Raw genomic sequence first — 72,089 nt, 5'->3', positions numbered from 1 at the left:
TTAAAAAAAAATAGACAAACTTAAAAAAAAAAAAACAAAAACAAAAACAGGGGAACCTGTATTTCTAGGATATAGAAAAAGAAGCAAACGTAGGTATGGGCCATTGGACTACAATGAGATCATATAAAAGTGAAGGCCTGCCACTTACTAAGTAATTGAGACCAGTCCATTACCCTTAGCCTATGTATGTGCAGGTTATCCATATGGATATAGTACAGTAGATTTCTGAAAGCACAACATTGGTTACAGTCATCATGTCCTCGAAACAAATATCATTCCATTAAAACAATATAAATTAGGTATCAATTATCGTGCATGGTAGAAGCCACACAGCATAACAATTGTGAATTTGATGATGGATTTTTTCTAATTTTTTTTTGGTAACAACTTATATTTTGTCTTGGAAAGTAGTCCAATACAAGGGCTGACAAAAAATGTTTGGACACTTTTATAAGTCTGTAATTATATAAACAACTTTTTTCAAGGTTAGACGTGTTCACATAAGCTGATTTTTTTGTGAGAAAGATCTCTATTGTGGGGAGATCATCTTCACCAAAAATCAGCCTCTAACTCATTTCTCTTTTTCCTGGTGGTGGAGTTTTTTTAGAGTTCTTTTAACTGGAGTACAGGTAACGACCCCCATATATATCCAACTAATTTTCGCTCTTGCAGAGTGCAGACCATCATTACAAATTTATTTTGTGTTTCATTCTAGACAAAACAGGTCTCTTGGAACATGATTTAGTTCCTTAGATAAGTCACTTCTGGATCTAGACAAGTGGACTGTGTGTTTGAGTAGATTTCCCCCCCAATTTTTGATGGTTAGCACTTGCCAATTCTTTTCTTCACCTCCTCCACCACTATGTACAGATGTATTGTGTGTAAATTAGACGATTGTTGTACTCCTATTGTTTCCAACTACAGATGTGGTGGGATTTGGAACCAAACTGTGGAGGCTATTACCATATGCGACAATATGGGTGTTGTGGAAGACGCGGAATAACCACATCTTTAGAAACAAGTCCCTCTCTGCTCAAAACAGTGTTAGAAGTGAAAGGGTTGCTTTGGTACTGGATGTCCACTGGTTTTCAAAGGGACAACTATCGGTTTAGAGACCTTACATTAGATTGGCCAAATGAAATTAATGGCGTGTGATATGTGCTGGTAGGTTTATTGAGTAAGGAGTTGTAGTTTCTTTTCCTTGTTTCATGTTCAACTGAGGATCTCACTCACCAGTTGTACTTTTTGTGCTTTGCACACCCTCTGAATAAAGATTACTTATAAAAAAAAAAGAAAAGAAGAAAACTACTCTAGTTCTCCATACTTTTAGGAAAACTGACATTTTTCTAAATTGCAAAAGCCAAAATATAATGAGATAGCTAAGTACTTTATTCTTAAACTTCAAGAAGAAAATCTCAGGAAATACATATTACCTGTGAAAAATGACTCATGCGCACTTAATTTTCTGTATCCATTGAGCAAGGACAATAAACCGGGGCATAATATCACACTGACTGACTGACTTTAGTGTATGACCACTCTAACATCTTGTAAGTGATATTTCATCACAAATATCCATCCAAGTATCATCATACGAAACAAGACCCTTTCCCATCATCACCCGTATCAACTGGACGACTGGCCCTGGCTTTAAAGACGAAGAAAGAGATGTAACTAGTTCTGCAGATACTGCTTTCAGGATGGAAGGTGAATTATCTCCAACCCACTGTATGTGTTCAAGAGCCATCCCTGTGTCCCCAGAATCCGATAAACCCTTTAAGAGAACTACATGACACTCATGATCAATAATATCAGGAGGGAGACCACGAATCAACCTTGAAGCTGCAAGAGAGTTACCTGCATGTACCAAGAGCTTAGTGGACTAGTAAAAATCAAAACTTTCCATAAACACCTATAGTTATAAGGCTGCAACTGTGAAATATGCAAAATTTACTCCAAATGCTTACTGATTTAGATGCTACAGCGTATTAATAACGATTTACCTTCCTTGCACAAAGAATGGACTAACGCTGTCAAAATCAATTGGGCAAGAGTTATATCTTGTTCAACTGACATTTTGAAGATCTCACAAGCAGCTCCAACCTTTGCTTCTTGACAAAGGCCTTTGATGAGGGATGTATATGTTACAATATCAGGGGCTAATCCATTCTCTAACATGTGGTTGAATAAACAGCGAGCCTCTTCCACTTCCCCCATTTTGGATAATTTCCGAATAAGAATATTGTAGGTCTTTAAATTCCCACAACACCCATTTGCAAACATCTCATCCCACAACCTTTTTGCAGGGGGCAGGAGATCTTCTCTACAACAAGCTTCCATTACAGAATTATATGAGAATACATCAGGACCAAATCCTTTCTTCTTCATTTCTTGAATACCTGCATAAGCTTCTTTCACTCGTCCTGCGGTGCACAAGAAGGAAATCATCATATTGTACCTCTCCATGTTCGAAAAGTAATCCTTAGAAGATAGAATGTGATAAACTTCCACCAATTCCTCGGTCTTTCCTTTTTTACACAGATTTCTACTCAAGTTGTTCAAAGTTATAAGGGAAGGAAACCCCTCCTTCTCCATCATGAACTTAAAAAATAAAATTGCTGAAGGAGGATCTATAGCTGAAACTGAACCTATCAAAACATTAAGTACATCGTCCTCAATCGCGAAGTTTCCTTCAATAATCACTTGGCCCAATTCTTTCGCTTCCTGTATCCGTTTCTCGGAAATCAAATTTAATAAGAACTCTCTATAATCATTGGCCCTCGGCGCCACCCCAAACTTTCTCTTCCTCTTCAAGACTTTCTCAGTTTCTACAAATTCACCTTCTGCTCGAAAAGCTTCGGCTACAATCCTGTACGCCATAAAATCAGGCTTGCAATCTCTACTTCTAAGCTCATCGAGCACTCTTGAAGCCTCATGTACTCTACCCACTTTGCAAAGTCCATCAATAATCAAAACCGCAATAACCGATCCATTAATCATTGAAACACATCGTTTAACCCCTTCCACCAATCTCAACAACTCATCTAATTCACAAACTCTACAAAACTTCCCAATAAAAACACCAAACCCAACAGTACTAAAACAAATACCCCTAACAAACATTTCATCAAACATTGTCTTCGCAAAATCAACATATCCATCCGAAGCAAGTGCAGCTAAAAGCGAATTACATACCTCATGTCCAATCTCATCACCAAATGAACCAATATCATTAAAAATCACAAACGCATTACGAGCTTTCTTGCCCACGATCTGCGAAGCAATAACAGCGCGATAAATCGAAGGATGGAGAAGCACATTATGGGTTTTAATATCTTTAATGAGTTTCTCAACTTCGTTAAACTGGCGGGAAATGGAGAGAGATTTGAGTATAGATTGGTAAGTGAGTGAACAGTGTGAGAAATTTGGTTGTTGAGACGCCCAGTTAAAGAAACCAAGTGCAAGAGAATGGTGGTGTAGAAGAAAAGGGTCGATTACTTGGGCAACAAGCAATGGGTTTAGTGAACTTCGACAATCGAGTTGGTGGAGTTTTTGTTCTAGTGATGGGTTCCATGACCGAATCGGATTTGAATTATTTGATGCTGTGATTAGTGCTCTACTTATTTTTTTTGCTACTTCTTTTGGATTTTGAGCTCTCATCTCATTTGTTAGAATTCACAAATACCGTTTCACATATATACGCAATTTTGAAATATTTCAAAGCTTACTTAAACACTAGTAGTATACTGCAACAAAGAACTACCTGAAAAACAAAAAATAGCACAGAGTAAATACATCTGAGTATGAATGAATTTCTAAATAAACAATACTCATTTCTTCTTCTAGCTTAAAACTTTATTTGGTTGAACAATGAGTACATACAACCTTAAGGTCAATACTCATTTCTTTTCCTAGCTTAACTACAAAAATAAAATATTGAGTCTTCTCTTTACATTCATCTTTACCAAGAAATCAGCACATACAACATGAAGATGCGTGGCTACGATTGGGTCGTGTGGACTGACATCAATATTCTCACATTACCTAGGAAGAAGTAGTCACTAAGTACATACAGAAATACACACTTATAGGTCTCAACTGTGATATATTCATATACACCACTTTCTAATGTCTATGACAGATTTGTTCACCAGAAAGTATTGCAAGACATAAAAAGCTGCCAATAAGAAGTCAAAGTTAAATGGTAGCAACTAGCACAACATGTACGCTAAGTTGGCATTCACAAACACACTATGGGCAGCATAATTAAGTCTAAGGATCTGATCACTCGGGAAAAAAAATTAGTTTAATGGAGTTGAAGAAACAGCACAATACACCTTTTTTTTTAAAAAAAAACAAAAAACATGATACAACTTTAAAGGGCTGCAATGCATATATATCCTATTTATGTTATTGGAAACAATTTTGTACTAGCTAGGTTTCCAGCATAATTTTGTTATCGCAAAGAAGAAAACTTGGTAAGTTTTACAGCAAGGGGAGGATCTAGGGGAAGAAGAGCGGGGGGGATGGGCTGCAGCCCACCCCAACTGTTCTCAAAAAAAAAAGTAGCAAGGAAAATTGGGAAGGTCCACTACTGCACTACATAGGCTGCTTTTCTTACCACATGCTATGTTTCTACTTACTGATACTGATATGGGCTATTTTTCTTCTCATAGTCTCATATAGGCTACTTTTCTGTTCTCTCCCTTAGATTTCCAGACTCTATCTTGTATTAAGTGTGATCAAATGAGTAAAAAATCTTATGGTAGCTTTAGGCGCAGCAATCGTCGGCACCAGGAGGCACACACACAGTCTACAACGCAGCAAGACAAGGACATGCTCCAACAGAATCCAAGCAGAATTAAGTTTACTATTCCATAGATCAATTTGGAAGTACCGAAAAAATTGCAAGGTTGAAAAGTAGATAGTTGGTTTAAGAGTCTAACATGCAAGTCCAAGTTCAACAATATAAACAAATTACATTTTCTCTAACAATATAATGAATTTGTATCAGACTCGTATTATTCGAAGACTGACGACAATGTGCTAATGCCCAATTTGGACTGTCTAAATTTAATATCCGACTACACACTAAGAACAAGTGAAGACTGATCAAGTAGGTCAACTCACCGAGACCAATACAAACACTTACAGCCTTGATTTGTCACAATAAGGTTGGCCATTTCTTAGGTAATTGGATAATTTCTTTCTAAGCACCAAAAGGACAGGTAGACGTCGTGAGTTGGAAAGCAATAAATATTAAAGAAAAAAGGTGGCCTCTATGGATTATTAAATTGACAGTTCAGGTGAAAGAATGGTTCCCACAATGTGATTAGAAAGGATAAAAACAATTCAAAATCGGACAACTGATGATTGCGAATTATTATCATTCTATGAAGACGATACATTTCCTGCTAAATGGGGAAAGATAAAGGGCCACCATAGCCAGGACCATTTAAAAGCAAGCTATAACTGAATAGCAGTGACTTTAGTCCCAAAAGAGCTATGCATTTTTCATAGTATAGTTTCTATTCATGTGGCACTAAATATGGTCCCAACTCCCAACTCGGCTGCAAAAGTATCACAGTCAACCTTTTTTTGCTAAGGGTAATTGTATTAAAAAGAAAATTTTCGAAATACAAAGAATAGATATGATTGATAGTCAATCACTATCTCAAAGCTCAGCTTACAAATCTATAGTACATGGTATTCATATCTTCAATTCTATGCATGAATGCAGGCCTGCCATCCCACCACTTCTTCTCTCCCTTTGCCAAGTGTGCTGCTTCTTTGGAACAAATGTCCGCACCAAAGTTAACCTCATGCCAAGTGTTAGTCACAATGATCCATTCCGCGAGCCCTTTTACTTTGTCCCAAACTGCTCGAATCTGCCAATGTACCTGATCATTTTGAAAAGATTTCACAGCCGCAATAGAGTCGGATTCCACCCATATATGTTTACATCCCAGTTCCACTGCTTTTGAAATGCCCTCCACTATCGTAAAACTCTCCGCTATAAAGTTAGTGGCAATGCCCAGACCTCCAATATATGCACCAATAACCTTGCCGGTATTGTCTCGAAGAAGCATGCCCCAACCTGAAATTCCCAGATTACCTCGTGAACAGCCATCAGCGTTCACTTTAATCATGGTACTGGGAGGTGCTACCCAATAGCATTCAAGTATGCGTGGAGCCCTCCTTAGCTTTGCCGGTAACTTCAAGGCCTTCAGAACTTCCAAGTCTCTGGTGGAATTGTTCATGTGTTTCTTCGATCGGTCATATGCTCTTTTGACCGCTCCTCGAACTTGAAACATGATAGAGCTTATGTTCGACTTCTTGCTGCCATATAAGACCCCATTTCTATTTCTCCAAACAGCAACCAAACAAGTGATTGCGGTACGCCTCCCATAGATCCCGTGTCGCGAGAGGGCTTTCATTTTGACACTTTATTAACATATCCTCCCTATTTGCAATCTTCGTGTGGTGCTGCATGTTCTTTGCTATGAGCTCCCAGCACCTTTGTGCAAACATACATTCAAATAGAAGATGGTCTTGCGTTTCCTCAGCCTCTGTACAGATGCAGCAGCGAGACGCCAACTGAAAACTCCTCGCCCTTAGTTTCTCGTCTGTATGCATGGCCCCATGAAGTATTTTCCATCCTATCCCATGCGTCCTTGGCAACACCTCAGCTAACCAGAGAAACTTGGTCCACAGCGGCCCATTGACCCTCTCTCTTATTGCTTTATGTGCCAAGCTTACCGAGAACAAGCCATTGGTGGATTGGCGCCATACTCTTTTGTCTTCTCTGTGCTAATCCGGGAGCTGCAGCTGACTTAAATCCACCCCAAGGCTGTTAAGAATTTGTTTCAGGGAGTCTAGGAACTTCCATTGATTCCCCTGAATGCAAGCACTGAGTGGTGCTTTGAGTTTCTGCAGAAGCCTTTTGTCCTGGATATGGTTTCCGATGATCACCTCCCCTATCCAGTTATCCCTTGATAAACACTAAAATTTGAATAGTCTTACCTACGAAATGAACGATGAACTCAAAACGTAAGTAAAACTAAAACTAATCTTAGTATTACTATTTGTTTATCAAAGTTTCCTACTCTCAAGTCTATCGAAATAGAGTGGAGTAACGAATTCGTTCCACTCCTAGTGCTCTAGCATGTAATTGTTTTCTAATCTAATTAGTCGGGTCTTAAGTCAATGAGAGCTTTCTGAAGGTGATATACTTCACGATACTTACTTGAATTTGATTACTTGAATTTAACTACTTAATGCTATGGAAATATGATTGTGCTTGAATCTAGATAAAGGATTAGAGGGGAATTGAATCCACCTCGAATCCAACTTAATAGCCTAACATAGATTCTTGTATCTCGATTCTTACATTCTTACGGCAAGAAATTCGAGTTCTAATCCCTAGTGTTCATGGCATTTCTACCGAGTACTAACTAGCATGTGAGGTCGTCCACCCATTCTCATGGCGAATCACGACCTTCTAGATTGGAATAGATTCTACAATGTTTCTACACTATACCACTAAGTTTTCATCAAGGCTTCATCAACCCCTCTAATGGAGGTTTTAGCCTTGAGTCATCAAACCATCATTTCCCATTTCATTATAACTACCCATCATATTAAAATTCTAACTTAACTAAATTAACTAACAATGGTTTAATCTATTTAAACTACGGAATGATAATCAACAAGAATTAAAATCAGATCTATAAATTGAAATAATACAATTCGAAATTGCGAAAACAACTATTTTATTTATTTAATCAATCAAGAACAATGAGTCAAAGACTTAATCTAAAACAATAATTTAAAATGGAATTAAAGCTTAATTTAATTAATGAAAACAGATCTAGAATTATCTATATTATTTTAGGTTTAACTAGCTACCATTAACAAAGAGCTAAACTTTTGTTTTTATACTTTCAGATCCAAAAATCGTGCATGGGCTTGGAGCCATGTTTTGGGCCAGAGAATCAGGCCCAAAACCCAATTCTTTCAGTCCAAAAAGGCCTCTTCAGCTGCAGTTGGCTTCCACAGACTTTTCATTCACTTCTGCTCCTCTGATTGGGTCAAGGCTTAGACCATTGGAAAGCTCTTTCCGAGCCGGTCGTTTTGACATAAGGTAGGCCCAATTCCGAGGTCCGAGTCCAAAGATACGACTTTTGAAAGTTCTGGCGACTTGTGTCTTTGTTTCACCCGTGTCGACTTTTTCAGCTTTTGACCGGGCTTTAGGAAGGCTTTATCTTCTTGAATTTTGGCCTTTAATCACGGAACTCCTTAGTAACCGACCTTTTTCCTTTTATCTCACTAAAGTGGCACATTTCTCGCACATAATGGACTTTGAAGCCCGAAATGCATAAAACACGTGTCGGTGTTAACTCTTAATTATTACTCACATAATTTGTCCAAAAGTATGATGTTAAAGGGTTAAAACTACAGTTTTGGGCTCTTATCAAACCACCCCCAAACAGCATTTTGTTTGTCCTCAAGCAAAGATGAGAAATTAGAATAAGTGACCAAAAATGGAGTTCTATCTACTCTCGTTTCGCTGAGTGTGATTGCATTGACCATATCTGAACAAGGCCTTAAACCACTAGGAATTCCCTAGTGGACGAGTTATAGCCTCGTGAGAGTTTTCTAGTGAAGGTACTCACAAACTTCAACTATACTACAACGACTAAGAAATAAAACTATTATTTTCCTCATTCATGTCCCAACTATCTATACATCTCACTAGCAATTAAATAAAAATAACCAAGTCAAAAACCTAAACTAATATATGCATAATAATCAATCATCTATGATACAAATATATATACTATGAGTAATACTATGAAATGCCTAGCAGGTTCGTTTTTGAAAACTCGGAATAGCGTCCTTAAGTAGGTCCTCACATAAATGTCAAGACAAAAACCACTCTGATTTTTCCACTCAAGTTTCGCTGCTCCAGTTTGCAGTGGGCACACTTTACCTTACAATCTCAATGACAACAAGGAAGCCGGGGTCGATCAAACACATCTGCCACTTACTATCACACTAACCTATTCCTAATTGAGCTAGAGGTCTTTATTAGGTGTTGCGGGGATTAGGAGATGGTTTAAGAAGGAAGGAAATGGATATTCAAAAAGACAAGTCTGAGATAATAGAGTCTTCATATTATGTAACTTAGAGAAAACTTTGTTATTTTCTTTTGCTTCTATACTTTGTTTCCATCCTTAGCCATATTTTTCTTTTTCTTTGGCTTTTGACTCCCTTTTATTGGAGTTTTTATTTATTTCTATATTATTTTTTTTTCTTTTCCTTGGATGGAAACTTATTTTCTTTTTCTGAAGCAACTAACTAATTTTTGTTTACACAGGTTTTTCTTTTCTTCTTTCTTCACTCATTCTATTCTCAAACTTATTCTAAATTGGGTAGGTTGATTTATTTTTTTTTTTTTGTTTTTGTTTTTGTAACAAGGTAAAGGAATTGTGGTTTATGGAAGGCTAAAGAAAGGCTCATAGGGGCGACTAGCGGAAAATAATTCATAGGTTTGAATTTCTGGCTATATCGATCCAAAAAGGGCCTAAATTCTCGCTTAGGATATGGCATAGTGATCAAGCAAGTGGACGTGTGATATCTCTATCCGGATTTTATTTCTCCCTTGTGTCATTTCTCAAATGTTTCTCTCATATAAGGCTTTAGGCTATATTCTCACAGGATTTGTAGAATAAGTACTCTAGCCTAGATTTCAGAAACTTACTGCTAACAATCATAGATGCTCATGTAATATATTTATAGATAGACGCAAAGATTATTACCTATATATTAACCTAAGTTTCTAACAATTATTCTGATGCAAAAGCTACGTGAGACTTCTAGATTGTTAAGAACATGGAGAAAGAAAACAATAACAATATTCCTAAGTGTATAGCATAACTTATTTATTTATATTTTTGATTTTTTTTTTTAAAATTTTAACTAGAAAACAAATGCATATTATACATATTTATATCCTAACAGATGCCTCAATTACACGTGTTTCTATGCCCCCCCCCCAAACAAGAATCATGCTTTGTCCTCAAAGTATTGTAAATAAAGAGGGTAAGAAAAAATACCATTGAAACGTGTGAAATTCAGGAACATCTGCAAAACAAAGTTAGAACGTACTACTATAGGAAATAAACTGACGCAACTCTATACGAGTTCCACCCATTATGGGGTTAACAAAAATGAAATTGCTTGGGACATAAGCAGACACCAAAAAAAAAACTAAAACTTACCTTATCTCTCTCTTAAGCATCCTCCTCCTCATTAAAGATATGAGGTTCCTTCGCATCCTGCCAGTCCATTATAACTTGCCAAGCTTGCCGCCATTTATCATCTACTAATGCTAACCTTGTTAAGTGTTATTATGTCCGATGGGATGTAATGCGACCAAAATGAGGCTGCACCATCCTAGCCAAGTCATTATTCGCGAATGAGCGAACCACCCTATGGTGGGTCTCATGACTTCAACCCTTTTCCAATCGTGAATTGTGCACGAATCTGAATAAACAACTACGCATGATGATCGCGCTTTACCAACACAGGCATAAGAAGATACTTACGCCTCATGGTTTGGGCTCTCTTAAGACTAGTGACCAAAACTTCGGGGGAATGTCATAGTGGCGGCGTCCCCCGGCTAAAGCGAGGAAAATGTCACCAGCATCTTGTTTTGCGTAGTGAACCGCCATTCCCCAAAATATTCATCGGGATAAATAACATGGTGGTGCCTACGTTTAAGGAAAGGCTACCAAGGGCAATACTATATATCGCCCCTGGTCCATTACTCGAAATACCCTCCCCATAATAATCATGGAAATATGTATAATCATAAAGATATGCATTATCGGTCATATATGCCCATGTGTGAAACGAGGATCGGTATTGGTATTCCTAAAACTAAAGGCGACCAAATTTTTATTGAATTCATGTGTCGTGTCATCGACTCTGACGGAGAATTCTTGATCTCCATCCCCGACAATAGAATTTAACGTGGTCATAGAAATAAGCGGTAAGTTGTGGTGAATATGACTCATCATCACTTACCGATGGAATGGCGCCATCCTAACTGTAGGATCCTATGCCGCGAACCGGTGTCCATAGGTCTCCGGTGCCCAACACATCTTCGAAGACTGTTCGGGTATGACTATAGGAGATGTCATCACAATAACTCTTTGAACAGTTCCACAAAATCCGGAATGACCGTCTGAAAATTGGAAATTTCCGCGTTCACGAAAAACCAGGTAGCCGTATCTAGGTGTAGGCCCGGTCGCGCTCTTGTGTAAATGCGATTATGATGTTATGGCACGAATTGTTATGGGCGGTCGTCGCTTCTGGGTCCAATGGCGGGTAGTCGCGCGACAAACAAAATTTTTCAAAAAAAAAAGAGCGCGCCGGCCTCGACAAAGCCTTGCAGCGCTAGCCGTTCGTAACCGAAACCGGAGTTTAGATGAAAAAGAAAGTAAAACTTGGAGTGGATGGTGCGGGATGATGGTGGAATGTATTGTGGTTTGTTAGTGTAGAAAGAAGGGAGTTTAAATAGGTTATGAGCTTCCAAAACGAATCGGGAAGTTCCCTATTTGTTTGAAGGCAATTTCCGGAAATAGGAAAATTCCCAAAACCGAAAACGGAAACAAGCCATTTTCATGATTTCCTAAAAATCCTGGTATCTTTCATACTAGATTTAGAATAGTAACTTCTAAACTCTCCTAGATTTCATGCTACCACCACACAAGTCATAGGTATGCCGACATCGGCCAAATTATCAACCTTTCCTCCAAGACAACGTACATATATATGATCATATAACGACTTATGCTCGGTCTAAATATTTCCACCCCCAAACAAGTCGGGAAGGTGGGATAAATGATAAAACAAGCAGTACTCGAAAATAACCAATTATATTAAAAATAAAATAAAATATAAATCCAAACAACATTAAATAAACACATTACTATTTAAATTTAACTACTGAATTAAAATCCTTTTAATAAAACAAAATTATGAAATAACAAATAACTCCAACCGGTGAACACCTAGTTTTGTGATGATGATGGACCCGAGATGGAGATTGGCTTGAACCCTCTGTCCTTTGGCGACGACGCTCATGCCTGCCGGACTCGGCTGAAACAGAGTCCTCCACGGGTGGCATGCGTCGTAGCATCTTTATTCGGAACAAGCGTTGGGCTTCCATCTCAGTACCAAGTACTGCATACTGGGTTTGTTGTTCTTGGTGGACAGTCTCTATGTTATACAAGATATCGTCCAGAACCCCTCCGAGCATTTCAAATCTCCTCTGAAGGTTCCCTTGCTTCTTTTGAACTACTATCCGCCTATTTCGGATATCTCCACAAATACCATAAACGCACATGAAGGCGGTTTGCAACACTTGCATCGCGCTCTACATTAGAATTACACTTCTCTAATGCATCTTCATCCATCCATGTCATATCTTCCCTTTCATCCTCCGACTCATCCATTTTTCTTCGGACAACGACCAAGTCTCTTGGATGCAATCCGTATAGATACTTGCATTAGAATGCAGTTTGATCTTAATAGGAGCAGATCTTGCGACAGACTAAAGGAGAGCATGATCTTAGTGATCAATACGGGAAGAGGCGCTAAACTCTTCCCCACCTCGAATCACATTAAACATTAAATCAAGGATGCAGAAATTATACTTCTTTGTTTGCAAAATCCGAGAACGTCGCGCATATTGCGGGCCGATATCAACTGTTTTGTCTTTCCCGGGGCGTTCCTACCAATCCACCGAAGCTACTGACCGGTTGATTGGTTCTCGTGGTGATGGGGCGTAATGGGATGTCGGATTGTATTCACCCTCCACGATAGTATCCTTCATCAAAGCGGGAACTCCAAATATCTTTGGGGTTCCCGAATTGTCGTTACTAGGTTGCTTTCAAAGCGTAATTCCTAACATTCAACTAACAACCGGTCGCTAAGTTACTTCTCTCCACATTCCTCCTAACTTTATGAAAATCCTATCCCTTCCAATTCTCGCTTTTTTAAAATTGTTCTACCAAATCATAGTGATAGAACTCCTCAGTTGAGTACCACAAATCCGTTCCAATGTCTCTTGAACATCTCCGGCGTCCGTAAAATGGCCAAACCGCTTGAAGCAAACGCGTGTTCGACAAAATTCTACATCGTAGCGCCATTGAAATTTCTTAGACTACTAATGGTTTGTAGACTGTGGGGGAGGCGAGTTTTGAAGAAAACTACTAAAAACGGCGTTGGTGGCGGTGGTGGTGGTGGTGGAAACTATAATTGGTGGGTGTTTTTCGAAGTTGGGTTGGTGGTGATGATTGTTTAGAGAAGATTTAAGGTGGATTTGATTTCCTTGTTGTAGGTGTAGTTAGGTTTTCTTCCCTCTCTCTATATTTATTTATTTTTTTTTTTTATTTTGGTTTCCAAACTTGTAACCGGCGGTTTGGGATTGAAGTGGAAACACTGTGCGTGTGGGTTGGGAAGGAAGGAGACGCTAACGTCGTCGCGGTTTGGGCCCAAGCCCATTTTGAATTGCGAAATTTTCCGATTTTTCGCGCAATTTCAAACTCAATTTGCCGCTTCGTTAGTGGCCCGATTTTGGCGAATGAGTTATGGAAATGATCAGTAGAGAATTTCCAATCCAATGATCCATAAAACACTCAATTCCAACCATGGGTGACGTATAAGAGGGTGGAAGAACGCCTCGAAGTGCGTGTGTGACGTAAGTTATGCGAACGAAGGAAAACTAAGTTTAGATTATGTCAACCCAATTGAACTAATGGGCCTAAACAAAACCAATGGAAAGTTCGAGCAATCGATGGAAAGATCGACTGCTTGCCCCCCCAAACAAATTTTTAAACACAAAATTTGTTTACAACGTGGGTCGTTTAAAGTCAGATTCCCAAGACTTGTTGGATTGCTATTTCTATGATTTTAAGAATTTTAATTTTAATTTTATTTGTTTATTATAAGAAACACGAAAAACAATAAATACATAATTCACTTCATAGAGGAACATGACTCAAAAACCGAGAAAACATGCAAAAGTGGAAAACGTGAATTATGTGAACTGTGGACTTAGGATCCGGTACTTACAGCCACACACTCCATAGGGAGGGCCGGTTACTTGAATGGTGCACTTATCAGTATATGGAAATGAAAGTAAGTACACCAAATGTCAAGGGTCAGTCCTCATAGAGACAGGGTCTTGTAAAAGGACTTCCTCTACATCGAGGGGACAGAAGTTCATGAAAATGTTTTAACCGTTGACCATTAACTTGAAACGTCTCATTGTCATTTGGATTTACCAAGGTAATTGCCCCGTAAGGGGTGACTTCAGTAACTAGAAAAGGGCCAGACCAACGGGTTTTTAGTTTGCCTGGGAAAACATGTAGACGGGAGTTGTAAAGCAAAACCTTTTGACCGACCACAAACTCTTTTCGCGCAAGATATGCTTATCATGAACCGCTTCATGTTAGCTTTATAATCCTTCTTGAGATCGATCGAATCGCTACGGATTTCTTCAAGCTCATTCAATTGCAACTTGCGTTTGACACCTGCCTCATCAATATTGAAGTTAAGGCTTTTTATAACCCACAGAGCACGGTGCTCTAATTCAACGGGCAAATGACATGGTTTCCCAAATACAAGTCTAAAGGGAGACATACCTATAAGAGTTTTGAAAGCAGTTCTATACGCCCATAAGGCATCCGATAGACGCTTTGACCAGTCTTTCCTATCAGGGTTTATAGTTGTTTCTAAAATCTTTTTGATTTCCCTATTAGAAACTTCTACTTGTCCGCTAGTTTGTGGATGATAAGGAGTTGCTACTTTGTGTGTAACTCCATACTTTTTCACTAGGGATGCAACAACTCTGTTGTAAAAATGTGTTCCACCATCACTAATGATGGCTTTAGGAATGCCAAACCGACAGAAAATATATTCTTTAATAAAAAATACAACGGTCTTATGGTCATTGCTACGACGAAGCTAGGGCCTCTATCCATTTAGACCGTAGTCCACGGCAACTAGAATATAAATGAAACCGTGGGAAACCGAGAAAGGACCCATGAAATCAATGCCCCAAACGTCGAAAATTTCTACGATCAAGATTGGATTTAATGGCATCATATTACGTTTAAGTGATTAAGCCCAAGTTGTTGGCAAATCGAATACCGCCTTGCAATGCACTTGGGCATCCTTAAAAGGGTAAGCCAATAAAATCCACATTGAAGAACTTTAGCGGCTGTTTTCATCCCACTAAAATGGCCACCACACTCTTTGTCATGGCGAGCGATAGAACTTCATTGTATTCCCACCGGGGGGAATACAACGACGAATAATCGATCCGCACAATACTTAAAAAGGTAGGGCTCATCCCAAGTATAACTTAACTCGGCAAAAAACTTCTTACGTTCATTTCTTGACCAATTATAAGGCATAACATCAGCCGCTAGATAATTTACAATGTCGATACCATGGTGCTTTGAAAAATGGCATCTGATGCTCATCATCGGAAAAGAGTCCAAAGATGGACTCGAGAATCGATCGATCGTCGTTTGTGAGTCTAGATAAGTGGTCGGCAACTTCGTTTTCGACCCTCTTTTTGTCCTTTATTTCTAATGTGAACTCTTTGCAAGAGAAGGATCCATCGGATTAATCTCTTGCTTAGCATCCTTTTTGCAAGAAGGTACTTAAGAATTCGTGGTAAAGGTGTAAAAACTAAAGTTTTAGAACCAACCAAATAAGGACAAAACTTATCTAAAGCATAAATGACAGCTAAGAATTCTTTTTACGTAGTTGAATAATTTCGTTGAGCATCGTTTAATGTTTTACTAGCATAATAAATGACAGTGGACTTATTATCTAGTTTTTGTCCCAAGATCGCACCAACCGCATAGTCACTAGCATCACACATGAGTTCGAAAGGTTTAGACCAATCGGGAGGCTGTATAATTGGTGCAGAGGTTAGGCGCGCTTTTAAAGTTTCAAAAGCCTGCTTACGGTTAAAATTAAAATCAAAGATTGCATCTTTCAAAAGCAGATTAGTTAAAGGCCTAGCTATTTTTCGAGAAGTCTTTAATAAATCGCCTATAAAAAACCGCATGGCCTAAAAGGCTCTAATATCACCGGACGGTCCGCGTGGTTTAGGGTAAAGTCGCTATCTTATCTAGTTTGGCCTTATCTATTTCGATGCCATCACTACATACAATGTGACCTAGTACTATGCCCTTTTTCACCATGAAATGACACTTTTCCCGGTTTAAAAGCGAGGCTCTTTTCTTCACACCTTGTCAAAACCTTAGGCGGGTTAGACAAAACAATGCGTGAAGGAGTCTCCATAGATAGAAAAATCATCCATGAAAACTTCCATAAAACGCTCTACCATGTCACTAAATATATGAAGCATACACCCATTTGGAAGGTTCGGGGAGCATTACAAAGGCCAAAAGGCATTCGTTTATAGGCATACGTTCCAAAGGACATGTGAAGGTAGTCTTTTCTTGGTCATCAATATCAATAATAATCTGAAAATAGCCCGAGTAGCCATCCGAAAAACAATAAAAAGCATGACCAGCTAGGCGTTCGAAAGCATTTGATCTATAAAGGGTAAAGGAAAGTGATTTTTCGTGTCATAGCATTTAAACGTCGTAATCAATACAGATCCTCCATTTCATAGGACCTTGTGTGACAACATAGTCACCTTTTCTCGCTATTTAAACCATGGTAACTCCCCGATTTCTTAGGAACTACATGAATGGGGCTTACCCATTCGCTATCAGAGATGGGGTATATGATCCCGCCATCGAGTAATCGTAAGACTTCTTCCCTAACCACCTCTTTCATGGCAGGGTTCAAGCGACGCTGAGGTTCGCGAGAAGTCTTCGCGTTATCCTCCAAATGGATACGATGAGTGCAAACATTAGGGGTCAATTCCCTTAATGTCAGCTAGGGACCAACCAATCGCAGACCGATGTTCCCTAATCACCCGGATTAAATGTGTCTCTTCATCCATAGATAACAGAGAAGATATAATTACCGGATGACTACCATCCGGATCGAGTTGAATATATTTTAACTTTGGGGGAAGGGGTTTAAGCACTGGGGTGGAAGGAAAATCAATAGATGTTTCGTCGGGGTCCTCATTTTACATAATGAATACTTGCTTAGGTAGCAAGTCTTCATACTCAATATGTGGAGCAACCGAAGTGTCTACAATTGGTATGGACTCAAGGATGGTGTTGACTTCCTCTAAGTAGGAGTCATTTACAAAATCTAACTTTCCAAAAGAAAGGAATTTGTACATATTGTTTTCGTGAAACGTGTTGTTAAAATAATCTTGAGCTAAGCTCTCGATCATGCTAACCTCCCCATCTATAGATCGAATCACGTAACCTGTTTCATCATTTTAAAACATTTACCTCAACCGTGAGATGGCCAAAAGATAAGGACATCTTACCATCGCGACAATTAATAAGTGTGTTGGCGGTTGCTGAAAAGGGCCCCTAAGATGATCGGTATCTGAGTCATTAGCGACTTTCAGTATCGAGGATAACAAAATCCAGCGGGATAGTAGAAATCCTGAACCTTAACAAGCACGTTTTCCACTACACCCTTAGGATACTTAATAGACCTGTCCGCTAATTGCAACGTTATTTTGTAGGTTGCATTTCCTGTAGACCTATTTGTTTATACAAGTAATACGGGAGTAAGTTAACACTCGCCCCCAGGTCTAATAAAGCGGTCGTCGTGTGGGAATCTCCTAAGGTGCATTTTACAGTAGGACGACCAGGGTCCTTGTACTTTACAATTCCATTATTTTCGATAAAGTCGGAATTGTTCGGTTAAAAAGTCTTTAGGTATGTTGGTCTTACGCCTAGTAGTGCACAACTCTTTAAGAAACTTAAGCGTGATTAGGTAGCTTTTAATAGCTTCGAGAAAAGGAAGGTTTATCGTTAGATTTTTGAAAACGTTCCTAATATCCTCGAAGTTGGTATCCCCGGTTAGCATGGCTAATTTTTGAGAGAATGGTGGTTTAAACTCTATATTTAGCGTATGGCTCGACTTGATGTGTAACCTTGGCTTTCTTTCTTAGGTTGTGGTTTAACCGGGTACCTCTACGGTGGTAGGTTCTTCAGTTTCTATTTCATTATCTAGTTCGATATCCGGTGTAGGGGAGGGCCGATGGGGGGTAACTATATGCATAGTTACTTTGTTATCAACCACTTTTCGAGGCGGAGAGTGGTGATGGCATTTAGGTCACCTACTATTGTCGTTTCCGTACTAGTATTACCGTTTACCTCAAAGGTTTGTGTTTGTTGTTTTAGGGTTTGGTATCGCTTTGTCACGAAAACACCTTTTGGTTGGGCTTTCTCTTGGGCTAACTGTTGTATGCCCGATTTATGGATTGTAATATCTGTTGGTTTGATTGAGTCATTGATTGGAAAAGTTGTTGGGTAACCTCAGATAAAGGGGTCGATCACGGTCCGGTTGTGTAGGTGTAGTAGTCACGGTGGTGCGACCGAACTATCTCACGTTGATTATTTATGGGTAGGTTTTGATAGTTACTATTGTTAACCTAACGATACCTCTATTGGTATTATAATTATTATAATTATTCTGACCTTGTGCTACACTTTGTCGTGGTTTAGCTTGGTTGTTATAATTATTATAATTTCCACGACCTTGTCCCCGTCCTTGCCTAGGTGGAGCTTGATTATAGTTGTTTGTTTGCCTAACATTTTGGTTATTAAACCCTGTAGAGTTGTAACTTGTTGATTGTTTAAGCCAACTAAAGTTGGGATGTTGTCTCCATGGGGCATTAGGAATAGGATAGTTATTAATGGAGCAAACACTATCTTGCTCTAATTGTTGTTGTTGTCATAGGCGAGAGGACAATAGGAGTCGAGGTGCTCGGGACTCAAACGAAATTACATGGGTTGGAGTTGACATTCATGACGGGGAATAGGCTTTTGTTGAATAGAAATAGCCTCTACTTTTTTTAGTTAGAGATTCGATAAATTTTTAAGTTAAGGTCGGGTTTCATCTCAAACATACCAAATGCCTTAACCTGTTGAAGAAGAACTAGCGAGGGGGATATCATCACTCCAATTGTTATTATTGCGTTTAGTTTGTTCTTCTAAAATTTATAAGCCTCGAGGAGCTCCTTTACTTAGGAAACTACCCCCATTCATTATGTCAAGGACTTCTTTATGGTGATGTTGAAGTCCTTTGAAAAAGGCAATTAACTAACGTGTCTTTTGCTAGGTTATGGTGTGGACACTCTATTAGCGGATCGGTGAAAGCGATTCCAAGCCTCGAAAAATGATTCATGAGGGTTTCTCATTTTAAGAAATGAATCTTGGAAAGCATTTGGTCCGTTTTAGGGGTGGGTAAAATGTTCCATAAATAGGCAACAAGTTTAGCCCATGAGTCCACGAGTTAAAGCTTAGGCGCTTAACCAAGACGCTTTGCCTTATCGGCTAAGGTGAAGGGAAATACCCCCGGTTTAATTTGTTCCGCACCAACCGTAGGATGATGGAATGTTGTAAGGACTTGTTCAATCCGACATGTGTTGGTAAGGTTTTTCATGGCCTAAACCATGGAAAACGGTAACAAATTAAATATGTTTGGGGGATTGAAATCCCCCCCGGGTTTGCTAGAATGATGCAAGATTTAGGGCTATCGCTCAAAGCTTTGTAGAAGTCGGAGAGAGGAGTCTCTCTTTCTTCACCCATTATGTCGTATGGTTGGTGGAATAGTAGTTAGAGGTGTTATGATTGGTATACTCGATATGTTTGTTTGTTGACGGTTAATTACGTTCGGTGTTTTCTCCCACCGGACCTTAATCTCATGCAAGTCTAAGTCTAAATACTGAAAACAACCCAAACAATCTTGATATATATTAGTATGAACCTCTAACGGAGATCACGAGGTATAGAAGAAAGGAATACCTGAAAGCGTCCTTGCTTAAACTTATGAATAGCGTCTTGTTTACTGGCGTGTTCGATGTAAATAACAAGTTAGAACACTGAAAAACTTAAAAATCGGGTTCAAACAAACCTCGTAGAAATCCGCAAAATTTTGCTTAGAGGGTCATCGCTCCTAGTCCAAGACGCGGAGCTGGTCGTGGTTTTAAGAGCGCGGTCGCTCGAAGTCCAGTAAGTGAGGGCGGGTCGCGCTCAGGAAGAGGGCGGGTCGCGCTCAAAGTCCAGACTATAGGCGGTAGCGGCTCCTTATATAGCGCGATCCTTTCGTGTAATTTTTCCCAGAATTTTTTTTCAACGCTGAAATGAATAACCACAGTATGAATCAAACAAGGGTGGGTGGGTTTAATGGGACTTAAAAATGACTAATTCTACTATGAAAATAATGCTAAAGTGCAACTAAGATGGCAACGACGCCATTTGATAAACGCTAAAATTTGAATAGTCCTACGAAATGAACAATGAACTCAAAACGTAAGTAAAACTAAAACTAATCTTGGTATTACTATTTGTTTATCAAAGTTTCCTACTCTCAAGTCTATCGAAATAGAGTGGAGTAACGAATTCGTTCCACTCCTAGTGCTCTAGCATGTAATTGTTTTCTAATCTAATTAGTCGGTCTTAAGTTAATGAGAGCTTTACGAAGGTGATATACTACGATACTTACTGAATTTGATTACTTGAATTTAACTACGAATGCTATGGAAATATGATTGTGCTTGAATCTAGATAAAGGATTAGAGGGGAATTGAATCCACCTCGAATCCAACTTAATAGCCTAACATAGATTCTTGTATCTCGATTCTTACGTTCTTACTGCAAAGAAATTCGAGTTCTAATCCCTAGTGTTCGTGGCATTTCTACCGAAAGTACTAACTAGCATGTGAGGTCGTCCACCCATTCTCATGGCGAATCAATCTAACCTTCTAGATTGGAATAGATTCTACAATGTTTCTACACTATACCACTAAGTTTTCATCAAGGCTTCATCAACCCCTCTAATGGAGGTTTTAGCCTTGAGTCATCAAACCATCATTTCCCATTTCATTATAACTACCCATCATATTAAAATTCTAACTTAACTAAATTAACTAACAATGATTTAACTATTTAAACTACGGAATGATAATCAACAAGAATTAAAATCAGATCTATAAATTGAAATAACACAATTCGAAATTGCGAAAACAACTATTTTATTTATCTAATCAATCAAGAACAATGATTCAAAGACTTAATCTAAAACAAGAATTTAAAATGGAACTAAAGCTTAATTTAATTAATGAAAACAGATCTAGAATTATCTATATTATTTTAGGTCTAACTAGCTACCATTAACAAAGAGCTAAACTTTTGTTTTTATACTTTCAGATCCAAAAATCGTGCATGGGCTTGGAGCCATGTTTTGGGCCGAGAATCGCCCAAAACCCAATTCTTTTCAAATCAAAAGGCCTCTTCAGCTGTAGTTGGCTTCCACAGACTTTTCATCCACTTCTGCTCCTCTGATTGGGTCAAGGCTTAAACCATTGGAAAGCTCTTTTCGAGTCAGTCGTTTTGACATAAGGTAGGCCCAATTCCGAGGTCTGAGTCCAAAGATACGGCTTTCGGAAGTTCTCACGACTTGTGTCTTTGTTTACCCGTGTCGACTTTTTAGCTTTTGACCGGGCTTTAGGAAGGTTTTATCTTCTTGAATCTTGGCCTTTAATCACGGAACTCCTTAGTAACCGACCTTTTCTCCTTTATCTCATTAAAGTGGCACATTTCTGCACATAATGGACTTTGAAGCCTGAAATGCATAAAAACACGAAATCAGTGTTAACTCTTAATTATTACTCACATAATTGGTCCAAAAGTATGACTGTTAAAGGGTTAGAACTACAGTTTTGGGCTCTTATCATCCCTCCATAAACTTATGTTCTCTTCTTTCCAAATGATCCACCCTTGATGCGTATCCATCTCTCTGAGAATCCATTGTAGACCGGTCCACACTGTAGATTTCTTATGGGTCGACCAACCCCCCGATTTGTTCCTGTATTTTCCATTCATGAACTCTGACCAATCCGAAGTGTCGTTTAATAAACTCCAAGCAAGTTTCATGAGCATCGATAGGTTTATATCTCTGAGCTTACGGAGGCCCAGTCCACCCTCTTCCTCTGGCCGACAAACCTTTTGCCATTTTACTGTGATGAATTTCCTCTCCGATGGGCTGCCACTCCAAATGAAATTTCTGATAATACCCTCGCATTCTTTAATCATCGACACTGGCCATTTGTAAATAGCCATGTTATGTACCGGTATGTTATTGAGAACCTGCTTAGCCAGAACCACTCGACCCTTGAAGGATAGCATCTTTCCCACCCAACTGGCTGCCCTTTTCCTGATCTTGTCAACCATAGGCGCTAACGTTGCTCTTGTAACCCTGCCCACAGTTAAGGGAACACCCAAATATCTTTCAGGTAGGAAACCCTCTTTTATGCCCATGATATCCTCAATATCCTGCTTCCTTCTATGTGCCATTGGACTCAAGAAAATCTTGCATTTAGCTTTGCTTATTAGCTGCCCCAAAGCCAACTGATAGGAGTCTAGAAGCTCCATGAGATTAATGAGCTGCCTCCTTCTTGCATTACAAAAGATAAATATATCATCAGCGAACATAAGATGTGTAGGGCTGGAGTAATTACTTTGTATCACCATTCTCTGAATTTTCCTGTTCACGCAAAGCCATTCCAGCCCCTTACTCAGACAATCCTCAACGAAGGCAAAAAGTATCGGCGAAAGTGGGTCTCTTTGCCTGAGCCCTCTCTCCACTGTGAAACAACCAATCAGACCTCCATTCAAAAGAATCAAAATGGTATTATTCATTACAGCCCCCTGAATCCACCCTATCAGTTTCTCATCAAACCCCATTCTCTGCATAACTGCCCAAAGAAATTTCCAATCTAGAGTATCAAAGGCCTGCGAAATATCCAGCTTGATGCCTATATTTCCACCTTGTCTCCTGACATGCAGCTCATTGACAAGCTCAGAAGCCAACCCCACAGCTTGAGAAGAGTTCCGATTAGCAATGAACCCATATTGTTCTTTTGTGACGATCCTCTGAGCGAGAGTATTTAGCCTTGAAGCCAAGATTTTTGTAATGACCTTGAACCCGAAGTTTGCCAAACATATCGGTCTGAATCTATCCAGCTTATTCGCGTCCTTTTCTTTTGGGATCATTACCAAGAAGTTTGCATTAGAGCTTCGCGGAATGCGACTTCTGATGAAAAAATATTATATCGCCTTGGCCATGTCCAACCCCCAAGAAAGTCTGAAAGAAGTGACCTGTGAAACCATCCGGCCCAGGAGAGCTATCTGGGTTCAAATAAAAAACTGCCTTCTTTATTTCCCCTAGAGAGGGCAACCGAGTCAAGCTCACATTATCCTCGTCTGTCACAGACCTTGGCAACAACTTGATAAGCTCGTCATCCATCGGCAGCTCGACTCTTTTCAGTTTCTTAGAAAACTGTCGCACCATGAAATCCCCAATCTCCTTTTGATCAGAGAGAATCACCCCCTCTGTGTTTCTAAGTTCGGAAATGTAAGATTTATTTCTGTTCATATCAGCTAGGGCGTGGAAGAACTTAGTACTTTTATTCAGATCATTGTCCCATTTTACCTTGGATTTCTGCCTCCAAAAGGATTCTTCTTGCTCTAGCAAGCCCTCGACTTTGTTTTCCTGGTTAATCAGATCAGTGGCCAGAGCATCAGTGAAATTCCTCTCCAACTCTTTTTGCATAGTCTCTAGAACCTCAGATTCCTCTCTAACTTTTGTGCCTAAGTTCCCAAAGATATTTCGATTCCAGCACTTCAAAGCACCTTTCAGACGCTTAAGCTTTTGGGTGAGCATGAAAACTGAGTGTCCTTCTATGGGCTCTGACCAACTCTGAAGCACCAGATCCTTTAAGCTTGGGTCAGTAGTCCACATCTTGAAGAATTTGAAGGGTACATTCCTGGGCCTTGGGATTATGATTGTCCAGCCAACAAGGGGTGAGTGATCAGAGCACAACTTACTCAGCGCCCTGTACCTCCAACCTGGGTGCAAAAGATTCCATTCAGTGTTTACAAAAGCTCTGTCCAACTTCCCCACAACCTTGTCCACTCCCATCTGTTTATTCCACCAAGTGAATTCGAACCCAAAGTGAGGAGCCTCCATCAGCTAATTTGAATTTACCATATCTCTGAAGACCGTCATTGCTACAGACCGGGGAGTTCTTCCACCTTTCTTTTCTGTTGGACTAACATAAGCATTGAAGTTGCCTATCATAAGCCATGCTCTAGACGAATAGTTTAGACTACTCAACTCCGCCCATAAATGTCTTCGTCTCACATACACTGAACTTGCATGAATGATAGTAATCAACCCATTCTGGGACTCTACCGTGATGTGTTGGCTCAATTGATTGTGTAAAGTTGGGGCCAGCACATCATGCCTCCAAAGCAGCCAGAGATTAGGCACCCTGTTGTGATTAGAATTGTGAATAATTTGGGTGCAAAGCCCCACCGAACGAAGAAAAGATGTAGAGAACCTAGACGGGTCCATCTTAGGCTCAGCTATACCAATGATATCTGGCTCCCATCTTTTCACAAGCTTTGCCAGCCTAGACTTCGTTTTATTATTCGAGATACCTCGAACATTCCAAAATATGCACCTCATTAAGAAAAGAGATGTGATTATTATCGAATGAGGCAAGCCTCAATTCTTATTTACTGATTTCCCCCCAGGCTGAAGCCTTGTCTTGGGTGGAGAAACCTTTTGCAACTTCCATTGCGGCATATAGCCTCTTTTGTTTGCTATGTTATCCCCTTTATCAGGTGGTAGATTTTCCTCTGCCATGTCCACCCATCTATTCGATGTGGAACCCCAATCTTTATGCAACTTAGAGATCTCCGCGTGCTGCGTACCCCCAGAACATGGAGGAGTACTCCTCTCTTCATTGTTTCTCTCGATTGCATCCTGTTGCAGGCTAGTATTGTTGTAGTTCTCCTGGTCCCCATGAGCAGTACCCTGATGGACCACCATATGGAGAACCATATCTGCCTCCACATTTACAATATCTCGTTCCTGCTCTGCCGATGCTGATGGAATGATAAGGTTATCACTCATATCATGTAACACCATAGCCAAAGAATCCGAGGAGACCTCCTTATCCACATCCACAATATCATTTGCCACTTGCGGCTCTGTAGCGTCAAAGAAAACCTCTTTGACAGCCCTTTCCACCTCTTCACTAATTGTGTTCAAGACCTCGAAACTGTTATTTACCACCGGTCCATTAGCCGTTCCTGAGGTACTACCTTGCTTGACTTTCCAGACCTCCGAACTAGTTTCCCCGTGTTCCCGCCTGTGTCTGTGTCCCCTTTTCCTCTTGGGAAGAGAGACGCCTGTGGGAGGAGGGGAGGGTCGAGTCTGTGACCACAGTCTTCCTGCCTGCACTCATGGCCCTCTTAAGCTTCTTACATTCCGTTACAAGGTGCCCGACAATTTTACAGTGATTGCACATCTTAGGCAACTTGCCCACTTCCACTGTTTGCCAAAAGTTATAGTGAGGCGTTTTTACATATATTTGATCCGGTAACGACTTCGACAGATCGACGTCCACCAGAATGCTTGCGTAATACCCATACCCTCTACGCAATGTTTTCTCGTCTATTTGCATTAGGTAACCAACTCCTCGTGCAATAGAAAGCAGCGTTCCGGCACCCAGAATTCTTGTCCAAGTCCCGGCATACGAATCCAAACCAAAGCATGTGATTGTCTCTGCAATTCTGGATTGAAATTGGGACTCCATTGACTTAGACAGAGAGGGACCTCGTCAAAATTCCAGGCCCCCTGAGCCTATACTCTATTCATGTCATCTGCATTTAAGAAGCGAAGGAAGAGGAAGCCTTTCCCAATTGGCGTGATAAGCCACTCCCCAGATGGATTCCATTTTTCCTTTTCCAGTCTTCTGACCTTCTCAAGCGGCATCTTCACCAAGTCAATACGACCAATGAGGCAGTGTCTGCAGTACTCCAATCCTTTTTCATAGGCGGAGGGTGTGATGGTGATGGAGGGGTAGTCACCCATCTGTTCTGGAGGTGAGAGATCATTCATCACCACCTGTGGCAGAGGGTTTTTCTTTGTAGCTTCTGCATAGCTCCTGACTGGTACCGTGCTCTTAGCAGCACTCATGTTGCCCACCACCCCCAAGGAAGTTGGGTTCTCCATCTCATATAGGTTCATCCTTGACAACCTTTTCCGGAACACTCACTGTAATGCAATGAGGGATTTTACCCTAAAAAAGATATCATGAGAATAACCAGCCACAAGACCCAACCTTTTTAGAACTTTCACTGTTCACAGTGAAGGATTTCACCCAAAAAGGCAGGAAGAGAAGAGAATTTCTGAACTCACACTTGAAGAAAGCGGTCACGGGATTTTACCCGAAATAAGGAAGCAAGCTTGAGTTTAGAGAAAGGAAGAGAGATTAAACTAGATTGTTTACTCAGTTGAGAATGAAGAGGATGAGTTCTTTACCTTTTTCGAAAAAAACTGGAGGGAAACTGAAGATAAGAAAACTCACCTACTTAAGTTTACTATTTACGGGAAGCTTTGGTGCACTGGATCAAGGAAATAGAAAACTCTTAAGTGACCCCTAATCGCCCACTTAAGGTCTCCATTGTTTTGATTGTATCGTACCCCCAAACTCTTCTATCACAGTCAACCAGTGTTCTAAAAAACGCTAGGCGGTAGTCGGGCGGTGGGAGAGCGCCTAGGCTTTTTAGCCAGTGCCTAGACGGGCTAGGCGCTAGGCGGTTTTTTTTTTCTAATATATATAGTAATACACACATATACTACAAGAAATGAAGAAAATCATTTGCCATAACTCAAAAATAAACACAAACAAATATACTTATTATAAAAATGCGTAATAGTTAAGGAATATTGACTTCATATAAAAACATACTCTCTGTTATAGTGACATATAATTTACATTAGATTTAAGTCTTTTAAACTCATTTAAATCTTAAGCCTATACGGGCCTTTACTTTTCGACATTTAATCATTCAAAAAAAAAAAAAAAAAAAAACCTTGACTGGACCCCCTAGCCCGCCTAATCGGTCCGCCTAGACTTGCCTAGTCGGTCCACTGATTTTTGAAACGACTAGGGCCTAGGCGAGTCGGTTGGGCACCGCCTAGCGCCTAGAGACCGCCTAGACCGATTTTTAGAACAGTGCAGTCAACTAAGCTTTGCTCTTTAAATGAGAAGCAAATGCATCACATATTTATCGGTATGAAAAGCGAACATTATTAACAACGACAGCAAAAACACAGTTATGTTATGCTATTGTTCCATGTCATAGACTCATAGCTTCATGCATGTGGCATATATGTCCCCAAAGTTTGATGTGTATCATCAAGTATTCAAGTGGCAATAGAGTAATTAAGAATCACGCCGGTGAGTGTGTATAACTAAGGGTGTGTTTGTTATGATGGAAACACTATGGAAAGGAAAGGAAAATAAGAGTGGTCCACACTTTTCCATAGTTTTTAAGGCGTTTGTTTACCCATGGAAAGGAAATGGACTTTTCCATATGGAAACAAATGGAAAAGGTTTTGTGTCCTTAGTTAACCCCTGAAAATTTTGTGGAAAGGAAAGGAAAGGAAATAGATAGATAGGGATTTACTACTAATACACCCCATCCAACAATACAATTATTCATTTCCATAGCTTTTGCAAACAAACATGATTATTTATTTCCCCAGTTTTTACTTTCCTTTCCCCAGTTTTTACTTTTCTTTTCCCAGTTTATCAAACACATACCATTTAAAATTATTTCCTTTCCATTCCATTCCATAGTGGACCACCAATTTTATTTCCTTTCCTTTCCATGAGTTAAAATTTAACAAACACATCCTAAGTGTTTGGACATAACAGTTTTAACTGAAATAACATAAAAAGTGCTACCATCGAATAACGAAACAGAAACAGAAACAGTCGTAAGTACGTACGTACTTTGCATACCATCAGCCTCTCTCTCTCTCTTTCAAAGAAATGGAGTGAAGACGGAAAAGAGACTGAAAAAGCTATGATGAAAAATCGTGGGCCTTTTACTTGTGTCGAAAAAAATGATTTTTCGAATTTCGCGCGAAATATGGTGGAGATGGGAAGGTTCAAGTGTTTAACACTTTAACCCATGGTTCATTTCTCGCAAGGTTTTTTTTCCTGTCTCGGTATGTGTGTTGGAATCAATTGATCAAGTGGGTGGGATTTAAGATGAGTCCTGTTTCCTACGACCTACGGACCCCAACTTGTATTTGGGCATACTCCAGAAAAACCAACAACTACTTCAAGTCGACTCCTCTCTCTCTATTCTCCTTAAAAATTTAAAACATCCTTCCAAATCATGCAATCACCTCCAACACCAATTTACAAAATAAACCATTTCTCATACTAAACCTCAAATCCATTATTCTTAACTTGAAAAACCAATTGGTGAAAGTTGCGTAATAAAAAAGATTGAGTTGATTGAAAAAGAATTGGATTTGCCGAAAAACTTTAAAAAATGTTTGATTCCGAAGTACTGACCCATTTTTTTCTTGCTTTTCTATATTGCAAGGTTGTGGCATGACCGTGTTTACGATTTTGAACGGAATCTCATAATTCCGCTGGATATTTAGGATTTTTTAAAAAAAAACAAAACGGAATCGAAATGTCAATATAGGGTTGAAAACAATGAAAAGTATTAGCTTTGAAATCTGGGCGGAATAATCGGAATTCTCGGTGGATTTTGGGCGGAATTCCTTTTTTTTCAACAATTCAGAATTCCGAGAAATTTGAAATCTCAAACTATGGGCATGACCCAATAGTGGATGTTGGTGATGTCAAATGGATTTTTTTTACTGACCAAATGATCTGGTTTATTTGGCCACTTTATATTCTCCTATACCACTTGGTGGTGTTGAATGGACCAAACTAAGGGTGTTGATGGTACCCGTTTAACCGGAATCATAGAAAAAATCATGGTTCCTATTCTTATTTTTAGAAACGGTTTAAAAATCCGTACAAAAAAAATTGGACCATATAGAATCGAAACCGAATGGTTTTTTAAACAAAAAAAACCAGACCAGAACCGAAATGATCGTACTTTTAATATAAAAAATATTGAAAGAAAAAATATAAAAACTCAAAATGTTCATTTATATATTATTAAATTTTATTTATTAGTATAATATGTAGTTTTCATAATATTTAATGTTATAAATAATATAAAAATATAGTTTACAACTTTTTTTTATTTTTTTTCACTACATAAATATAGTTTACAACATGAAATATATGGTTTTATTTAACTTATTATTGAATGACATCATTACTTATATCAATATTTAAAAAGCGACTTGTTCGTGCGGTATTTTTGTATTTTTAGTACACTTTTTTTAATAAGACCAATAAAAAATGTGTGTAAATAATGAATCTCTTAATAACCGAAATGAAGAAACGAATCAGGAATACCCGCTAAGAACCGATGGTTATAGGTATGGTTCTACATTTTTAAGAACCGTGAAGAACCGGAACTAGAACCGAAACCGTAAAATTAAATGGTTCTATTGGTTCTTACAACACTAAGAACCGGACCATTGACACCCCTAGACCAAATTACTTGGTTGTGTCGCTCTAGTGTCTTACGAACGACTTATGGTGTCGTCCCAAACTCTTGAACGACTTGATGGTGTCATTCGAGTTTCTTACGAACGACTAGGTGGAGTCGCCCAAAAAAGTGGGTCTGCCTAACACAAAACATGGTTGTGGCATACTTGTAATATATATAAGTACATATTTATTTTAAGTTAAGTACGTAAGTAAAATTTCACCTAGAAAATGAATTCAAACCTGATTTTTAGTAGATATCATCTACTCACCATAAAGACCATCTCCACAAAATTTTAGCTCATTTGGAAACCTCTAATCTAGATAAAAATTGTTGTTATCTTTAGAAAGAAATTTAACACTCCAGAAATTAGTGTTTTTGCAATCATCTTTTGCCTAGGTTAGATATTTCTAAATAAGTTGAAATTTTGTGGAGATGATGTTTATGGTGAGTAGATGATATCCACAAAAAATCAGGTTTGAATTCATTTTCTAGGTAAAGTTTTACTTACGTATTTATTTTAACTTAAAGTAAGTGTGTACTTATAAGATCCAAACCGTTGTAGTATGAGTTTGAGGTTGTAATGTACTTTAAAACTTCTTACAAAAATAACTGGTTGATAAGTTAAGTACTTGTTTTCTCTTCTTCTTAGTGGGGGTGTCACAATGCTACTCTGCTAGAGGGGTAGCTCGCTAGCGTTCTCCGAAGATTATAAGTAGACAAGTAAACTGATGTAAAAATGACTTTGGAGAGTTGATTTAGTAACAATGAATTCAACAAATAATATATAATTTTCCAAACAAGAATGTGACCCTTTTTCTCAAAATCTATTATTTCACAATAATTATTGAGATTATTCCATCTCAATCTCTTCCCAAGTCTCCGCTCATATTTATAGAATTTGCCCCCTAGATAAGTTTGAACTTGTGAATAAATTGGTTCAACAATACTTTTGAAAATGTGACTCCTGATTCCTCAAGGTGGTAATATATACACCTTAGTTCAGCACATGTTCAACTATAAGGAAAACATAAAGAAAATGTTACTTCTTCTTCTTAACCAATTAAGGATGGGGAGGAAGGGGGATATGGTAAACATAGCCGGCTCTGGGGGCAGGCCACCTAGGGCCCCCATCTTGTTGGTCAACATTTGGGCCCCCAATTATAACATTATACCATATCCATTAGGCTATCTACATGCAAAGGCTGTCCAGTCCGGTCAAATTCCGTCCAATCTAGTCCAGACTAGACCACTCAAACATTGGACCTACGACCCTTGTGTAAAAGACATTTTTTTTTCCAATAATATAGGCCCCTTTTAAGATAGTCACCTTGGGCCCCTCAAAGTTTAGGGTCGTTTGTGGTGGTAAACATTATATGTTTACTTGTAGGTAGGGTTGTCAATGGGTTCCGATAACCAACTCGAACCAAATGATAAAAAGCAGTTTCGGTTTTGATTTGTAATGGGTTCGATTTTGAGTTCCGATAAGATATTGGTTTGGTTTTGACGATAAGATGATATTTTAGTAATATTTATGATTAATTGTGTATAGGTTTTATAAATGGTGTGGCTGAAATTAATTGATATAGTTTAGGATTTGAATGATTTCATAGTTTTCGGTTTGGGTCGGTTCGGTTTGATTTCGTTTGCAATATATCTTATCAGTTTGGTTTCAGACACAACAAAAAAAAACCAATAGATCGAGCTGCAAATCAATTGGCTTCAAGATCTCATTGTGGAGAAAATTTTCATTGTTGTTAGTCCCCTTCTCGGTCTTGCGTAGTATGAATTGTTAAGTACTGTAAAAGTTGATAAGGATAAAAAATAGCACTTCATAGTTCAATCGGTACAGGTTAGGGTATCCCCAACCCTGCACCAAATGTTCAGAAAAGAAAAGAGAATAACACCATTTTCTTGCTTTGGGACGTCTGATTAAGAAGAAGCAACACCATCTTGTTTGGTCAAACCGGGTTAAAGTGGGTCACACCTCTAGTCTAGTCAATCTAGGTCATTTACTAGTAACTAGCTAATTGGCCTGGCTATTGCCGGGCTTACTACATTAATAGTGGATGATCTTATGATTAAGCTAGATACGAAACATGTTTACATTGTATTTCAATCATCGTACAAATGTTAATAAATATTCGTACACAGTAATATAATCAACAAAGGATGGATATTATTATAATCCAATTGTGCATGGCTGAGAAGTGGAATGAGTAAATGAGTTGTAGGTGGAATTCATGTATGCACAATTACAACCAAGTGACGAATAGTATAAAGAAATTGACCAATATTTTTGTGCATCTCTCAAAGAGAAATCCCCACTATCTTCTAATAACAACAAAATTCACATGACACGATTTACATGATAAATTACACGCTTCTTTCATAAACTAAATACATGTCAATTACATAATTGCATTGACTAAGATTACTCCAAACTTTGTAGCTAGATCAACTGTAAAATGATTTAATTGATTTCCAAGAGTTTCTTAGTACATGGTCTATTCCTTTCCTCCAGCTTAAGACCGTGCAAGGGACTTTATGGCCGCATCCACTAAGTACCCAGTCATTTGCAAAAGAAAACGCCCATTCATTTTGTTTTTTAAAAGCCTGTTATTAATTTGTATTGGGGTTTGGTACCCAGCACTTTCGCATTGATGTACTCAAAAACGGCATTCAAATAGTAGTTCTAATCCTCAATATATGCTTCAAAAAAAGACTTAGTCCTTCTCAAAAGAGAATCAATGCTCAGGCAGAACCGTACCTAACATTCCAGAGAGGGAGATTTTGCAGTTATATATATGTAGATTGAAGGAGTATAACAAGCTATGGAAGCAGTTAACTCTTCTATTTTTTTTTTTTTTCATTTTATAAAATCAAATAACCCATGTTGGTGCATTATCTAATAAAGAAAAATATTTTCATCCATAGTCCATAATCCATAATCCATATATTGTTCACTTCTCTGTACTTTTAGAGATAAATCGCATGACCTAAATACCAATATTAAAACTTAGTAACCATCATCCACATCCTCATAATATTCCTAATAATATTCTTTATAAATTGAATCTTCACCATGAGCTGATAATTGCCAACTGTATCCAGTATTTAAGTTAATTTAAGACGATATTTTATTTTGCTTTTCCTAATCCAGTTAGCATTCATTTGTAGTGGTACCCCTAATCCACAAATCAGGCAGAAAACTATCGATTGTTGATCTGTATCATTCATGTGGAGTAATGAAAGTACTTTCGGGAAGTGTAGCATGTCTGTAAATAGTGGAAGACCACATTCTCAAGCATGTCTTAGACATATTGTTGGGTAACGGAATAATATTGAAAGAATTTTAACAATTAGAGAACAATGTAAACACGATTATATTAATAGTGAGTGCTAATAGATTTCAACATCATTCTCACTTGTTACCAAAGATTAATAGAAACAGAAACAAAGAAATGATGAATAAGAACTCCTAAATGTAAACTAAAATAAAAATCTTAGTATCTCCAGGTGCCCATACCCAGAGTCACCAACATCTTTTTAAGACCTTGATCTTAAATTTTGACACTATCTAGTATCTACCTCGAAATTCACCTGCACCACACAGTCTTAACTCAAGAAGTAGATATGATACCAAAAATGTCAGAGATAAATATTCAGCAATAATCTTACAATGCAGCTTATATCTACCCCGTCGATTACTCCTATTGGATCAAGATCCATTTACAATTCAGTGAGATCATCCTTGTTCTTATTTCTTGAGATCAACCTTATTCTTATTCCATTAGTAAGATAAAATCATAAATACAGTTTTACCACTACCTGTTTCCATCCTTGAGGTTTCAGGCACTCCTAAGGAAGATGGATGCATGTAACGGGTTTCAAAGCACTTACAAATGAAAAGATGAGCCATTCATCATGGATTTTCATTAAGGAAATATTTAAAACAAAGAACCAAGGGCGATATGGATTGCATACGCCTTATTCCCAGCTTGAAGTGTGAAACACTTTTTGCTTCAGTTTTGGGATGTGGGCAAGAATAATGATCATGTAAATAAAATAAAGTAGAAAAGGCAAATCAGTAGACTTATTTATAGATACTTGTATCATAAAAATAAATAACGAATAAAATCGATAAGAAAATTTAAAAAAATCTATATTCAACGTGAACTGTAAATCAGTGTACATTATTAGATCAAACCCAAGTTTACAAATCTGTTACAACTTGCATCGCAAGAAAAGTACATGACCACATCTTTATGTTTGGTTGAGTTATAACTTATAACTGACCTTGGTTAAAGATCTTGAAGAGTTCAATTCAATGAAACTTCTCTCTTAGCAAAATAACATCTCAATACTCGAGTTCTAACGCCCTGTTTGTAGCACCAACAGTTTTACTCGGGGCTTTCGCCACTATGTTCCACTCCATTATATTTGAAATTGCCCCTTTTCCATCTAGACCTGTCCACTCATTAGCATCCCAATCAACAAATGAAGTTGAAACGTTGAAACGTTCTCACCAATATGGAAAGAACATAACCAAAACTCATTCTTGGTTAAATGAGACTCAGATGTATGGTGTCTTACGTCCACATTTACTTTAATAACTGCGAGCCCATTAAACCAATGAAACCCACTATAGGGAACAATCAAGAAGCAATAATTTACAAAATATATTCAATTGAGCAGAATATGCAAATAAAAAAAATCGGTTCAAATTCTTGTTTAATGAGTAGCTAGTAAGAAAGTTGCTTCTTCCTTGCATTGAATAACCAACTACTACATATTCATCAAGCTTTCATTGTTTATAATAATAATTGCAGAGCCTACCAATCAACTAAAGAAAAGTATGGCTGAATTTTCCATTACCTGTAATGATGTGTACTAAAATAATCTAGTAATTTCTCATGCCTAGGCAGTAGGAACTCTCCACATACATCCCACAAACAGTAATTTAAGCCTGCAAAAGAGGAAATATTCATAGGTTAGTGATCAGGTATATTAGTTGCCATGTATCAAACAGAGTGTGAACAAAGAAGAAAAGGCATTTCTCAAGATAGTAAATAAAAATAAAATAGAATGAAAATGAAATTGGCATAAATATGAGGTTTCTCCAAATATAAAGGACATATATCGGTGCTGTCACTTATTGCATTTACACACAATTATAAAAGAAAAGTATATTATAAGAATGTCTGAATGAAGTCAAGCTTGATAACAAATAACAATATAAGCACTTCAACATGACACCAAATACAACAATGTAAAAATTGCTTATGTCTAAGACCGTAGGACTACATGTGCTTTAAACGATAAAGTAACGACATTGTTAGATAAGAACTCTTGATCAATTAAGTTCACAATTGTTTCTCCTTCTAATTGATATTCATCATCATAAAACAGAATTGATTGCTTTCTTTTTTCTTTTTTGGTTATAAGGTTTGGTAGGTTTGACGAATGGTACTTGTTTGGGTTTCATACTGGAAGAATGGAGGGCGAACTCGAGAGGTTTTCCTATGGAGATCGAGTTTTGAGTGTTTTTCAGTAATATTCCAAGGGGGTTTTGTTTTGTTTTTTTTTTTTGTGAGGTTAAGAAGCCCCAAAAAGCTCAATAATACGATAAACCCAAGATAGCACAATCCATAAAAAATGGATTCACATAATACATCTCTTAATATGAGAATGACTTATTCAAACCAATAGTAAAACTTTTCTACTTTTCTACTTTTCCTATGACCTTGTTTCGACTCAAACTGAAATTGGTGATTAAAAAAAAAAGGAGTAACCAATCAACAACTCTTGGATCAATATATAATGAAGAGAGAAACCCAAAAAATCAATATGGAAATAACTTGGTATTGGTGTACTAATAGAAGGAAACTACCACAAACTTGCAGCTATTTTTTAACAACTTCAAGAGAGAAGGCGCGAATGATGAAACACGCCATGCATCCATGCTATACTATCATAAATGAATATATCATTTTATCATATATGCATGTGAATGAAAAGAAATAGTCGCATAGACACGCACCTGCCAGAGTCCAAGTTTAGTTGCAACCTTATACTGTTTAAATCTCGTGTCTACGTAGAGCTGAGTAAGAACCTGCGCGTTTCATTCGACACACATAATCAGCTAAATTAGCAATCATTTATTGTACTTCAGCAATCAAATGACAATGTTATAGTTTTTAATTTAATCCCTCTAACATACCATGCATGTATCCATCTCTCCAAAATGAATTTTTTCCAAAAAAATAACTGAAAAGAAAAACTTAATTACTGTGGAAAGAAGAAAGTTGACTCACCATGTATCTTTGCTTGAAAGTACTTTGTCCCTAATCATCATTCTCAACTGCCACATTGAATTGTATTGCAACTTGGTTTCATAAACCAAGAAAGGAAAAAAAAATACTTACAGAAATATAGTCAAAATTGAAGATAACCTTGTCGAAGTTGAAGGTTATGAAGAAAAAAAATGCTTACTTGATTGAATTGCCTACAAACATTAAAGTCAAATTGTGGGAAAATTTGTATTTGTACAATGAAGTAAGTAATCTTTTTTATTTGATGAAAGAAAGAAAAAGAAATTAAAGTCGGTGTTTCGATCTGTTGACATGGGAGATGAGAGCTCACAATAAAGCATTAATCTAAAACAATAATCACATATGTAAAAACTGTATCCTAATACCTTAAGTCCTATTTTCCCTGCTAAAGGTGGTATTTAACCAAAAGACCTTGGGACCAACTTCTCGATGCTTGGCCGGTAGGCACTGACACCACTAACTGATATAAAGACTTCATTCAAGCGCATAGAAATTTTTTGACACCAGTATGATCATCCGTTGAACATTGTAAAACTGCAACCAAAATAAATGTAGTGAGTAGTGACCAAGACCTTCTACTTGAACTATGATTACATGCACTTTGGCTTCTAAAATGAATTAGATACTGGATGATAAGGTAATAGAAAAGGAGGAGAGATTGATTTTGATAAGCTTTGACGCTCCGATCTTGATTTTGCATTTTTTTTTCTAGACTTAGTTGCCAATGATGGTTCAAAGTTGGTTGCAATACCCACCTCGCTCGTTTGATCTGGATCAATGCCTATGCGAAAACAGGAGTCCAAATGTAATTCTATTTAAGGAAAAAGAGCATGACAGCAAACAAAAGAAAGAAAAGCATTTCAAAATATCAGATGCAATTAGAGTAGTCCACCCAAATATGGATGCATAAAACAACCTCATTCATGTCACTGGCCATATATCAAAAGCCTTATATAAAACTTTGCAGCAACTCAAAAGTATGTGCACGGTGACTGGAAAAATGATAAAAATGATGACATTATGCCGCTAGCCACAACCTACAGCTATACAAAACGACCATATTGGAGGAAGAGCACACATGCCTAGCCCAAAACGGAAATTGGCATTGAACTTGTCTGCCTCATAGGGAAGCAAATCTATGGCAAGAGATTTAGTTTGTGGATGGAGGGAGTAATCAAACATCAACATATGATGATTAAGCTATAAAGTGAGATAACCTTAATCGAAAACTTATAAAAGATACAAAATGAAAGAATACTAACCTGAAACAAAAATAATACATGAACTGCCAAAAAGTTTTGGGGTTGCACATCTTTGTCAGATTGTAACTGTATGTCTAATACATGAAAAATACTTGAGCCTTCAAAATTAGCCTACAAAATGCATGTATAATATATTCAAACAGGCTGGATATGCAAATAATACTAAAATCCCCAACCTTTTTTCCCTTTTAAATTGGTGATACACGATGATAAGGACAACTTGATATTCTACATGATGATCAAGTCACCCTCAAACAAAATTTAAGGAATCAATTACAAAACGACATGTTGAAGGGCTTATAAAGTGCTTAAAGTTTCACCATATCCGAAATTCTTTTTTAAAGTTTTCAATGCATGATAGACCACGTGTTGCTAACTTGTTAGACACGTGTAAGAAAAAGCAGATAACAAAATATTGTTCTAGTAGTTTTAATCACCAACCAGTAACAAACCTGTTACATATTCCATTAATTAGCGCATTAGTGACCCTTATATTGAAGCAATAGCTATTGTGAGTGAAACTTTTCAAGTTCAATGCATATGCTAAGTGTACGACAAATAGTTTTAAGCTCAGTTGAGTTGTAACTCATATTGGCAATCTTCGTCTGACTTCGTTTAATCAAATGCTGACGTGTTGCCAGTACAATAAGTCACTACTACTCTACATAACACTCAACCAACATCGCAACAAACCTTAGAGTTTTCTCAAGGCTTATAGCTCCCAACCTCAATGCCAAAAGTGCAAATATATAGAATGAACTAATAGTCTAATACAATTCATTAATCTATTTCAAGAAACATGGTGTAGTAAGGAAATCCTTGCAAAGTAAATGCAATAACCCCCCCCCCCCAATTGGACTTGCTAATGCGAGATAAAAACTAAATATAAGTTTATCCCAAAGAATACAAACAGTAATTTAGGTTCTTAGTACGTACAAGAAATCTAGGGTTCAATCTTTACTGCTTGCAACAAATTGGAGGATCAACATGTAATAGAGAATATAACTTCCAAAATGTATGCTACAATAAATAATCATATAAGAACTTAAAAAACACTTACCCATGGCCATCCATCGTCCAACGTAACTGTCCAAACTAAGACATTCCATTCTATCATATATATGTCAAACCCACAAACCACAATTAAAAAGATCATTCCCCTAATTGAACTTACGGAAAAGAATGTTCAAAGAGAATGAATAAACCTTGATTTGATTTCTTCTCGCAAAGCTCATTGGCAAAATCGAGGATTATCCTTCCCTTGAAGAGCATGGGTGGCTTGATTGAATTTATTTATTTAAAACATGTGAGGTTTTTTCTAGACTAAACCAAGTTGTCACGACTTAAATTCTTAAAATCGCCTACAAAAAGATTATGAAAAGTTTCGGTTGCTTAAGTATTGAATCATATTAATTTCACATAGCAAGTTTCGATTGTAATCCAATGCTTATTGTTCTCATTTCATCAAACTAAACTCATTCTAGATAAATCTCTACACAAAGATAATTTATTTCTAAATTACATAGTAAGCACCGATCTAGAAAATAGCGAAAAAGAGTTTTCAAGAGTTACCTGAGTCATAGTCTCAAAACCCATGTCTTTAATTGCTTTCATGGTTATAACTGAATTTCCCCTTTCTCCAACCAAGTCCATTACTTCCCATCTGATGAAGAAAAATAAAATTAAAAAAGGACAAATAATCAAGACAAAACTTTGTTTCAATATTCTTTAACGTATACAAGAAAAACAACAAATAACAGTAGAATTTAAAATGATGTGCATAGGGAGTATTTTGTTGTAAAAAAACAACACTAAAATCAAACCGTTCAATAACATTTTAACAGTCATTGATACGTAACCATACTACCATCTGATCAAGTTGATTTTGGAGTAGCGAAGTTCAGGTGGTATCCTAGAGCATATATTGGTTGCACTTGTTCTTTAATCTGATGTTTGTCCCTAAAATTAGAATTTATTTCTCATAACTTTACCCCCTAAGTTACTCACTGCTTCTTGCTTAAGTTCAAATTCTAGTTGCTATGTAGGTATTCATGGTACACTACCTGATCAATAGTGTAATCTATACAATCTTAGATTGCTAAATGAAAATCCAAGTAAAATAAACAATTATCTATAGCTACTGATCATAACAATACACTATACTTTAATAAATCAATACCTTAATACCTCAAATGTAGATCAATTATGCAAACAATTAATTAGAAGCAAGCTAAAATTATCAATATATAATTATCTAGAAATTGGTTTCTATTGAGTTCATCTTGTCTACAATATTATCTTTGAGATACTTTAGCATTAGGGAAATAATCTATCCATTCAGTGGTATAAAAAATCCTATCAATAATCCACCCTTTGATATTAGATACTCCCCACCTACTATTGGACCAAGTAAACTTTAGTCCCCAAATCAGCAAGTCTAAGGTCAATGATAAGATCTTGGAACTCTTCAATAGCTTTTAAATTCAAAACAACACCACCACATTTTTCATCGGCACTAAGAAGTAAGAATTGCATTAAAATACCCCCATAACACCCCAAGGATCGACAACAGTATTTCCTACAATTCTAAGTTGGAAGATAGAATTTATCCCCGTATTAGCATTGTCAATGAGTAGATCAACTTATTTTGCAGGAAAAATAAATAAAAATCAAACATGACTATGATTTATTCTCATAAACTCAAGTCGGGTTAACGAATTTTTCATGAACCTCAATTTCACAATTACCATGTCATATATTATTTCAATACTACAAACTCAAAGTTTCAAATTCAATCACTTTAGAAAACATCTTTTTAAAACCAAATATCTATGGAATGAGGGAAAGAGCCATAACAATTGTGCATGACGGAAGCCAAATAATCGGGTAAAATTATGGAAGCTTACCATGGTTCACTTGTAGTATTCTTAATCTCTTTGGCATATATGGATTGTTGCTTTGTTGCATTTAATGACATGAAACACAACCTAAATCAATTTATTTCCCTTGTTAGGCCAAGTATTAAAAAACATTAATTTCAAGTAAAAAACGTTGTTCACATCAAATAAAAACGAAGATTAAGGAAAACAAAATGCAATTGATGTACTATTCACCTGGAATATTTTTGTTCAGGTATTTATGTGATTTTATATGTCACGTAAAATTCATAGCATACCCTTGCAATATAAAATTAAGTATCAACAACAGGTAACTAATTTCAATGGGCAACAACATTTGTTAAAAACGTGAAAAGTAGTAATACTAAGAAATTACCGGCCTGAATGTGACAATCAAATTCTCAGAAGTTCAACATTTATTTTTTTTCAACATAAATTAATACAAACTACATCAATATAGAAAGCCAATAGGCATCAATATAGAAAGCCAATAGGCTCGTCACCCATATATATATATATATATATATATATATATATATATATATATATATATATGTAAAAAGAATATAATAGATTGAAGGAAAGGAGGAGAAAAACCCAAGAAAAGAAGGATATCAGTGCAACAGTTAGATCTTCCAAGTAGAAATGTCCATTTTTCTAATTGAGATATTGAATCCATATGATCCATATTCTTCTTGTGTGTCCAATCAAAGACTGAATTGGCCATATCTGCAATAAGAACAAAACATATTATTCCCCATTAAGCCTACAATTCCATGCATCAATTCACATTTAAAATTGTTTGTGACTTTTACTTTTCACAATAGCAATACCCTACGCCAGTTAGAGGACACACCTCTTATTGAAGAATACGCGTTCAATTTATAATTTTCCGAAGAACACCCTTCTGCCATCTTCAATATCAAGTGTGATTCTAAGATTAAAAGAAGTATGGGTGATAGGTTACTACGTCGAGCTTACTTAGCTTGTCAACTATGTCTTCATTAATTGTACTCAATTATATCTTCCCATCAAGAACCCAGATCACATTATTCCTTTTAGATTATCGTCGTTAGAAAGCTATTAGAGCAAGACAATAGAACTTGAATACATGAAGCTCCAACAATTTATTGATTGGAAAATATGAATAACCCTAGGGATACAACATTAGCAACTTTGTTGTCATTTCACTGAGAAAAAATGTAAGAAATAATCCCAGGGATACAACATTAGCAACTTTGTTGTAGCCCCCCAACTAATACTTCAGGGCTATATAAAATGGACTGCCAACAGTCCTATGCAGACTTTGCTTTTCTAAATGAAAACCAAATTGCTAAATAGATGATGTCTATGAATTATAAAGAGCAATGAAAATTAGTCAGAAGTACCTGATTTAATGGAGGTAGCAAGGCCAAATTATCCACACGTTCCTGAAGTAAATTGTCCAACTTCTCTTTTCTGAACATGATAACCACCATAACAATAATCAAAGGCTTGTACAAAAAAATATGTCCCAACCAACACAAATGCCACGACCACAATTTTGTTGTGTTCGTCTCGAAATAATTGCAAATATGAATGGTAAGAAAAGTAACACTACTTAGTAGTCTATAGAAAGTCTTAGTATGGACTAAGAAGTAAGAAAAGAGAGACTACGGAGAATGTACCTGATCGGGTTCAATATCAACTTTTGCTTTAGCCACTGCAACTTTCGGATGCACCAAGCTTTGTTTGCACAATGGTTGCCACAATAAAACTGTCTATTGGAAAAGCCTCGCAGAAAATTTCATTGAATAACAAAAATATACTTATCAGTTTTAAATGTTGAATAAGATATAAAAGACGCTTCATTAACATTAGCATTGTGTTCAATAAATAGATGAAACCATGATGACATCATACCAACATCTTCATATTACACTTATTGCCAATCCTAGAACACCCTTAGCCTGATCCTTCAACTATGGCAAAACACATTTTAAAAAAGGGGAAATGCTTATGGATCATGAGGAAGTCTGTGGTTTATATGCTGGCATTAAAACTGAAATAGAAAACTATATGACCTTATTCAAATATGGCCTTGTTCCACATTCGATCAAGTCTCAGTATTCTTCAAAATCCTTTAAAACAAATACAAAACTAAATCACTCTAAGAAAACATAAATTTTGAAAGTTCCTTCCGAGAAAGTGGAGAAGCAATCAGATATTTACAAACATCCGAAAAATTAATTGAAAAAAGAAATCTGAAATCCAAAGCGTAAAATCAAAATCAGTAATATTCAACTTACTTTTATCTCAAGCACTAAGTTAAACACTAACGCAGATTTACTGCACATGGTCTAAAGAGAATACTAATAGAATCCAAAACTATCATTAGAAAACACAGAGACATAATTAAAAGTCAGAGGCGTGCCTGAAAATCAACTGTTAAACAATAAAATCATTACAAAACAATAGTATCCACAAATCAATTTTAGGAAATATTGTACAAAATTAAAACCAAGATTAAGACTGAAATTGAGAAAGAGAAGACACACACATGAAGAAAAGAGGGCGGAAACCGAAGAGATTGAGAAAGAGAGGTGTTGTTTTGTGTAGAGAGAGGAGATTCTCGAGAGGTTTTAACTCATTTCTGGCAAGTCTTTGCAATATTTTAATCAGTACCAACCAGACTATAAGGTATTAGAAGTGGATAGATGCAACATTTTCTCAATAGTTAACTACAATTATAAAAATAAGTCAAAATACGTATAAGGTGTCAATAGTTAACTACCATGAAATTTCCATAGCACAAATGATGGAAACAGATATGAAGTAGCCTAAGCTAAGACCACATCACATGAATATATGAAGGGGGGGAAAAGGAAATGTACCTCGTTAGAGTTTGGTCGTCATGATTTGATATTTTGCCCCATCCTCACCAAATCTGGTGTACAAACATTAAGTTCTTTAGATCCTTCTTAAGATCATTGTTGCACGTGTAATATTCTTCAGATCCTTCCAGCTCGTTCTATTTTAGTTATTCCTTCGAAACCCCAATAACTTTACTTCTCAGAATACTTTCATACACGAAGAAGACGAAAGTAGTCGAGAGAAAGTCGATGAATTATTTAAAGAAATGTGAACTAGTAAGGAAACAACCTTTGAGCTTGGACAAAGTTGGTGGAAGTACAACTAATGATTCTCTGTAGTTAAATCAAATTAAAAGTCAAGAGTTGAACCCTTAAAATTATCAATTATTAAGAAGTTGAAGAACTACATTAAGCAAACAATCTTAAAATTGCAAATATTACAACCGTGAAATTCATAGTTCCATTCACTCATATTATTGTTACCATTGACAAATTGAGTTTCTTCAAGTACTAATTCTCTAGAGACCAATAGATACCATACCACCATTTGCAACTAATAATCTCAAGAAACTATGAAAGTTTGTGTTGTATCGACGACCATTTTTCTGTTCCCAATACAATTAATGATATTCAACTACCAAACTCCACATTAAAAAGGAGTTCCACATTGACTTTTCTCAAGCATATATCCTAATATACAATTCTAGCATTCTCTAGTCATTCACTATCTCCTCATTCCTTTCTTCATTATTCAATTTCAAAACCTCATATATATAACACTCATAGTACCACTAAAGTAAACTACTCATTCAAATCATTTACACGGCACTTTAAACTATTGAATATTACGAACACTTCTTTCTGCCAGTAATAAAGTTCAACGCTTTAAAACTTCAAATTTTGCAACTAATAACCACATACCTAACCAAATAATAGCACAGATATTAAAATTTTCCTTCCAAACAATCAATTCAACAACAAACGAATACATAAAAAAGAAATAAATAAAAGTACACAATCTTCAGTGAGTTGAAGTAATGAAATAGTACCTTAGAATCATCAGATTTCCTTTTAATATTCTTCATCAAATCATTGAAGAACACTTCTCACAGTACACCAATTCTTCACAGAAGACCCTCAACTATAACTACTACTTCCAATTCCAATTTTTTTCCTTCTCAACAAAATCTCAAAACACAATTTATATTCCTTTATTATTATTAGAAAAAAACTTAGAGACAATGAAACCATTTGAGAGATTTTTGTAGTGAGAGAGAAAGTGGTGAGAGCTTTCTCTTTTCTTCACCATCATTTTTGTTCGGTTAGAGAGAGGAAAAGAGGCGTGAAGAGTTTTCCTTTTAGACTTCCCTTTTTGTTTTTTTTGGACTTTCCTTTTTGTTTGGGTTACGAACAATTGAAATTGAAATTGGGAAAAGAGGGCATAGAATTCATTTTTTTCTGCCAAATTATTGGAAAAGCTGAGGTGTCCCCATTAGAGAAAGAGGGCGGGCGACGGGTTCCTGGGAGCATTCTCAACTACTCAATAATAATGGTCTTTGATTAGCCGTAGTAAAAAGGTAATTTGGTCATTCTTAATATGAGTTGATTTTTGGTCAAAGTCAGCCTGACTAGCAACCTTGGTAAATGATTGACTACTTTCCTCAGTTGTTTCCGTACACTTGTTCTAGTCACATGAGATGTATGCATGATGTACATGCTTGGATGATCGAGTTCTCCTAGGCTCATTACACCATGTATCCTAGTAATGTTGCGTTTGCTTGAGATTTTGGGAGACCGCAACTAAATAATTTTGGGGCTGGTTTCTCAGCCAAATAATCAGTTTCTGAATCTATTTACATGTAAAAATAAAGGGTTATTTAGCTTTTGGTTCCAATAATAACGATATTTGGTCCACACTTAATCTTGAAAATATAGAAGAATCTAATATGCAAAGTTAGAGGTTATAACCCCCGTTATCCTTGTTCTTGCATCTGGCCGATGGAAAGAATACAAATAAACGTTTGGTCCTTTCTACCGTGAGTTGACCATGTTGACTGTAATTGACACGTCTAAAATTTTTAAATGGTGAGATTTCCCTTACGTGTTATTAACTAAATTGTGTATTTGTGTATGATTCTTCTATCTACGCAAGTTTTTTTTTTCCCGCTTTTATTTGGTCCTTCTAACACCATCATTAATGGACTACAACTTAACAAAACTTGGAAAACGTTAAAAACCTTTACGCAACATGAATTAATTCCACCCATTTTCTTTCTTCAAAGTTAAGAAAGCTTACGAAACATGTATCTTACGGTCAGTGGAGGAGCCAGGATTATATTTCAAGGTGGGCAAATTAATATGCAACTCAAAATTCATTACACCAGAAATTGGAAATTCCAAACATGTGTACATTCATTATCCAAAAAAGAAAGTTTTCCTAAAACTCAAAGTCAAGCAAAAAATTACATGTGTCCACGACGAGTATCCATTTTCTGAAAGTGTTGCATGATTGCTTCAAAATAAATGTTTTTAAATATGTCTTTCTTAATATGTAACTAAGCAATCATTCAACCACTCATCTCCTATACAATTCCGGAGTCGATTCTTCATAATATGCAAAGCTGAAAATACTCTCGATCTCAACAATGGCAGTAGTGACTGGCAGAATAAGTGATAAAGTAATGAGCAAAAAAACTAATGGAAACACAATGTTCATTTTAGTCTCAACCATCTTCTTGGCAAGGTCGTTGATCCCTTTCAAATTCAGAAACTCATTGTTAGAGCTAACATCAAGAATATAGGTCTCAAGTTGATTAGGTAGTACCATGAGATCTAACTCAGAAAAGTCAGAGGGATAAAACTGGGTGAAACGAACCAGTTTTTGCTTATCAAAAGCAGCAAATGACCCACGTGGACTGAGACAAACCATACAAAGAACCAAATCAGTATTTGCTTCATTAAAACAATCATTTAGCTCTTGGCTCTATCTGTTGATGCAAACATAAAATAGTCCAATGCAGTAGTAATGTAAGTTTGTAATTTCTTTAGTATTACGTCGAGGTCCCCCAGTTGTTACAAACTTATCATTTATCTGAGGAACATAAATGTTATGCTTAGTACATACTGAAGACACTTAATCTAGGAGAAAACCCCACCCATTATCTCTCATTGTTTGTAATCGTTCCTTAATTACTTCAACAAGTCCCATTGCATTAACAATATCTTGGTCCTTTCGCTGCAAAGCTTTCGGCAAATCATGGCTAATTGCTAAGATGTTCTTCATTAAGTACAAACTCAACATGAAATCAAAGATTGCAATGAATTTAACAATCCATATGCTTCACCTCTTTGTTATGCGTTTGAGCCATCTTTAGCAACATTTTCAAGGACATCAAAAGTGATTCATATATAATGCGAGCTCCAACGAGTATCTCCTGAATGTTTTAGGCTTGTCTCTTGATTCTTACCTTTTCCACTTGAAATTTCCCCCTTTGAAAGTGAATCAAGAATATTATTAGCTTGTTTTTCTCGAAGAGCGTCACGACGCTTACACGATGCTCCAACTATATTTGTCACATTAGAAACAATACTAAAGAGTAATGCAATTAGCTTTTCACTCTTTGCAACAGATACAAGAGCTAACTAGAGCTAATAAGCGAAATAGTGGACATAGAATGCACTTTTGTTTTCGTTCATGATGAGTGATTTGAGGCCATTAAACCCCCATCATATTGCTGGCACCGTAATAACCTTGCCCGCGCAAACTAGCAATACTCAGCCCATGCTTTGTAAACACTCGAGTGATCTCTTTCTTAAGAAAAATAGCACTTGTGAGTCGACATAACGGATGACAACAACCATTTGTTCTTTGATTGAAACGTCACGAGCTTCATCAACCAAAACAACAAACAAAGAATCTCCACAATCTTTTAGAATGACATTCGTAGTCTCTACTGCAGCTGCATTTACGATATATCTATGTAGTTGGTCATTATCAGGAGCACTATCGAGAACAACATTGTCAATAGCTTCATTATGTCTAGCTCTATACTTCAAAAGTTCAAGAAGATGTCCCTGATTTCTTTGATTCATCATTACCAAGAAACGCTAGCCCTTCTTGCAAAAGAAATCTACAACAATCAACAATTGCATTTAAGCGAACCCAATAGTCACTTCGAGCTTGGTTTGATTGCCTATTGAGAAAGGTTCCAATATGCTGAGTTTGATTCATCAAGATTTGAGCTGACTTCTAAGCTTGGTTGTGAGCACTCCCAAATTTCCCAGCATGTTCTTGCAATTTGTTCTTCTTTCCCCAATTAGTAAATCCATCAAGAGTAAAGCAATTTCCACCCCCTTGTGATCCAGTAATACATTTGAAGAGATAGCAATACAAACAAAATGCAGCATCCTTATCTATATTATACTCAAGCCAGTCGCCAAACTCATCAAACCATTCCCACTTGAACTTTCGATTAGCACGACCATGAGTAGTAATAGAGAAATTGTGATTTCGAGGTTGACAAGGACCTCTTAACAAGTATGCTCTTTGAATAGTTTCCCTATCATTGGGATGATAATCAGACATTGGGTATCGCAACCCAGGATCTGTAGCAAGGTTCAACAAGTCAATTTCTCTGTGAGTTCGCTTCGAATAGGTTGAACTTCACCACTTCCATCTCTCGATGTGCTAGGAGTTTGTTGATCAATGGTTGCTTTCCATTTGTTTAAGTATTTCTCCAGTGTGTTCAGCATTACTAGCTAGTAAAATAATCAAAATCACAATCCAAATCAATTATACAAAATATAAAATACAAATTTCAAGCAAAACAATAACATGCAGTTTAATTGGATCGGGGGTGGGTGAGGTATTTACAAAATTGTGAACAAAGGAAATTAAAAGAAGTATTTATGAAAGATTAAAGATGTTCGATGAATCAATGACGAAGAGCAACAAGTCAGGCGCGAGTTTTGTTTTAGAATTTGGAAACAGAAACTGATGAAGAAGAAAGGAGGGGTTTTGTTTTCATTCTAATATCTAATTATAAGTTTTGATACGGTGCTCTAAGGAGTAAGGGGTAGCAAAGTTTCACACTTTTGGAAAATTTTAAAACTAACGCACATTAGACATGACCTTTATTTTTTTGGGAAGTTCAGGGTGTACAGCTGCCCCCACCCTTGCGCCCCCTTGGCTCCGCCCCTGCTTACGGTGATCAGGTGATGACGTGTTATCAAATTTAGGAAAATTTACAAACTTTATTTGGTATCAAATTTAACATTTCTTTTACATACACAATCCACATGGTATTTAGTAAAAGTTGTTCTTCATGACATAATACAGAGCGCGCCCCGCGCTCGTACATAACACCAATGGAGCGCGCCCCACGCTTCGGGCATGACCAATGTCCAGTAGATATAGCGCGCCCCATGCTCTTCTCTAGCACAAACAGAGCACGCCCCACGCCTCATGTTTCTCAAGTCACACCGACTGTTTTGTTTCTATTTTAACTTGTAATCTCTATTTAGAACTTGTAATCTCTATATAAATAATTGTAACCTCCTTAGAAATCAATCAAGTAAATATTCTCAAATCTCTCTATCTCTAATTTATCATGGTATTAGCCTAATTTTGATCCAAACCCTAACCCTAACCTCTATCAGCTTCCGCCTCCTCTCAATTCTCAATGGCCAACGCCTCCACTCCCAATAATGACTCTCCTCTAGATTCTGATGATCCTTTCTTTGTCCACCACTCAGATATCCCCATGGTTATCCTCGTATCTCCTCTGTTATCAGGGGACAATTATCCGACTTGGTTATGGTCTATCTCTAGAGCCCTTCGAGCAAAGAATAAGTTTGGTTTTGTCGATGGCTCTGTAACACCTCCCAGCACTCCCAAAGAAAAATCCAAGTGGTTACGATGTACTCCAGATATCCGTGGCAGCATCCTCTATGTTGACTCTGCATCCGAAATATAGAAAGATCTCGGTGATCGTTTTTCACAAACTAATGCACCCAAGGTTTTTCAACTGAAGGATTCCGTCACTCTTCTCAAGCAAGACAATCGTCCCGTATCTGTTTATTTCACTTTGCTTAAATCTTTCTGGGATGAATTAAGTTCTTTATCTACTATGCCTGTTTGTACTTGTGGTCATACATCTATTTTTGCCAAAGAGGTTGAAAACGGTCTTTCTATGATATTCATGCAAGGCCTAGATCCTCATTTTCAATCTATCCGCAGTCAAATTCTCTTGATGGATCCTTTTCCTCGTATGTGCAAGATTTATTCTTTAATTCGACAAGAGGAGAAGCAACAAGAGATTCATGCACTCTCTTCCTTTTGCTCCAGACGCTGCTGCCCTGATTACTCACTTTCAGAAGACCAACTGGGCTTCTTCTTTGAAATCAGGCCCGCCTAAACCTCCGCAGCACAACAATGGTTCGCCTTAGCCAAGAGCGCGCAAGCCCGGCAACCAGAGCGCGCACGCGCTCGTCCTTTCTACAACCATTGTAACTGAGTTGGACATCATATTGGTACATGTTACAAACTGCATGGTTATCCACCCAAGCCTGCTCAAGTCAATTCGGTTGCTACAGGCTCCACTTCTCCTGTTTTCTCCAATGAATAATACCACCAAATTCTCAGTTTCCTTGATTCAGGTAGTACCACTTCACAAGCAAATCTGACAGGTATATCTCTCTCGTGTTTTTCTAAATCCATATGGATCATTGACTATGGTGCTACCAATCATGTATGTTCGTCATTACATCTGTTTTCTCATTATCATGCTTGTTTAACACTTTCTACTCTTAAACTTCCGGATGGCACAGACCATTTAATTACTCATGTTGGTAGTGTTATTCTCTTCCCTCTATTGCGTCTTGACAATGTTTTGTTTGTTCCCACTTTTCATTTTAACTTGCTTTCCATTAGTGAACTAGTCAAATCTCACCCTATCTTTGTCACGTTTACTAATGATTCTTGTCCTTTCTAGGACCAGTTATCGGAGAAGAAGATTGGATTGGGACTGCTTAATGGGGGACTCTACCATCTCCAACTAGCTTCTATTTGCTCATCCTACAACTCCACCACCAATAATTTATGGCATTATCGCTTAGGACATCTCTCTTCCATGCCTTTGCAGATTTTAGCTAAGCAGTTTCCTTTCATTTCTAGTTCCAATAATGCTACTTGCAATATATGTCCGCAAGCTAAGCAAACATGTTTATTTTTTCCTCATAGTTCAATAAAAACTATTAGACCTTTCCAAATGATTCATTGTGACATTTTACCATCTTATTCCATTGCTCATTTTTTTTAACTATTATCGATGATTTTAGTCGTGCTACATGGATTTATCTTATGATTGTCAAATCGATCTGAAACTGCCATGCATTTACAATTTTTTTTTGTCATGGTTAATACTCAATTTCACTCTACAATACATTCACTCATATCTGGCCATAGCAATATTGATGACCATTTTCATGAAATCTAAGTCCTTCGATCCGACAATGGATCCGAATTTATATCCCATAACATGCAACAATTTTTTTCAAAACATGGGGTTATCCACCAACGTAGTTGCGTTGCTACTCCTCAACAAAACGCTGTTGTTGAAAGAAAATATCGTCACTTACTCAACGTTGCACGAGCGTTACATTTTCAAGCTCATCTCCCTTTATCCTTCTGGGGTGAATGCATACTCACCGCAGGCTATCTCATTAACAAAATTCCTAGTACCTTGTTAAATGACAAATCACCTCATGAGCTTTTATTTACAACACCTCCCACTCTTGTCCACCTTCGTGTTTTTGGTTGTTTATGTTTTGCTCACAACACTTCCATTAAAAATAAGTTTGATCACCGCGGGAAACCTGGCATCTTCATTGGTTATCCTTATGCTCAGAAGGGCTATCGTATTTATGATTTATCTTCCAAGAAAATTTTTACTTCCCGTGACATGATTTTCCATGAGAATTTCTTCCCCTATCAAAATTTATCTTCCCAACCATCCCATTTGCCAGTTTATCCCTTACCCATCCTCGACAATGAGACATTCGACCTTCAATCACCTCCTATCACTCCAAGATACAAGCACCCAGCCTCCCCTCCCCACACTTTTCCAACTCGGGGCAGCTCGGCCTCGCGATTTTGAACTCCTCACCACCATAACCCAACCATCCTGCCTCACCTCAATCCAATCCCCACACTCTCACCCAAGGCACCTACAGTCCCTCATTCGGCCAACCTCATCCACTCAAACTCTAAGGTAACACAGTCTTCCACTCCATATCATATGGCTCTCTATGTTTCTGACACTAACTTTTTTACTTGTCATAAAGTTTTTTTGTCTAAAGTGTCTTCTTCAGTTGTTCCTACATCTTTTTCTCAAGCTGTCAAAATTCCAGAATGGAAAGTTGCTATGGCTGCTGAAATTGCAGCTTTGGAACAAAATAACACATGGACTCTTGTTCCGTCATCCTCTCATCATAGGCCCATTGGTTGTAAATGGGTTTTTAAGATTAAATATCATTCAGATGGTTCTATTGGATGTTATAAAGCTCGTCTTGTTGCCAAGGGTTACAATCAGATTGAAGGCCAAGACTATCATGACACTTTTGCACACGTTGCTAAATTAGTCACTGTTCGATTACTTCTCTCCATTGCTGCTATCAGACATTAGACTTTTCACCAGCTGGACGTCCACAATGCCTTCCTCTAAGGCGATTTGGATGAAATTGTTTATATGACCTTACCTCATGGATTCGCCAAACAGGGGGAGCACAGGATATGTCGCCTCAATAAGTCATTATATGGACTCAAGCAGGCTTCTCGGCAATGGTTTGCCAAACTATCTACGTCTAAGTCTGATTATTCACTCAGTCTAAGTCTGATTATTCTCTATTCACTAATATTTGTGGTTCTGATTCTACATTTGTCCTTATATATGTTGATGACATTCTGATCACAGGCAACAATCCATCTCTCATTCAGAACTTGAAGAAATTTTTAGAAGCAAAGTTCTATATCAAGGACTTGGGACGTCTAAAATATTTCTTGGGTATCGAGGTTGCTCGTTCCAAAGAAGGATTGTTTCTTACACAGCGCAAATGTCTTTTGGACATTCTGTCTGCTGTGGTACCACTGGTGGTCGTATTTCTGAGTTCCCTACGGAACAAAACATCAACCTCCATACCGATGGTGGCACATTACTTCAGGATCCCACACTACAAGAAAAAAGGCTTTATATCACTGTTAAAATCTTTTGTCACTGTTTTTTTTTTTTCCAAAACCGTGACGGAGTGAGAGTCATTTATTTTTTTTCCAAAACCGTCACAAATATTTGTTCCAGACTAGTCTCTCTCTAGCATAAAAAACGGTAACAACTGCTCAAAAACCGTCACAACAAATCATATAATTTGTGACGGTTTTAAATAAACGGTTATGCATTCATCATTTTTAACAGTCATAAAAACATAAAAAAATGGTAACAACTGCTCAAAAACCGTCACAACAAATCATATCATTTGTGACGGTTTTAAATAAACTGTTATGCATTCATCTTTTTGATCAGTCATAAAAAGCACCATTAGTCATGACGGTTTGGGTAAAACCGTGATATGTATATTATTTTTTATTAAAAAAAAACGTGAATATATATATATATATATACAAAATTGGAAACCTACAATAAACTACACACCTGAATAAACTACATACCTAAATATGATCCATTAAATTTCAAGTAACACTCATATATATTGTTAATTTCATTGAAACATTCCAATCCCCTTGTACTTAATCGTAAAACGTAATAAAGTAAATAACACATTTTCCATCTAATTCATATAAATATAATCAACCTAATCCAAATCGAAATGAAAAAATAACCTAATCTTGTCAAAGTCGATCACCCACATATGAACAAATTGGACAAATCCTCTGCGCTTTCCCAACTGGTAGTATTCACTCCTCCAAAGGAACCCCAAAATCCTATCTCACATCTTTTAACACACTTGCCCACTTGAATCCTGCAATTGAAAAGAGGTGGTGACACTCAATATAACTTGATATAAAACAGTCAGTACATGCACCGATATACAAGGTAACCAAGTAATCTAGGCATGCACAAATTATATAAAAGATATTTCTTAAGGATTTAAAATAAATCATTAGTAGGTATGATAGTTGAATGCAAAATAGTTAACTCAAGATCATAAATACCTATGTGAATCAGCAAAATTGCAAATGTTGATATATTTGTAGCGCCCCAAAATTTTCAGACAATTGAATATTTAGATAAAAGAGCTCGATCCAAATATTCAACCGTCTAATAAACCAAGACGTGAGCTAGTTCGACCCACATGAGTCCAACTAGAACTAAAATATAAAACACCCTTTGAACATAGCGTTCAAAGAAATTTCGACAGAGTTTCCTCCGTATTTCCAATATTTCATAAATTTAAAATATGTCATAACCTGAAATTCAAATAATATACTTCCATTTAATATATAAAAAACCTCAGTCGTAACCCAACTACTAAAAGATATATTGATTCGTGGCACCGGCTACTTAACCATCTCGACAAATGCCAGTTAAATCAAGTAGCTGCAGCGCCCCGAAATCAATCTCTTACTCTAGATCGGTATTTCACACTTGGAACGGTCATCAACGTCATAATTTATACCTAATGGATGCATTCTAATATGGATTCATTTTTAAAGACAATAAAGAAATAATAATTTATTACAACACAATTAGAAGGAATAAATTTGAAATTAAAATAAATAAGTGAAGGAACTTTTGTATCACTCAGAGTGCGCTTCATTCACGTTAAATTGTTCTTAACTTGCCCGTATGCCTTTTCTTGTCTTATGGAAGCACCTGTTCATCCCTGTGAAGATACACTAACGCTCAACGTTGGATACATAGTCAATATATAATAATCAACTTGAAATGAAATTGAAAACAAAAGACAAGGTTAACACATACTTTTAGTTGCTTAATACCACTTACCGTGTTCTTATAAAATACTTGTAAGTGTATCAATTACTGGAATTTCATTAAACACGTTAGCAGGCAATGTTAATCAATATTACCAACAGATTTAAATCATGCCCAACACATACGAATATAATTTAACCAAAATTTATCAATACTAAAACAGGTTAAACACTCAACTTCATTGTACAAGGGGTAGGGGTTTTTCTATGGAAGTGGCTGAGCCATGTGGCTGCCTACGTACCCTTTTGGGATCAAGCTAGTTGTAGTTCTCCTATTGATAAGGTGTTTCTATAGGAATGGATTAAGCCATTTCCGATGAGGAAGGCGGTATGGGTTCCTCACTCATGTTCTAATCATGTAACGTCCACTAACCGATTCTCGACCTTGAATCGGTATTCTACATGTACGTCACTTCACTTCTAATCTTCAAGGTTTCCCCAAATACTTAATCATACAAACTCTCCATACCAATAAAAGAATATTAACTAATTTTCATTTGAACTAGCCAAAAATATAATTACGCGAGAAAAACAAACAACAAATTACGCGTGGCCTAGCGTTGTCACTAGCAAAGGGCATGAGTGACTTGGATGCGGCCTGGAAGAGGCCTGTAACGGCCTGGCGAGTGACTTGGATGCGGCCTGGTACGGCTTGGTGCTGGCCTGGAAAGTGGCCTGGTTATTTATTTATTTATTTTTTTGATTGGCAAGCCTGTTTTAAATGAGATCAAGAACTCTTTGATGTTTGGCGGGTTCAATCCCCGCACCTCCTAGGTATCATCACCCAAAGGTTTTACCAACTTTGCTAGTCGGCACCGCCCCGGTTATTTTAACTCTCTCTCTATATATATATAGATTAAGCCCAAAATTATAGTAACTTATAGATCGAACCCAAGGAATTAAATGATATATATATATATATATATATATATATATATATATATATATATATATATATATATATATATATATCATTTAATTCCTTGGGGTTCGATCTATAAGTTACTAGCGCACCCTTGGGCTTAATCTACTATATGAATAATCCACCAAAGTATATAGACTCAAGTATATACTTCTTGCCGCAAATAGCAAGTTATTAAAACCCAACACAAAGAGAAACCCAGTCTAACTGTTCGTACCTGGTGTATGGACACCTTACTGTTTAAAAGTGTTTTGAAGACCAGGTAGACTTTGAATTTGGGAGTGGTAGGTGTTGTTCATGTATGCGCCCCCACCCAACTGTTCCTCAAATATTTAGCCTTGAGACCAACAAGGGAAACTTCCACCCAAAACTCATCAAAAGTCACGAAGTCGCCTTATCGATCTATCCAAGCTTTCCCCCTCTAGCTTCGTGTCGAGTTTTCCTTTTTCGCTCGTAAAAAAAAGAATCGAACCTCAAAGACACCTCTCTTGTCCGTCACCTAGCACCTTAAGGTTTATCCTCCCTCTCCAGAAGCCAGCCATACATGGCTAACTAGTAAAACAGACCCCTCCCCCTCATCACTTCGTGTCTATCCCATAGTTAAAGGCTAAAGCCTTATTAGTAACCCATGCCCAACTCACCTGATATAGTTAGGCCCAAAAAATTAAAGCATGCCCAATATAATATAATGGCCCAACATAATAACAAGGCCAATACAATACACAGGCCCAATATAAAAATAACCATCAATGAAAAGCCCATAATCCTCAAAGTCCGCCAATAATAAACGTTAAAACTCCACCAATGATAAACGTTAAAACCCCGCCATATATCTAGTAATTGACCGGTTCCATTTTAATGGTTACAAACAATAAATTTACATTAACTTTGGAAATTACCGCGTCAAATACCCATACCAAAATTTGTAATTACTAGAATAATTAAATAAAACATATACCAACACTCAACTCACATCACATCATCAATTATTATATAGTAGCACTGAACTAACATATAAAATGACTAAATTACCCTTAGTGAAATTCCGAGTCATTACAATATTTAAGGGGTAAGTCGACCGAAACTATTTGAAACAAGCTACAAGTCATTATATGCATCTTATAAGAAACCCTGATATCGCAAACAAACAATCTGTCCATTGTTAAGTTAAACCAAGATAGACTTAGGTCCAATACCCATTAATTGTTCTTGGGGTACACATGTACAACTCAAACCCTTTGTGAATAACTCAAACACTTACAACCAAGTACAAAGCTTCTATATATATATAAATAAATAAACATACTGCCAATGCTTTAGTCTACCCCAAGGAGATGAAAAAAATGTATATATACACTTTAATCAATTTTAAGTGCCTAAGAGTCGAAAAGTAAACTACGAAAATTCATTATCAGTGTAAGTATATGAACGATAAAAATTTCAGTTTGAACAGTCTAACATGTTAGTTTTGTAGATTTTAGCACAGACATCGACAAGTAATGAAACTTGGTTCACTTGAATGTAGACTCAACGGGGTAATGTTTTCGTGTAGGTAGAATCCCAGCTTGAACACGACTCAAACTTTCTACCCTACGCACACTGCTAAACACAACTACTATCACTTTTGCTATTAACATTACCAAATATCAGCCTTTTAAATAGAGACTAATAGCATCAACTTGGTGATGATGTCCACTGAAATATAAGAAACATTCTACAGTAGAATCATCATATAAACATGGCAACAAAAGAAAATAATTATCATATAGCCTAGTATAGTAGCATAAACGAAAGAATTATTGGAAAAAAAAATACCTAGTAATTAAGAAGCACCTTATATTCATAAAGGGCCAAAGCCAAGTCCTTGTTCAAAGAGCACAGCCATGAAACTACAAGCAACAGAAGTACATTCCTTTTTTACTTCCCTGACCTTAAACAAAATAATATAAGAGCTTAAGCTAGAATCCAGGCGACCATCACCTACTTCATATCACCAGGACTTAGGTAGCATCCAAATATAACTAACATGAGTTCTGACGGAAACTTATTCCTTGAGAGTAGCCCTATATCAAATCATGACAATATGACATGCACTTGACTATGCACTATATTCAAGATGCCTGAGTAACAATGTCAAACCATCACTAATACAATACTGTCAACCAATATGCAACTCTAAATACCACAAACTAATATAGTCCTTGACTATTTGAGTGCATTCTATTAATTGTAAACTTTAAGTAAAATTAAGGATTTTTAGATCAATCAAAACTAAAAGTGAAAAATCCCTAACTACCCAAAAACGAATTAAACTTTGAATGAACATAGATATCGAACAAATCTTAGGGTGAGTGAAACAACATCATCTAATTGCCTTTTCATTCGGCTCTTCTTTAATACCCAATGTGAAAACATTCAAAGACAAAGCCGCCTCTCTATGGCAACAATGACCTTGAAGTGCTTGTTCATCAAGAATAGCTTGAGCAGCAGCCACTATAGTAGCAAAAGGTTAGGTGTATGTAGGAACCTGACTTAAGGTCTTCATAATACTTTAACGATTTCCAAACCTTAGCATAGAAGAATTTCAGTCTAACCATTTAACGGAAAAAGAATTTCAGTCTAACCATTTATTTGCAAACAAATACCTTAGCATACCACAACAAGGCATGAAAGTACCTAATAGCCACTTTTACCTCATACATACATAGCAAGTCACTTCAAAAACTAGAAGGATAATTGTTCCCAAAATAAACTAATCAGACGAAACAGACTAAGCAATTGACTACACATTTCTCTTTCCCCTTTCCCATAACTAATTTCATTACTCATTAGCATGCCACAGTTAAGAAGCAACGTGAGCTCTACATTTGCCAATTTGATGTGGATTAGAGCTCTACTTCTTCACTGTCCTGTAGAGTCTACTATCAATGTCATCTCACCTTTGTAGGTAGCAAAAAGTAGGAGTGAGCAGCACTGGAGAAGTGACGAAGAAGTCAAAGAAAGCAAAGACTCGATTGGCTGACGAAAGAAAAAATGAATGAGCATAAGTCCCATTCTCAAAAGTAAAAAAAAAAATGAATGAGCATAAGTCCCATTTTCAATTCCAGGAATATCAACGGGCTGTATTCCAAATAATCCTTTAGTAAGTAGCTGCAAAACAATTACATATTTACATGAGAAATATTTTTTGTAGTACTATATTGATCATAGATAATGTGGCATGACTTTACCATCTAACAAACTCTTGCACTGTTTCCACTCTAAATAGCTTCCATATTATTTTGATTCTTCTTGGGTGCAAGCAGAGTTGTGTTTGTACTAGTCAAAGAAATTGAGTGAAATCATAGGCATTAGAGCCTTATAGTTCCTTTTCCCAAACAAAAAACAAAAAAGAAGACATGGTGAGAGATATCCTGGGAAGAGAAGGAACCTTTTGGGATCTTCATTAGTATCTTTGTCAGCCTCGACCAATGGCGCTGCAAAGTCAGACCAATGCAACTACCACAGGACAGATAGGAAAACAAGTGTTATGTAAATATTATCAAGTCTATAGCAAGTGAATCACTCGTATGAAACATTGAAGTGAAAACTTATCTGTCCCTTGCGCACCGATTCTCATAGAGCAACCAAAAAATTTAATCAATCAAGCTGCTTACTTGATTCAACTAAATGAACTTCTTGTAATGGAACCCACCGTAACAAAGGAATAGCATATCATCCTTGAAGTTCCAGAGTCTCCTCCAACATGATTAGTTAGCATCTCCTGGACGTTCTCCTTATTTCCCTCATTATTTTACCTGCTATCCTAGAGTTTAATTGATTATCATATCTATTCTTACCAAAACAGCACACTAGTAAAGCAATCCAAATCAAACCCCACTAATTTATATCCACTACACACTCTTTTGAATATGCTTAATATATACTTTCTGTTTAATATAAGTTCAATATGTTTAATATATACTTTGGTTCATAATCTCAAGCCAACTCTGTAAACTCTTCTCGTGTAAGGAAATTATTCCAAATGAAAAGAACAAAATCATGTACCTTTTCCTTAAGTAGGACTAGCAGGCAGAAAACACCAAAACTTTCAGAGAAAAAGGTGTGTGTGTGTGTGTGTGGGGGATCAAATTAAGCTTACACTGTCATCATCTAATGGGAACAAATTCAAATCCAAAATGCAAGATGTAACCCTACACCACTTGAATTACCTTGACTGATCCAAAGACTCCTATGGTTTTTGGCGTATTACTTGAAATTTATAGAAGACCACTTGAAATTTAGCTTGCATTGTCATCATTTAATGGGAACATATTCAAATCCAAAACGCAAGATGTAACCCTACACCACTTGAATTACCTTGATTGATCCAAAGACTCCAATGGTTTTTGGCGTATTACTTGAAATTTATAGAAGACCACTTGAAATTTGGTGCTCTTTCTAAGCTAAGGGGTTGTACAACATTACCTCAAACAAAAGTAGAGACACTTTACTATTAGACACCATAACGCTTTAGAGCTTTGCTCAAAGTTGGAATTACATTATATAGGCCTGATAGGACCTTCTAAGCTACATATTATGTATATTATGTACATACATACAACAAGTAATTGTGCAAATGAAGTCAGGAAGCTAATTTTTCAGAGGCTATTTTCTTTAAATTGTTGTTGTACAAAATAACTACCACAATACTTCATTCATTATCTATCCAATGCATTTAATGTACTGGCTAATACTTCTGGTTGTGACCACTAATAGCGTTAGATCACTTCTAAATCTTGTAGTAGGACAAAGAATAGCATACTGTCGGAGGAAGACGAGTGTGTTGAAGATAATTTTGATGACCTATATGACACTGAGGATGAGATGTTGGATCTCAAATTATTGGAGGAATACTACAGTAGGAAGGTGGAAGGTGGAAGGAGAAGACGAATAGAAAACGAGGAACAAGACACCATCTAAGTCAAGTGATAGTGGTCATCTGGTGTAGGAACTAGGTTATGGTGGTGTTTTTTGGTGCTTTTGTTCCCCGACACCAACCGGGTCACCGCTTGTTATTTTTCGTTCTGTTTTTCTTTCCTTTCTTGTAATCAGGGGTTGGTGTCTTAGGGGTTATGGGGCAGGTTTTGGTCTTGAAAATTAGCTACTGGCTAATGATTCAATTGTTAATGTAATCCCATTCATTAATATTATTACATTTTCTTTTACGTATCTAAAAATAAAATAAAAATTGTGGCAGGAGTTGTTTCTTTGGAGCAAAAAGTTGATCCTTGGAGAGTCTGCTCCTAAAACCGTAGGAGCATGCTTTTGGAGTCAATCGACCACCATGTCACTCAGTTCTGTTCTCCGTGGAAATGATACTTAACTCTATCTTACATACATACTAGATCACTGAAGTAAAACAGTTGATTGTTAAGGAACAACATATAGCTCCTTGCGAATTCCACAAGGAAACATACAAGACGTACATAAATAATTCTACGGAGCTAACCCTTAAAGTTTTTGTTTACTATAGGTAACACTTAAATAAGTAAGTTGTGGCGAGAATATATGCAAGATACAAATCCAAGATACTAAAGTTTTGAATTCAGTCAAACATCTATCAAATCCAAAAGAGCTAAAAGTTCTTTTGCAATGTTCAGTGAGGATTAAAGAAACTTAAACCCTAGAAAACCTTTGGAAGCAACATCACTTTAAAAACGAAGTCCGAAAGATGAGAATAAATAAGTCACTTACCATAACGGGTATCATCTTAGCACATTTGGCACAAAGTCACGACTTCCAAACAAATCCTTTGGCACAAAATTGGGTATTCCCAAAACTACTTTTTCAGACGCTGAAAAAATTGCACCACAAATTCCATCACATAATAATTAAAAGTACAACATACAAACATAAAAAATTATACAACAGATACATTTGCTAAACATGGTATTAACCGACCTAAACCCCCAATTAACGCAATCTCACCAGTGCATCAAATCCATCCAAAACAAACCTCCACACCATCGGCCAATGCCAATCGATTAAAAAAAAAGTCATATTTCAACATCAATATTGCATTTCCGAACATACTTGTTGTTCATTAGTTATTTAGTAGATAGAAATGGATCAGATTTCTTACCGTTAGAAATCAAGCTTGAGATGCCAAGTGAGTGAGACTTGAGATCTAATAAAAAAAAATCTCCACTTGAGGTGATTTAATAATTGGTGGTGGAGGCGAGAAGAAAGGGCGGTTTAGTGGGGGAGAGAGTGCGATAGTGAGTAGTAGTAGCCTAGGGTTTTTTCTTTTCTTTTAATGGGCGAGAGATAACCAAATATTTTGAGCGGGTTGAAAAACATTTCGAAACAAAAATTGTGACAGTGAAATTACAAATTCACAACATTTTACGAATCCAAAGTTAGTGGTAGACTGAGGGAGGTGAGAGTGAGGGGGTTCGAAATAGTTATTTTTTTAGTGGAGTCGTGGGCGCGCTGGACCAAAAACTAGTTTGGTCAAATATTGGGTCAAACGGTAACTTAAGGTCGGATAATATCTAACTATTTTATTAAACTAGTCACAAATATTTTTCCACACATATACACCTTCTTTAGAAAAAAACCATTTGTGACCGTTTCGAAAACGCACATCACTAAAAACTTTTTAAAACAGTCACAAAAACCCTTTTATGCTATTTGTGACCGTTTCGAATATAATAGTCACAAATAACATTTTAAAACAGTCACAAAAAGCCTTTTTTCTACTAGTGCCACTGTCTATCATCGCTTGATTAGGCGTCTCTTATATCTCACAGTTACACATCCAGATATCACTTATTCTGTAAATTATCTCAGCCGTTTCATGTAGTCCCCACGGACTCCACATCTAGATGTTGCTCGTCGTATACTCCGCTATCTTAAAGGTTCGATCAACAAAGGGATTCTCTTATCCGCTAATAGTTCTTTACACATCTCTAGTTTCGTGGACTCATTTGGTCTGCCCCTGCCACTGCCGTTCTACTAGTGGTTATTGCACTTTTCTTGGTTCTAGCCCTATATCCCGAAAAATAAAGAAAGAAGAGCATCAGATCCCGCTTCTTCTCTTGAAGCCAATATCGTTCCATGGCTACTCTGGCATGTGAACTTCAATGGTTGAAGTATCTTTTCTCTGACTTAGGCATTTCTCATCCTTCTCCGATGAATATGTTCTGTGACAATCAAGCTGCCCTTCATCTATCTCAAAATCTAGTTTTTCATGAACGAATGAAGCACATAGAATTAGACTGTCATTTCTTACGCGACAAGATACAGGCCAAGTTACTATCTCCTATGTTCGTTCCATCCTCAGATCAGGTGGCTAACGCCTTCACTAAACCTCTCGGCAAGGACACCTTTATGAGATTAATTCGCAAGTTAGGAGTTCTTGACATTCACTCTCCAACTTGAGGGGGAGTATTAGAAGTTGTTCTTCACGACATAGTACAGAGCGCGCCCCGCGCTCGTACATGCATAACACCAATGGAGCGTGCCCCGCGCCTCCATTGTTCAGGCATGACCAATGTACAGTAGATATAGCGCGTCCCGCGCCTCTTGTTTCTCAAGTGAAACCAACTGTTTTGTAATTCTATTTTAACTTGTAATCTCTATTTAGAACTTGTAATCTCTATATAAACAATTGTAACCTCCTTAGAAATCAATCAAGTAAATATTCTCAAATCTCTCTCTCTCTAATTTATCAGTACTAGGGATTTAATTTGCGGAGAAAAGGTGTAGATGAAATCAAGTTTCGATGATGTTATCACTTTAATGACGGAAAACAACGAATCAATCACTATTCTGCTCTTCATTAAATTAGAGTGGGCGATAGGATAAGGCTGGAAGAACATATATATAGATTCAAACTCTATATCAGTGGTACATTCCTTTGGCAGACAGGCCAATGCAAAACAGACAGAAGAAAGATGTTGAAATTCTTGAGTATATGTTTGTCATTTAAACTCATCTCAAAGCAGTTTGATTTTACTGGTTTCTTAGTTTTATGCAAACTTTTAAAATTCTTGCTGCTTGTTTCATTTTGAATTACTTGAGTTTTACATTTTTCCTACCCCCCTCTTAAGTTTTACATTTTCCATTCACATTTTGCAGCTTCAGTTTTGTGATGAACACTACCGCTCCAAACTTATGAGTAGGGGGTTTCAAAGAAAGAAAAGTGAAAAGGGCTCTGAAGTTGAACATGAGCGATTATGACCTTGCATTGAAGAATCTTAATGACGAAAATGTAATGCTACTACAACAAAGGAAAGAGAGTATCCGACAAAGACATAGAACCATGGGCGTTCCAAATTGGTATTACACTTTTAACTCTTTGCTATCTTAAATTTTCGTGTGGTTCCTCTAGTCCTGCTAAAGATCTTGTTCAAATTTTTAGAGCTTGCTCGTCGTAGCTTGTCCTTAAAATTTTCCGTATGGCAGCAGCAATGAGAACCACCTTGCAGATTCATCTCAAAGAAATGATAATGATGTTCAGGAGGTTGATATATGTTTCATGTTCCATCCATCCATCCACCCCCGTTTTTGGTTTTGAAATCATTTTATCTCATGATATTATACTGTATTGCACCCCCACCCACCCTTGTTTTTGGTTTTGAAATCATTTTATCTCATGATATTATGATATTATACTGTATTGCAGTTTTCTTTACCTGCAGCTAAGGCTGCCATGGAGGAGTTGGTTTCCTTCGGTTTTCCACGCAAAAGAGATGAATATGATTTTTTTCATTTTACTCACATATTAGTAGAATTAGTGTATGCAATAGAGGGAGAACTTTCACTGATGGAGCACTTACAATTTCACGAGCTGATATATGTTCCGTTGCTGCCAACATTTGGCCAAATTGCAATCTAGCTACAATCTGCACAACCTGCTTTCTTCTACTTCGGAGCCATGTACAGGCCAGGTAGGGCGGGGTCCCCTTGAACTCATAAAAAAAAAATTAGTACTACACTCTACACAATAGGCCCACAATGAAACCGTCCACACAATTGGACAAAGAAAAAACTAATTGTTTAGGAAAATTTGGCCCACTACCCGTTTGCCGAGCATGTTTTTGGTTTCTTCACTCGACCAAAAATCAAAACAACTCAACATCTTACACCCTCCTTCTCAACTTTAACTCAGCAACTCTCCAAAACTACCCATTGGCCATTGATACAGGTGTACTGCGTACATGATACATCACCTAATCAGTTAAACCCGTGAATCATCCAAGGTTAGACATTTTAATACATTCAAACCCTCAATTTCTCTATGTAAAATTAAATTTAATTCCTAATTTATCATTTTTCGAAACTCAACTAGAGAATATGTTATTACTTTATTTGTCTTTATTATTGATTATGTTTTGATAATGGGTTGTAACTTAATTTGTTTGGTAATTCAAATTTTTAGGGTTCTAAATTTTTAGTATAGTAGTATAAAAAAAAATATTTGGATAGTCTTTAATATGGAAGAAAAGTTCATAGCAAGGGGACGATCATGACGTAATGCTGAAGATATGACAAATCTTCATTATTATCGTATGAACTTATTCTACAAATGTATAGACTGCGTGAGTTAAATAGTGGTTTGACAAAGTGAATACAGAATTGCTTCTTATTTGCATTGCTTGCTTGAATCCAAGTGATTCCTTCCTTGTTTTTGATAAGAAGAGTTTAACACGTCTTGCTGAATTTTATCCTAGTGATTTTTCACCTATTGATCTCATGACCCTTCAAGATCAGCTAGATAATTATGTTGTCGATGTGTGCTCCAACCATCTATTTTCACAGTTGAAAGAGATTAGTGAACTTGCTAAGAAGATGGTAGAGACAAAGAAAAATATTGTCTATCCACTAGTGTTCTTGCTGATGACATTGTCACTAATTCAGCCTGTTGCTACCACCACTATAGAGAGAGAATTTTTTGCTATGCACATGATACAAAATTGGTTATGCAACCGAATGAGAGATGAATGGTTGAACGATAGATTGTTTGGTTACATACATAGAACAAGACATATTTGATAACATTGATGATGAAGCAATCGTTTAACGCTTCCAAAAGATGGATCATTCACATCACCGAGGGCAGTTGTGAATTGTTAGGTTAGTAGAGTTGAAAAACGTTTTTATTTATTTATTTATTTTGCGTTTATACTATTTATATACAATCAATACTCATTTTCGGGATCGTGAATGTAGGAGTGTAAAAGTGTAAAAGTGTCCACTCTAAGAAACAAGGAGTATCTTCTATTAGTTTAGAGGAGATATAGGAATGTACGAAGATGAGTATGAACCTATTGTACTTGATGAAGTTTGGCTTGCAGCACCACCCCAATTTAAATTTTGATGTCGCTTATCATAAACATGCTAATTCTTGTGCTATATCTGTGGCGGGTAGGGATGAAGATGGAAGATGTTAAGCAGGTTTTATAAAGAAAGACAAAGCTCAGTCTGCAGGTGAAGCAGAATTGCTTGTAGCTGAATTGGCAGTTTGCAACGCTTTAGAAATTGGGTGGCATACACTGTAATAATAGAGGGGGATGTAGTTGAAGTAATAAGTGCTTTGTAGAAGGAGAACTCAAACGACTTGAGTTGGAATTTTGTTTTAGACAATATTTTTCTGATACTGCATTTATTTTCTTATTGCTTATTTAAATTCACTCCTAGGAGTTGTAATGGGCTTGCACATGAGGTAGCAAAGTGGACATGGTTGCTTGGTTCAGTAGACGTGTTTCAACACTCTGCAACTTTTGTAAGTTCTTTTATTAATAAAATATTCTTTATCCAAAAAAAAGCTTACAACAGTGTAATTTTGGTGCCCAAATGAACTTAATACGATTTTATTTGAGGATTTATACAAACTTGATTGTCTCATGATGAACTCTTGTGAGTTTTGCTATGATATCATTCTAACCTGAGGTTTAAAAGGGTGTTTACATAAGTTGTATCAATAGAGTAATGTGGACCCCTTGTTCTCGTGGCCACATCAGGTTAAAATTTCTACTGATTGTGGGCCTTGGCCATGGCATTGGGGTACGGCCAGGAAGGCTGGTCCGAGTACGACGCGAGCTGATCTAATTTCAGAGTTGCACGAAAATAAGGAAGAGTATATACGGATGTTTGATTATGAAGACGTGACTCGTTGTGAGGGAAGTCTATTGCACTTTAAGGGTGACGCTCCAAAGGAGAAATGGATGTTGCTACTTGAATATGGTTATCTTGCAGCATCAAAGTATAGCGTTGTGATTGTGTATTTCACAATGGCAAGTTGTTTAACTTTTCTGCCATTAAGCTCAGCATTCAATGAGAATGACCATAAAGTCATTGGTATTGGGGGTGTTCCAAACCACTTTTTAAAGTTGAATTTGGAAGCAAATTTTCCAATGCTGAAAATAGCGGCGTTTTGGGAAAAACATCATCATGAAATCGCAGATGAGTGGAAATCACATTTCATGTCTCGCTTTGATGCATTTCACTTTTCTCTTGGAGAGATAATAATTTGGGCAACCATGTGATTCTAGATGAATCAGACTGACTTGGTAGGAGGCCTATAAGAGGAGAGGATTTCACATTTGTTGAAGCTTTCACCCTATTATGGCTGAGTAGACTTTAAGACCATGGAATGACGTAGCCAATATTCTTTCTCAACTTTAATGCAATTGTTTGAATTCACTTTAAATTTGTGTAAAAGAAAATAATAATGTTCTTCATAATTGTTTGAGTTTTTCGTTTTCCCCTCCTTTCTTGAAGTTTTGGAAATTTTGTTGTCATGTGTTGTGGACGTAATGTCGTAAATATATTTTATAAGATGATGATGAAAGTTGGAGTAGTGTGGAGTTGTGTGTCTGTAATTGAAAATTTCATCTACAATTTCAATGGATCAACTGGTGTATCAATTCAATCGTTTGGTACTGAATTGGTCACTTTCTTGTGAGTCTGTAGGTACAACGTTATAAGAGGTGTTTGCAACTCGTTATGGATATTTTCTTCTGGACTGTTCACAGCCGCAGTCTCAATATTCTGTTAGTAATGTCTTTTAACCATGACCAATATATTTTGAGGGAAGTGGGACAGCTTCAATGCTTCATGAATGGCTTCTAGATCCCGACTTGCACTTTTTTAGGATGTTTCATTCAACACCAAAAGAATACCATATTGAGTGGCATTGCATGCATGTATGATCCTAAACCGGCTACACCATGGTCCAATAATTATTCAAATCATGTTCTTGAAAATAACACAACAGTAAATATATATTGGAACTAGTATATAGCCCGTGCCCACAACACTGTTTCAAATTAGGCCCAAAAGAACCCTAACCAATCGAATGATAAAAGCCCAGCCCACAAAGCAGCCATTGTTGACCAAATTAACAATGATCCAGTACTCTTTCAAATTAACATTTTAAACTGCACATATCCTATAAGACTTTGGATCTGCCATGTCATAACTTGTGAGAAACATTTGTAGCGGCCGGATGGGGACCTGCGGGCTCCACACCAAGCCTTTTTATTAGATAGATATCGTAGTTACAAGATCTGCATTACTTAAAATCTTGAATACATTACACCACTTGCATCCTCTGTTACTATAAAACCGTCTTTCATCTAGGGGAGGCATTGTATACATGTTATTTCTATCACAATATTCATGATTAAGCCTGAATTACATTGTTACAAGGAAAAACAAGATCCTTCATAATCTTCTCAAGGCCAAGATAGCACACCTTCATGAATAACTTTACATCAAGGGAAGAATTCCACACTATTATTAGTGAGACGTTCACTTATCTTATTAGAACACAAACCCAAGTCTAGAAGGTTGAATCTAAGTCCTTGGAATGGTAGCAGAAACAGAAATGAAGCAAACACGAGCCAAAGAACTTAAACTTATTTCAGGGTTGCGAGATAGCATTTTAATCCTACTAACTATAACCTTCAAAGAAGCTCCACACGGATAATTCAGTATGTGACTTCATCAATTAACAAAAGCCCTATATCACTAAAGAAGCTCAAGCCACCAACTCTAATGCAGTACTTGGTAACGACATCAAACTTCTGTAGCAACAACAAATTAATTCAACATAAATGGTCAGTGAAGTGTTCTAAATGAGAGATTAAAAATGGGTGATATTTAAGAGAAATCAAAGTTATGTCAATTCACCTCAGGAGTAGTAAGAATAAGGTCTGCTTCTTGTATACTCATTATAAACTTCATTGTTATTAAATCTTGTTCTTTGACATTCTCAATGATTAATTAGATGACTTGTACAACAAAGTCATGCATGTGGCTAATACTCTGAGAGTGGGACAACTTGAGAACGTATTGACAAATTTTAAATGCATGACCTAACACGTTTAAAAGTGCATTTTCTGTGCGACTTAGTAGTAAAAGCGGGAAAGCGCGAATTCAGTGCGTGAGCGCGCTACCTACACCTGACATTTTATGTTGCTATGGTCAGCACCACCCACCAAATAAATACCCAGTACTACCCTAGGATTTCAACTAAGAAACAGGTGATATCAAAGTATACCTTTGAGATGGGACAACAGGCATCAAATATCTATCTTTGGCCCCTAACAAGGTACGGATCATATCTTTGTTACTGTCAAAGTGTCCATTAACTCATTAAAGGCATTCAACATTTTTCAGCTTTCTGTTTCATATACTATACATACTTCTTGTTTCATACACTTAAAATCTAACGATACGTTAGAAACAAAATCACTTTTGCACAAAGATAGTAAGTAACGGTTACTGCTATTTCCAACGGAAAATAAGTGTCAGGGGATTTGTCACGACTGAATAAGTGTTAGGAATGGAAAAACTTATTTGTTGCCAAATCGGCCTTATGCTGTAGTGTTTAATTTAGAAGGAAATAAGATATTCACTTCAAAATTACTTTCCTCTACCTATAAATAAAGGGGTATTTAGGTTTTAGTCCAACTTATAATAGCGATATTAGGCCTTGATACATTTATACTTGAAAATTAGACTTTCGTCCAACTTTTGTCTTGCATTTTGCTTAATACCTAAAATACCCTTACACGTGTATCTCACGTGCAAACCATAAATTTTGGTTTTAGGCTTGCTACATAGCAAACATCTAACGCGTGTAGATCTACCAAAGCACCACCATTGATTTCCACTTTCGCGTAATCCAAAAAGGTGCAAACCATAAGTTAGGCTTGAAACCCAACGGTCATAAAAATTGAGCATAAATGGACACTTGTCACAATTTGCGACCAACTTGATCTAAATAATCTAACGGTCAAAAAAAATAGAGTCGTTACAACCCACTGGTACATACTCTTTCCCTTTATAAATGGAGAGGTAGAAGTCATATTCTCCACTACTTCTTCAGAACATATCTTCACTGCACAAGAGGTTAGAGCAAGTAATATTCAAATATGGGTGGATCACATATTCGATATTTCACTATACAAGAGGTATACATTCTTCAAACTTTACTAGCTAATTCAATTGGTAATGGCAGAAAGTAGGACTAAAACCTAATTACCCTACTTACTTAGAAGAATTATGGTTGAAATGAGTTAGAATTATGGTTCAAGTTAGGTTCGACTGAGAAGATTAAGTTGAAATGAGTGGATGGTTTAGCGGAGAGAGGTTAGGGTTAGAGTAAGAGAGAGGACGACTGTGAGTTGAGTGAGAGAGAGCACAAGTGAGGGAGAGGAAATGTTTTCCCTCGTTATTTCTGGCCACCTTTTTGAGATACGCGAAAGTGGAAATCGACGGTGGTGCTTTGGTAGATCTACACGCGTTAGATGTTTGCCACGTAGCAAGCCTAAAACCAAAATTTATGGTTTGCACGTGAGACACACGTGTAAGGGTATTTTAGGTATTAAGCAAAATACAAGGCAAAAGTTGGACTAAAGTCTAATTTTCAAGTATAAATGTATCAAGGCCTAATATCGCTATTATAAGTTGGACTAAAACCTAAATACCCCATAAATAAATCTTCAATAACAAAACGAGATAAGTAACATTTTAGATGTCAAACTTAACAAATCCGTAGAATTAGATTTTCTTGCATACAACTTGCTGCTAATTTTGCTACATAATATTTTCACATGCCAGTCCTTTGAATAGAGATATAGAGAGACTGATTGACAGATATGAAAAACATGCATGTGAATAGATTTTGGGACAGTACCAAATGGCAATCAGGTGTTAGTGTAATTTCACAAGCTCCATTGTCTTCTTCTCTTGTTACAAGTGTCCACTGACCTTAGGATCCCTTTGAAAAAAGGAGTAGCCCATTGGAATTGATCAAGCTCTGGCAAAAAAGAAACAAATGGGAAGTTACCTGATAAAATGGAACCTAAGAATGTTTCAGAAAATTGGCATCAATGAGTTATGGTGTCGTGCTACAAAAGAACTAAAATACCACAAACAAATATGAGAATTAAATATGGAAGAAAAATACTAAAAGCAAAAAATAAGAATCCACAAAGAAAACGGTATACTTGGTTTGGCAAATCTGCCAACCCTATGGAAGACAGTGATCAAGATATTGTGCTTGAGCAATTTATCTTACAAAAATCAACAATATTTAAAAGAAGGCATATATATAGACTCCCTTATTTATGCTCAAAACACAACCATAACTCGCGTAACCAATAAAGCGTTCTCCCAATGCCATACATGCATAAGGGTGTCAATGCTATGGCCTCGCGCGAGGCCATACTGTTATTCGCCTAAACTATAGTGATGCTAATGTACCTCGAGGCTGAACAAACTCGGTCTTTGTCAACCCAAATGAGGGATAAGTTTGTTTGGTCATACTAAAATTTGTATTCAGGGCATGGTTTTATCAATACAAAATCATTAACTAACTAGACATGAAATTCAGGCTACTGTTTTTGTATTGTGTGTCCATAGAGCCTAAAAGTATCATGTATGGTTTCTTACACACGGGAGTCTCTCTGTCTTCATTAGCTGAAATATACTAAAATATATGTTTGTAAATAGATCAAGGAAATAAGTATTTAGACAAAAAAAATAGTTAAAAGTCAGAAGGGAAAAAGCAAAAAACCATTCCGCAAATTTAATTCATTGTCAGATGAAATAATGTAATAGGTGACTTTAAAAGCTAGTCAGATTCTATCTTTGCATTAATAGGCCATAATTATCCTCAAGGATATTTGGTAACTATCAATTAACTTGATATGATTCACAAAACCATTTATGAACTTTTGATCAATTAAAGAACACTAATAATGTAAACATCAATCATACACCTGCAATCAAAGAAGTCGGAACAAGCACTCACTAATTTCTACAGTTTCAATTTTGCAAGATTTTATCACAAAAAAACACATCAATTGAAAAGATACAATTAATTATTACAAACAAACAATCCTTCTCACAAGTTCCCTAGATAGTAATTCTAGTGAAGTAAAGTACAACAAGTGTTTTAGACTTTAGGTGTGAAACGATTCACTTACTCGAAGTGTATTTCAACGTGCACATGAGTTAGGTAATTTATTGATTCATGTTTGAGCTATGTATGATTTAAACTTTGTGTACACAAGAAAATACCAAACAACGCGCGCTCTCTCTCATATGCCTTGCCTAAGGGGGCGCACGCACCCTTGCCTGAGAAAAGAAGTTAGTTTTTTTCTTCCTTTTTTGCGAAACAAGTTACTGAAATTTGGTAAAGAAAGAGGCACGCACGCACCTTCCTATGCCTATTCCAAAGGGCGCTCGCCCCCTTGCCTCTACATACCGAGTTCCGATTTTTCTCCAGTAAACCAAAATTTTACAGACGTGCTGAAATTTTAGATTACTATAAAACCAAAGTTAGGTTTTTAGTAACACAAGTCTTAGAGAGAAACCCAATTTTGAGAGCAACTAAAATAGAGATAAAACCCTTACAAAGAGATAAAACTTTTAAATAGAGACTAGTGAAGAGAGATCTAATAAGTTTGGAGAGACTTGAGAGGAGTGATTGTAATCTTCCTTCCTACACTTATAAAATGATTTGCTCTTGTGGAAGTAGACATTATTAACCGAACCACGTTACATCTTGTGTCTTATTGTGGTAAGTTACTTTACATTGCTATTAC

The 72,089-nt window shown here is 36.9% G+C and overlaps 5 protein-coding genes and 2 long non-coding RNA genes across 9 annotated transcripts in view; 2 read left to right on the top strand and 5 right to left on the bottom strand.

Annotated features, from left to right (window-relative positions):
- LOC147493220 (Tetratricopeptide repeat (TPR)-like superfamily protein) overlaps nucleotides 1–4,570 on the bottom strand; it is a 6,113-nt gene extending 1,543 nt beyond the window's left edge. Inside the window, exons 1-3 of one of the 3 annotated variants that reach the window (XM_086566835.1) lie at nucleotides 3,729–4,570; nucleotides 2,004–3,273; nucleotides 1,434–1,857 (exon numbers count right to left, since the gene is read on the bottom strand). In XM_086566835.1, the coding sequence (XP_086422961.1) occupies nucleotides 1,541–1,857; nucleotides 2,004–3,135 (1,449 nt within the window). In that variant the 5' untranslated portion in view covers nucleotides 3,136–3,273; nucleotides 3,729–4,570 and the 3' untranslated portion in view covers nucleotides 1,434–1,540. Of the gene's footprint in view, nucleotides 1–148; nucleotides 226–1,433; nucleotides 1,858–2,003 lie in introns of all 3 variants that reach the window. The other 2 variants (XM_086566834.1, XM_086566833.1) reach the window with 2 other exon arrangements.
- A 1,111-nt stretch (nucleotides 4,571–5,681) lies between these two features.
- Nucleotides 5,682–6,437, bottom strand: LOC147493219 (uncharacterized). The gene has a single exon (XM_086567787.1). It carries the CDS (start codon nucleotides 6,435–6,437, stop codon nucleotides 5,682–5,684), a length of 756 nt encoding a protein of 251 aa, XP_086423913.1.
- Nucleotides 6,438–23,268: 16,831 nt separating this feature from the next.
- LOC147493218 (uncharacterized) lies at nucleotides 23,269–24,180 on the bottom strand. The gene has a single exon (XM_086567786.1). It carries the CDS (start codon nucleotides 24,178–24,180, stop codon nucleotides 23,269–23,271), a length of 912 nt encoding a protein of 303 aa, XP_086423912.1.
- A 21,449-nt stretch (nucleotides 24,181–45,629) lies between these two features.
- Nucleotides 45,630–47,146, bottom strand: LOC147493217 (uncharacterized). The gene is made up of 4 exons (XM_086567784.1): nucleotides 46,883–47,146; nucleotides 46,248–46,331; nucleotides 46,135–46,145; nucleotides 45,630–45,969 (listed from the first exon to the last, which is right to left on the bottom strand). The coding sequence occupies exons 1-4, from the start codon at nucleotides 47,144–47,146 to the stop codon at nucleotides 45,630–45,632; spliced, it is 699 nt and encodes a 232-aa protein (XP_086423910.1).
- Nucleotides 47,147–47,303: 157 nt separating this feature from the next.
- On the bottom strand, nucleotides 47,304–47,639 carry LOC147493216 (uncharacterized). The gene has a single exon (XM_086567783.1). It carries the CDS (start codon nucleotides 47,637–47,639, stop codon nucleotides 47,304–47,306), a length of 336 nt encoding a protein of 111 aa, XP_086423909.1.
- Nucleotides 47,640–63,110: 15,471 nt separating this feature from the next.
- LOC147493215 (uncharacterized) lies at nucleotides 63,111–63,719 on the top strand. Its single transcript, XR_015197478.1, has 3 exons — nucleotides 63,111–63,306; nucleotides 63,433–63,490; nucleotides 63,653–63,719. It is a non-coding gene; the product is annotated as an uncharacterized LOC147493215 (long non-coding RNA).
- Nucleotides 63,720–64,096: 377 nt separating this feature from the next.
- LOC147493214 (uncharacterized) lies at nucleotides 64,097–65,650 on the top strand. Its single transcript, XR_015200318.1, has 2 exons — nucleotides 64,097–64,229; nucleotides 65,399–65,650. It is a non-coding gene; the product is annotated as an uncharacterized LOC147493214 (long non-coding RNA).
- The last annotated feature ends 6,439 nt before the right edge of the window (nucleotides 65,651–72,089 follow it).

The sequence above is a fragment of the Coptis chinensis genome, chromosome 6, assembly GCF_015680905.1.
Source record: "Coptis chinensis isolate HL-2020 chromosome 6, ASM1568090v1, whole genome shotgun sequence".
Lineage (NCBI taxonomy): Eukaryota > Viridiplantae > Streptophyta > Magnoliopsida > Ranunculales > Ranunculaceae > Coptis > Coptis chinensis.
Note: the sequence above shows the minus strand (reverse complement) of the source record. Positions and strands in the feature narration are given on the sequence as shown.

Excerpts from the sequence above, each read along its gene's own strand:
- LOC147493219 (XM_086567787.1), bottom strand. The coding sequence starts at position 6,437 with ATGAAAGCCCTCTCGCGACACGGGATCTATGGGAGGCGTACCGCAATC.
- LOC147493218 (XM_086567786.1), bottom strand. The coding sequence starts at position 24,180 with ATGGGAGTGGACAAGGTTGTGGGGAAGTTGGACAGAGCTTTTGTAAAC.
- LOC147493217 (XM_086567784.1), bottom strand. The coding sequence starts at position 47,146 with ATGAATCAAAGAAATCAGGGACATCTTCTTGAACTTTTGAAGTATAGA. Across the intron at positions 46,332-46,882 it reads TCCGTTATGTCGACTCACAA|AACATCTTAGCAATTAGCCA; the intron begins GTGCTATTTTTC and ends TACTTAATGAAG.
- LOC147493216 (XM_086567783.1), bottom strand. The coding sequence starts at position 47,639 with ATGTCTGATTATCATCCCAATGATAGGGAAACTATTCAAAGAGCATAC.